The following is a 72,089-nucleotide window of genomic DNA, read 5'->3' as shown; positions in this document are numbered from 1 at the left end:
AGGAAATGTGTACTGTTCTTGTTGTGATTATGAGAGATAATTACAGGAAATGTGTACTGTTCTTGTTTGGTGAGTATGAGAGATAATTACAGGAAATGTGTACTGTTCTTGTTGTGATTATGAGAGATAATTACAGGAAATGTGTACTGTTCTTGTTTGGTGAGTATGAGAGATAATTACAGGAAATGTGTACTGTTCTTGTTGTGATTATGAGAGATAATTACAGGAAATGTGTACTGTTCTTGTTGTGAGTATGAGAGATAATTACAGGAAATGTGTACTGTTCTTGTTGTGAGTATGAGAGATAATTACAGGAAATGTGTACTGTTCTTGTTTGGTGAGTATGACAGATAATTACAGGAAATGTGTACTGTTCTTGTTGTGAGTATGAGAGATAATTACAGGGAATGTGTACTGTTCTTGTTGTGATTATGAGAGATAATTACAGGAAATGTGTACTGTTCTTGTTTGGTGAGTATGAGAGATAATTACAGGAAATGTGTACTGTTCTTGTTGTGATTATGAGAGATAATTACAGGAAATGTGTACTGTTCTTGTTGTGAGTATGAGAGATAATTACAGGAAATGTGTACTGTTCTTGTTGTGATTATGAGAGATAATTACAGGAAATGTGTACTGTTCTTGTTGTGAGTATGAGAGATAATTACAGGAAATGTGTACTGTTCTTGTTGTGATTATGAGAGATAATTACAGGAAATGTGTACTGTTCTTGTTTGGTGAGTATGAGAGATAATTACAGGAAATGTGTACTGTTCTTGTTGTGATTATGAGAGATAATTACAGGAAATGTGTACTGTTCTTGTTTGGTGAGTATGAGAGATAATTACAGGAAATGTGTACTGTTCTTGTTTGGTGAGTATGAGAGATAATTACAGGAAATGTGTACTGTTCTTGTTGTGATTATGAGAGATAATTACAGGAAATGTGTACTGTTCTTGTTGTGAGTATGAGAGATAATTACAGGAAATGTGTACTGTTCTTGTTGTGATTATGAGAGATAATTACAGGAAATGTGTACTGTTCTTGTTTGGTGAGTATGAGAGATAATTACAGGAAATGTGTACTGTTCTTGTTGTGAGTATGAGAGATAATTACAGGAAATGTGTACTGTTCTTGTTGTAATTATGAGAGATAATTACAGGAAATGTGTACTGTTCTTGTTTGGTGAGTATGAGAGATAATTACAGGAAATGTGTACTGTTCTTGTTGTGAGTATGAGAGATAATTACAGGAAATGTGTACTGTTCTTGTTGTGGTTATGAGAGATAATTACAGGAAATGTGTACTGTTCTTGTTTGGTGAGTATGAGAGATAATTACAGGAAATGTGTACTGTTCTTGTTGTGATTATGAGAGATAATTACAGGAAATGTGTACTGTTCTTGTTGTGAGTATGAGAGATAATTACAGGAAATGTGTACTGTTCTTGTTTGGTGAGTATGAGAGATAATTACAGGAAATGTGTACTGTTCTTGTTGTGAGTATGAGAGATAATTACAGGAAATGTGTACTGTTCTTGTTGTAATTATGAGAGATAATTACAGGAAATGTGTACTGTTCTTGTTTGGTGAGTATGAGAGATAATTACAGGAAATGTGTACTGTTCTTGTTGTGATTATGAGAGATAATTACAGGAAATGTGTACTGTTCTTGTTGTGAGTATGAGAGATAATTACAGTAAATGTGTACTGTTCTTGTTTGGTGAGTATGAGAGATAATTACAGGAAATGTGTACTGTTCTTGTTGTGATTATGAGAGATAATTACAGGAAATGTGTACTGTTCTTGTTGTGATTATGAGAGATAATTACAGGAAATGTGTACTGTTCTTGTTGTGAGTATGAGAGATAATTACAGGAAATGTGTACTGTTCTTGTTTGGTGAGTATGAGAGATAATTACAGGAAATGTGTACTGTTCTTGTTGTGATTATGGGAGATAATTACAGGAAATGTGTACTGTTCTTGTTTGTTGGGTTTTGCTGACGTTTCCACAACGTCGCTACAACGTTTCACTTTCGTTGTTGCAACGTTTTGCTCCAACGTTTTGGGGACACTCAAAATGTTAAGTGAATCGGATAAGAATTCAGGAATTATTTCATTATTAGCGATTAATGAAGTACTTATTTAATTAATTACATTGCTTATTAAATTACAGTAATTACATTACAGTAATTACCTGAGGTAATTACAGTAATTACAGTTCCGGTAATTACAGTAATTACAGTAATCATTACAGTAATTGCAGTAATCTTATTACAGTAATTACATTACATTAACTCAGGCACCTTTTGAGTAAGGAAGCTGATATTTGGACATGACACTGACCGAGTGATATGGCTGTCAAGGAAAATTTTGATTTATTGATTAATCATTTAATAAATTAACTCGTTGATTTATAAATGACTTATTTAATTAAAAGTCCTCAGAGACACATCTTCGGATGAAATACTTGCAGATTGGTTATGCTATGAGCCAATTGATTAAGGAAAATATTTTGTGATGGCCATATTGGCAATTTCATGGCCATATTCGTGGCAACTCAGTTAGTGCCACTGCACCTTTAAAATGCATCCCTGCGTTCATTTTTCGATCGATTGAGTTGAAATTTTGAACAATCGGATCTGGACTGTCGTTGTTAACGACTCTAGCACGCACTCGTCCAATCAGGATGGAGCGGTATGGTCCCCGGATCATCACTGCCCGCAGTTTTAATTAATTTTACTTTTTCTCTTGGGCATATAATTTTGAAGACATGCATGTCATGATAGAGGAAATGTTTGTTCTGTTAAACGGAATAAATGTTGTTTATTTGTGTGGGTGTGTATTTTTGTGTATTTGGATATATTTTCACGACTAATTATCGTCCTGCAAAAGGTCTGCTCGTTCTTTTCCTTTGAGTCGTAAATTCCTGTTGAACTCTCATTAAAAAGCGGAATTAAGTACGCTGTGTGATGATGGAGATCCTTGATGACGAATCAGGAATAGTGAATGAGCAGACAAATATCACGGATGGTACACCAGATAGGGAAAATGTAGATGAAACCCCTTTTGCTCAGGTGCTGTGTAGCGCTGCACAAAGATCCATATGAGCGGGGCCTGGGTGCTGTGTAATTAGTACACAAAGAACCAATTACTAGGGTGCTGAATAAACACAAAGATCCATTTTTGGAGCTGGTTCTCCCGGTGCTGTGATTTATTCAAAGAACCAAAATCTTGTAAGAATTAAGATATGATTTGTCGACATCATAAATACTTTAATATATGTAACGATTTTTGTAACGATCATCCTGCAAAAGGTCTGCTCGTTCTTTTCCTTTGAGTCGTAAAATCCTGTTGAATTCTCATTAGAATGCGGAATTAAGTACGCTGTGTGATGATGGAGATCCTTGATGACGAATCAGGAATAGTGAATGAGCAAACAAATATCACGGATGCTGCGGCTGGAGCAGGGGAAGCGATTTTTGAATTGTTCAATGATTATTCGATATTGTTATGACTTATTGTCAATAGGTATACTAAGTGGCCATGAGGTAGCCTGTTGCTATGTACAGTTTTATTCTATTGTTGATTATACCACATAGCTGTGGTGATAAAGGAAATGTTCGTTTAAATAGATGATTATGATAGGACCATGACTATAAAATCATGATGATTATTATGAATGATATCATAGGGTTCAAATGCAGAATGATTGCATGAACTTGGGAAAGAACTTTCAAGCCCTATGGGATAAATTGGGTATTACAAGCGATGGAGTTTCAAAATTTAGCATGATTGAAGGAATTTGACAGTCCCATTTCAGGAGTTTTACGAAATTTATATTGCCAAGAGATTTTGGGTACTATTAAAAGGAAAATGATGAGATATTTTTCCCAAAGAACTTTAATATCTGGCATCCATTTTGGCTGTCTCACGAATGAAGGATGAGTTGCCTTTAGTGGTTGCAAAGAAAAATTTGTGGAGACCAGGCAAAATGGGAAAATATGTCAGATATGACCCTAGGACAGGACGGCGATTCATCAATTGACATGAGGTACGAATCCGAGGTGACGACCGATGAAATTCGATCTCAGTCAATGGATGGACCTGTCCTGACATCATTGGGGAAAGGGCTTATGCAAGGAGTCATTCAAAATGATTAATTTGATTTATTGATGAATATTGATGAATTAATTGAAATTGAATAATTGATTGAATTGTTAATTGATTGAATCTAATTGATTGAATTTAATTGCATAAATTGAACTGAATAAATTGAATTGAATATATTGATTGTTTGATTGATGAAAATGCGGTCTCAAGAAAGAAGCTTTGATATCTTTGCGAGATATTATCAATGTGGAGACAACCTGGGAAAATTGAGCAAGGTGGTGAGTTTATATACAGATATATATGTGCGGTTACCATTGTGTGATTTCCCCGTCAAACAGAGCGGACACCTGAGGATTCACCCACTTCATACTGACCCTCCGGCTCATCTGCAAATACTGATCTGTGAGATTGGATTGTGCAAAAGCCACAGCTGAGGGAGATTCTCTGGAAATCACCGTGCGAACAGGTGGAGAGATCCTTCCTGGAGGTACGAGTGAAGCTTTAGAGGAACCTGGAACAAGCTACAACACATCCAACGCTACTTTGATAAAAGGCAGAATGGGAAATGGAGCCTGCAAGAACACACAAGGACAACCAGAGATTCCACAAAAAGGTACTTGTACACATCATATGTACGACCGTTATGGTGCCGAAGCTATAAGGCAGGTCGAGAATTGGTATTTGTGGACAAAGGGACATGATGAGGAGTTTCCAAGAGATGGTACATTTGAGCGAAGTCGATTGAAAGATTGGAACAAAGATTGAAAGCCAGGAAGAGACAGAATCTAACGGTAGACTGGCTTGCATTCCATCTTTGGGATGGTGAATCCAGACAACGGGAACAGCAAGAACGGATAACGGAACTAGAACTTAAAATAAAAAGGATACAGGATACAGTGGAGGAGACAAATGCACAACTGCCCTCGAAATTAGGAATGAAAGTCACAGTTGTCCCATCTGATTTCCAGTTGTCTCCCCAAAAAGGACGGTACAGAGAATTTTTTCGTGTTTCAGGAGATAACGAGAGATTGCAGTGGCAACTCAGGGATGTAGAGATGCAGCCCAGCAATACAAGTGCACAGGCGCACAGATCAGACAACGACAGAAACCGGTGTTTCGAGTGTGGAAAGATGGGACATTGGAGAAGAAGATGTCCGTATGTCAACAGGAAGACAAGGTCATGGGGCAAACCAAGATCAAGGGTACCAGTGCTTACCGGTACCTCAGACAATGATTAGGCCTTCATTGCTGCAAATCCCAAATGATGATTGGCCTCAACAGATTCGATTACTGGACAAACATGAACAACTGTCAATGATTCTTGTGTCTGAAAAGTTTTCAGAGCAAGAATGATTCATTTTTCTTTTTGCTTGTTAACAAATTAATAATTAATTGATCAAATGCCAAAATTGGATCTTCTATTTTGGGCACAGCAATTTTAAATTTACAAAGTTTGGAACAATTGCGTTGCAATTGTTGGCAAACCAAGTAACAAGAGTCACATGATGATCAGGTGGGAATTTCGGACTATTGTTCCGCACGATTGATAGGTCAATGGTCGACTGACATGCAAATGGGTGTGTAGTCAAAATTTGGATAGATTATTGTGAAGGCAGAAAGGGTAATTTCAATTTGACATCATAAGGGTTTTCTAAGAATGGACTTTTGGTTTATTTGTCTATAAGCATTTTGAATTTGATTGACAAATTTTATGAAATTGAAATAAAATTGACACCCATCTGATCTGTAAATAATGGTTCCAACGCAAACAAATATGCATAATGCATGTGTGTGTGTGTTTTTGTGTATCAATCTTACAAGATTGTTGACACCGACAGTGTGCCTGTCTGGAAATGGATAGTTATATGTGGATGGGATTGGGATATGTGGATGGGATTGAATATCCAGAGAATCCGTAAAATAAAATAGAAATATAATTTGATTATGAACATTATCTCTTTTGTCAAGGGAAATGGAATATAAAAAAAAAAATTTGATGTGCTGGGTTATGAGCAGCCATTAATTAATAGTAAAATTGTGAGTAATTTTGGGATTCCATTTTTGATAGAATGTATATGAGAATAACATCTATTTATGGATATGAGCTTCATAAAAGGAAATGAGGAAGTACAAAATCATCCAAATTTGGGAGAGGTCTTACACTGACTTCCCAGAATACTCTGCTCATGGATTTTATATATATAAACTTGAATTTTATCAGCATATAAATTGTGCTGTATGCATGGATGTGTTTTAGGCATAGATGATATGGGAAAAGAGTAAAGAAAATTTTGCTGGTTTGAACTATTGTGGGTTTTTCAGTTCTGGAGTTTAAACAAAGTCACTGGTTAACAGATGAGAAAGGATAGTAAATAAATTATTCTCTGCTGGGCAAATTAAGTACGATATTACTAAGACTTATGAGAGCTATTGTTCCGCCTTACAGCAGTGGAAAATTATTGGAAAAAATTAGATCCAACATAATGAATCTATAAAAGAATGTGATAGGGATAATATCCTCAATTTGTACTAATTATTTGATTGTGGGTAAAGGAATTAAGTCATCGTAGTGGATTGTTAACAGCAGCCTGAAAATGTCCTGAGAGTGTGCATCCATGTAATCAGAAATCCCAGATTTGTTTTTACAAACAACATTTTGGTAGAGGTCTTGTGTGGACGAGCACTTCCTTGGTAGATAAAAACGGTACTGCATGCTGGCAGCCACTTTTGCGGCCAGTTAGGCCAAACAAATTGAGAGGAAATTGTAGTTAAATACGTAAGTTACACATGGCTATTTGTAAAAAAGGAAATTTGTTGAGATGGGAAACATTTTTTCGAAGGTTTATTAAGGTGTTATAATATGACATGTGGCAAGGCAAACTATTGGATGGGAAAATTAGATCTGGCTATAGAATAAATTTATTGACCCCTTGAAGTTAATCCTTCGAATCATTGTTTCACTGGCATTTTTGTTCAAATTGGAAATAGTTTGGTAGAGCTTTGGTTAAAACCTTTGGTTGCGGTATCTTGGAACGAATTGATAAACCATAGGAGATTGATAAGAATAGAAACAAATATGGACCCAAAATAGAAAGTTGGATTCATGCCTCTCATTGCAAGCAAGCACATGGGGCTAAGGTGGACGATCCCACAGAAAATGAGGCTGCACCTAGCAGCCCAGCAGAACATTCAGTGGTAGAAAAATGATAGTCATGATTTACAGTCATTTGAATTACATTTTAACACCCCTTGCATTGATAAACATTACATTTTCAACATGTGATATTCCTACTTGGAATAGTGACATTTATTTGCCTACATGACATACAATTACCTGCTGATATAAATACAACATGAGTGAAAAAATGTATCACAACTACACTCATGATCAGGGGATTGAGTTCAACCCCGGGAGATAGGGGGATCAGGGTAAGACAAATAATCTGATTATGTTACATATTAAGGGATTTTCTTTATTTACCTTTTAGGAAGCTTGTTAGTTTGGTATATAATGTTAAATGTCATCGACATATAACTATGTCATAGATATGAATATATACAAGGAGTAGCAGACTTGTTTGTTGGTTTAGTAGTTATATTGGCAATTGTTTTAGTGGTGGCTTGCTTGAAAGCCTTAGTGACGGTGTGTTTGAATAAGGTAACCAACAACACGATGATAACACATGAAGTGACAAATGAGGAAAGAAATGTGGAACCAGAAAAGGAAGACTTTTATGGCGACATAAACAGTAGAATTAAGATAATGGCATAACGACAATGTTATGAGTTGTGTCAATTACAATATCAATGAACTCATATCACCACGAGTGACACACTGTTAAAAAAAAAAAAAAAAAAAAAAAAGAGGGAAAAGAAAAAGTGGAGAGGAATTATGGTAATAATACATTATGCTTAATTTGTTGGTTTGGGAAAATTGTTGTTGGGAATTAGGTATTCCCGTGTGTGATTGTAATCATATACAATGCTATTCTTAGTTTAGTAATAAAATACATACCTGATTGAATATTATTTGTGTGACGCATATAAATGAATATAACTTTTTGTGTTAAGGAAAAACAACAAATTGTTGAATGTGAAACTGTCGGAAGATATACATGATTATGCTGATTTCATGGTAAGATGTACCCTATCTGATTCAGTGTGTGCGGAAAGCAGATTCAGATATGACTGAGCATAAGGATAAGACGAGATCACATTTTGGAGGGATTGCTAACGGAATTGGGAAGAAGAAAGAAAGAAAATTTGTGGCTAAAAAATGAAGTTAATCGTGGCATACACCCTCTTTCTCAAAGAATGATGAAGACATTCTCCCGTGTAACTTGGAGATGAATGCTTACCTTCACCAAGGAAATTTATGTGACCATTTGCCTGGATCACACTGCAACATATGAAAGAAAGGCGATCACTTACTCTTGTTCGAAGACTTCGAACATTCACCACATCAGAAGTTGCAGGACAACGACATTTTACCTGCAACCTCTGTGAAATGCGGGGACATATGTTATTACTTCACCAACGTCCGGGGAACCAGCATGGAGCTGCAAAAAACGGCTGTGCCCTTGTCACAACAGCTGTGCACGATTCTGCTGGATTGCTCCTGGTAAGGACCATGAATGACCTGAACACCATGGTCCCAACATCATTGTGGATGCATCCGGCATCCCTGTTCCACATCTTGCTGGCCAATCAATGTCACACCAATACTTGCTGCCCACTCACAATAAGGGAGGAGGCAAGTCGACTACAACTGGGTGAAGGCCTTGTTCAGGAATTACTATGGTTTACAGCAAAAAGTGGCAAGAATGCTACAAGGAGAGCAGGGTCAGTCTATGACTCCGCAATGTTACCACAACAGCGAAATCCTACACGAAGTAGTGCAGGAGCTATGAAGACATTAGGAGAAAATGTTTCATACCTGGATTCAAACACAAGTGATCAGCCCTTCCTTTCAAACAAAGTCAACATTTGTGTGGAGGCAAACGTTTTTGCCAGATGGTGCAGATGCTTTACAAAACTTGAAAATGAAGTGAAATTGTTGTATCTTGGTGATGGTGAAGTGTTGTTTTGAAAATATATTTGTGATGCAAATGCAATAGATTGAACAATATGGAAGGAGTCAATGACCAACGAAATGTTTTGTGATTCTTGCAGGATGACGGTGTATGCCTAAGGGAATTTGATTACCAAAGTGATTGATTATTTACTTATACTTGTAATGATGTTTACTAGTAGTGATTGATTGTTTACTTATATTGATGTTTAGATTAATGGTTAATATAAACAAAAACAAAAAGATGAGGGAATTGTGGAAGTGTAACTCAGTGTAACATATTGATTGGCCCTGGTAACTTATTAATTAACCTGGTAACAAAGCAGATACATTTTATGTGTATGAACAATGTAATCTCTTGAAACACCTGGTCAAGGCCCCAGGCTAGAGCACCCCCCCCCTGCTGTGATTTCCATTTACACAGCAGGAGGGGAGCGAGCTGATGCCAGGACTCGGTGCGATGCATGACCTCGGGACATTAGCGGAGAGGAGATTAAGTCCAGTTTGGCGATATAACGAGAGCAAACGTTGAGTAAAGTACACTTGTCCTCAGAAGCCCTGCCCGACGGAACGATGGAATGAACGAGTACTTGCTACGTGAAGCGCTGACCGAACGGGAGTGTCGGATGAACGAGAAGGACCAGCGAAAAGAGTTAACCTGATCCATTATATTATGCGGTATCATTTTGGTAATTGGATGAAGTGAATACAGTTTAATAAACTAGACCTTTGTAACCTGTGTCCGGTCGTTGGAGTCCTGTGAGTCCCCCAGTAAATTCCCTGACAGTAGGGCTCACATTGTGAGCCATCGAGGCAGAGCTCTTCCCCCCACCATCCCCCGAGTCTTCTTCGGTACGTCGCACACTGTGAGCCATCTGGGCAGAACTCTTCGCCCCCACCATCCCCCGAGTCTCCTTAGGTAGGTCTCACACTGTGAGCCATCTGGGCAGAACTCTTCCGCCCCACCCCCCTGCCCGAGTCTCCTTGGGTAGGTCTCACATTGTGAGCCATCCAGGCAGAGCTCGTCCCCCCACCATCCCCAGAGTCTCCTTAGGTATGTCTCACACTGTGAGCCATCTGGGCAAAACTCTTCCCTCCCCCCTGCCCGAGTCTCCTTCGGTAGGTCTCACACTGTGAGCCATCCAGGCAGGACTCTTCCCTCCCCTCCCCCCCATCGCACGAGTCTCCTTAGGTAGGTCTCACACTGTGAGCCATCTGGGCAGAACTCTTCCCCCCCCCCCCTGCCCGAGTCTCCTGAGGTAGGTCTCACACTGTGAGCCATCCAGGCAGAACTCTTCCCCACCCCCCACCCTGCCCGAGTCTCCTTGGGTAGGTCTTACACTGTGAGCCATATGGACAGAACTCTTCCCCCCACCATCCCCTGAGTCTCCTTAGGTAGGACTCACACTGTGAGCCATACAGGCAGAGCACTCCCCCCCCCCCCCCCCCCACTCTGCGCGAGTCTCCTTGGGTAGGTCTCACAATGTGAGCCATCTGGGCAGAACTCTTCACCCCCACCCCCAGCCTGAGTCTCCTTAGGTAGGTCTCACACTTTGAGCCATCTAGGCAGAGCTCTCCTCCACTCCCCCCCCCCCCTGCCCGAGTCTGCTTAGGTAGGTCACACATTGTGAGCCATCTGGGCAGCACTCTCCCCCCCCCCCCCCCTCACCATCCCCTTCGTCTCCTTAGGTCGGTCTCACACTGTGAGCGATCCAGGCAGAACTCTCCCCCCCCCCCCCCCCATCGCACGAGTCTCCTTGGGTAGGTCTCACACTGTGAGCCATATCGGCAGAGCTCTTCACCCCACCATCCCCCGAGTCTCCTTAGGTAGGTCCCACATTGTGAGCCATCCAGGCAGAACTCTTCCCCCCTCCCCCCAATCGCCCGAGTCTCCTCAGGTAGGTCTCACAATGTGAGCCATCTCGGCAGAACTCTTCCCACCCACCCCCCACCCCCCCTCCCCTGCCCGAGTCTCCTGAGGTTGGTCTAACATTGTGAGCCATCTAGGAAGAGCTCTTCCCCCCTCCCCCCAATCACCCGAGTCTCCTCAGGTAGGTCTCACAATGTGAGCCATCTCGGCAGAACTCTTCCCCCCCTCCCCCCAATCGACCGAGTCTCCTTAGGTAGGTCTCACATTGTGAGCCATCTGGGCAAAACTCTTCCCTCCCCCCTGCCCGAGTCTCCTTCGGTAGGTCTCACACTGTGAGCCATCCAGGCAGAGCTCTTCCCCCCACCATCCCCAGAGTCCCCTTAGGTAGGTCTCACACTGTGAGCCATCTGGGCAAAACTCTTCCCTCCCCCCTGCCCGAGTCTCCTTAGGTAGGTCTCACACTGTGAGCCATACAGGCAGAACACTCCCCCCCCCCCCCCCCCCACTCTGCGCGAGTCTCCTTGGGTAGGGCTCACACTGTGAGCCATCTGGGCAGAACTCTTCACCCCCACCCCCAGCCTGAGTCTCCTTAGGTAGGTCTCACACTTTGAGCCATCCAGGCAGAACTCTTCCACACCCCCCCACTCCGCCCGAGTCTCCTTGGGCCACCTAGCCACCTAGGAAGAGCTCTCCCACACTCCCCCCCCCCCCCCTGCCCGAGTCTCCTGAGGTAGGTCTCACACTGTGAGCCTTCCAGGCAGAACTCTTCTCCCACCTCCCCCCCACCCCATCGCCCGAGTCTCCTTAGGTTGGTCTCACAATGTGAGCCATCCAGGCAGAACTCTTCCACCCACCCCCCCCCCACTCCGCCCGAGTCTCCTTGGGTCGGTCTCACATTGTGAGCCATCTCGGCAGAACTCTTCCCACCCCCCTGCACAAGTCTCCTTAGGTAGGTCTCACACGGTGAGCCATCTGGGCAGAACTCTTCCCCACCCCCCACTCCACCCGTCTCCTTGGGTCGGTCTCACATTGTGAGCCATCCAGGCAGAGCTCTTCCCCCCACAATCCCCAGAGTCTCCTTAGGTAGGTCTCACACTGTGAGCCATCTGGGCAAAACTCTTCCCTCCCCCCTGCCCGAGTCTCCTTAGGGAGGTCTCACACTGTGAGCCATCTCGGCAGAACTCTTCCCTCCCCCCTGCCCGAGTCTCCTTGGATAGGTCTTACACTGTGAGCCATCTCGACAGAACTCTTACCACCCCCCTGCCCGAGTCTCCTTAGGTAGGTCTCACACTGTGAGCCATCTGGGCAGAACTCTCCCCCCCCACCATCCCCTGAGTCTCCTTAGGTAGGTCTCACACTTTGAGACATCCAGGCAGAACTCTTCCACACCCCCCACTCCGCCCGAGTCTCCTTGGGTAGGTCTCACATTGTGAGCCATCTAGGCAGACCTCTTCCCCCCTCCATCCCCCGAGTCTCCTCAGGTAGGTCTCACAATGTGAGCCATCTGGGCAGAACTCTTCCCTCCCCCCTGCCTGAGTCTCCTTCGGTAGGTCTCACACTGTGAGCCATCCAGGCAGAACTCTTCCCCCCCTCCCCCCCATCGCCCGAGTCTCCTTAGGTAGGTCTCACACTGTGAGCCATCTGGACAGAACTCTTCCCCCCACCATCCCCTGAGTCTCATTAGGTAGGTCTCACACTGTGAGCCATATAGGCAGAACACTTCCCCCGCCCCCCCCCCCCATTCTGCGCGAGTCTCCTTGGGTAGGGCTCACACTGTGAGCCATCTGGGCAGAACTCTTCACCCCCACCCCCAGCCTGAGTCTCCTTAGGTAGGTCTCACACTGTGAGCCATCTGGGCAGAACTCTTCCCCGCCCCCTGCCCGGGTCTCCTGAGGTAGGTCTCACACTGTGAGCCATCCAGGCAGAACTCTTCCACCCCCCCCCCCCCACTCCACCCGAGGCTCCTTGGGTAGGGCTCACATTGTGAGCCATCGAGGCAGAGCTCTTCCCCCCACCATCCCCCGAGTCTCCTTCGGTACGTCTCACACTGTGAGCCATCTGGGCAGAACTCTTCGCCCCCACCATCCCCCGAGTCTCCTTAGGTAGGTCTCACACTGTGAGCCATCTGGGCAGAACTCTTCCGCCCCACCCCCCTGCCCGAATCTCCTTGGGTAGGTCTCACATTGTGAGCCATCCAGGCAGAGCTCGTCCCCCCACCATCCCCAGAGTCTCCTTAGGTATGTCTTACACTGTGAGCCATCTGGGCAAAACTCTGCCCTCCCCCCTGCCCGAGTCTCCTTCGGTAGGTCTCACACTGTGAGCCATCTGGGCAGAACTCTTCACCCCCACCCCCAGCCTGAGTCTCCTTAGGTATGTCTCACACTGTGAGCCATCTCGGCAGAACTCTTCCCACCCCCCTGCCCGAGTCTCCTGAGGTAGATCTCACACTGTGAGCCATCCAGGCAGAACTCTTCCACCACCCCCCACTCCACCCGAGTCTCCTTGGGTAGGTCTCACATTGTGAGCCATCCAGGCAGAGCTCTTCCCCCCACCATCCCCCGAGTCTCCTACGGTAGGTCTCACACTGTGAGCCATCCAGGCAGAACTCTTCCCCACCCCCCACTCTGCCCGAGTCTCCTTGGGTAGGTCTTACACTGTGAGCCATCTCGGCAGAACTCTTCCCACCCCCCTGCCCGAGTCTCCTGAGGTAGGTCTCACACTGTGAGCCATCCAGGCAGAACTCTTCCACCACCCCCCACTCCACCCGAGTCTCCTTGGGTAGGTCTCACATTGTGAGCCATCCAGGCAGAGCTCTTCCCCCCACCATCCCCAGAGTCTCCTTAGGTAGGTCTTACACTGTGAGCCATCTCGGCAGAACTCTTCCCACCCCCCTGCCCGAGTCTCCTTAGGTAGGTCTCACACTGTGAGCCATCTGGGCAGAACTCTTCCCCCCCACCATCCCCTGAGTCTCCTTAGGTAGGTTACACTGTGAGCCATCCAGGCAGAACTCTTCCCTCCCCCTCCATCGCCCGAGTCTCCTTAGGTAGGGCTCACATTGTGAGCCATCTAGGCAGAGCTCTTCCCCCCTCCATCCCCCGAGTATCCTCAAGTAGGTCTCACAATGTGAGCCATCTGGGCAGAACTCTTCCCTCCCCCCTGCCTGAGTCTCCTTCGGTAGGTCTCACACTGTGAGCCATCCAGGCAGAACTCTTCCCCCCCTCCCCCCCCCCCCCATCGCCCGAGTCTCCTTAGGTAGGTCTCACACTGTGAGCCATCTGGACAGAACTCTTCCCCCCACCATCCCCTGAGTCTCATTAGGTAGGTCTCACACTGTGAGCCATCCAGGCAGAACTCTTCCACACACCCCCATCGCCCGAGTCTCCTTAGGTCGGTCTCGCACTGTGAGCCATTTGGGCAGAACTCTTCGCCCCCACTGCCCTTGTCTCCTTAGGTAGGTCTCACACTGTGAGCCATCCAGGCAGAACTCTTCCGCCCACCCCCCCCACGGGTAGGTCTCACATTGTGGGCCATCTAGGCAGAGATCTCCCCCACTCCCCCCCCCCCCCCCCCCCGCTGTCCGAGTCTCCTTAGGTAGGTCTCACACTTTGAGCCATCCAGGCAGAACTCTTACACACCCCTCCCCCCCCCCCCCCCCACTCTGCCCGAGTCTCCTTGGGTAGGTCTCACTGTGAGCCATCTGGGCAGAACTCTTCCCCGCCCCCTGCCCGGGTCTCCTGAGGTAGGTCTCACACTGTGAGTGAGCCATCCAGGCAGAACTCTTCCACTCCCCCCCCCCCCCACTCCACCCGAGTCTCCTTGGGTAGGGCTCACATTGTGAGCCATCGAGGCAGAGCTCTTCCCCCCACCATCCCCCGAGTCTCCTTCGGTACGTCGCACACTGTGAGCCATCTGGGCAGAACTCTTCGCCCCCACCATCCCCCGAGTCTCCTTAGGTAGGTCTCACACTGTGAGCCATCTGGGCAGAACTCTTCCGCCCCACCCCCCTGCCCGAGTCTCCTTGGGTAGGTCTCACATTGTGAGCCATCCAGGCAGAGCTCGTCCCCCCACCATCCCCAGAGTCTCCTTAGGTATGTCTCACACTGTGAGCCATCTGGGCAAAACTCTTCCCTCCCCCCTGCCCGAGTCTCCTTCGGTAGGTCTCACACTGTGAGCCATCCAGGCAGGACTCTTCCCTCCCCTCCCCCCCCATCGCACGAGTCTCCTTAGGTAGGTCTCACACTGTGAGCCATCTGGGCAGAACTCTTCCCCCCCCCCCCCCCCTGCCCGAGTCTCCTGAGGTAGGTCTCACACTGTGAGCCATCCAGGCAGAACTCTTCCCCACCCCCCACTCTGCCCGAGTCTCCTTGGGTAGGTCTTACACTGTGAGCCATATGGACAGAACTCTTCCCCCCACCATCCCCTGAGTCTCCTTAGGTAGGACTCACACTGTGAGCCATACAGGCAGAGCACTCCCCCCCTCCCCCCCCCCCACTCTGCGCGAGTCTCCTTGGGTAGGTCTCACAATGTGAGCCATCTGGGCAGAACTCTTCACCCCCACCCCCAGCCTGAGTCTCCTTAGGTAGGTCTCACACTTTGAGCCATCTAGGCAGAGCTCTCCTCCACTCCCCCCCCCCCCCTGCCCGAGTCTCCTTAGGTAGGTCACACACTGTGAGCCATCTGGGCAGCACTCTCCCCCCCCCCCCCCTCACCATCCCCTTCGTCTCCTTAGGTCGGTCTCACACTGTGAGCGATCCAGGCAGAACTCTCCCCCCCCCCCCCCCCTTCGCACGAGTCTCCTTGGGTAGGTCTCACACTGTGAGCCATATCGGCAGAACTCTTCCCCCCCACTCCGCACGAGTCTCCTTGGGTAGGTCTCACACTGTGAGCCATCTGGGCAGAAATCTTCCCCGCCACCCTCTTGCCCGAGTCTCCTTAGGTAGGTCTCACACTGTGAACCATCTGGGCACAACTCTCACCCCCCCCCCCTCCCCGCCCGAGTCTCCTCAGGTAGGTCTCACACAGCAGAACACTTCCCCCCACCATCCCCCGTTTCCTTTGGTAGGTGCCACACTGTGAGCCATCCAGGCAGAACTCTTCCCCCCTCCCACCAATCGCCCAAGTCACCTTAGGTAGGCCTCACACTGTGAGCCATCTAGGCAGAGCTCTTCACCCCACCATCCCCCGAGTCTCCTTAGGTAGGTCCCACATTGTGAGCCATCCAGGCAGAACTCTTCCCCCCTCCCCCCAATCGCCCGAGTCTCCTCAGGTAGGTCTCACACTGTGAGCCATCTCGGCAGAACTCTTCCCACCCACCCCCCACCCCCCCTCCCCTGCCCGAGTCTCCTGAGGTTGGTCTAACATTGTGAGCCATCTAGGAAGAGCTCTCCCACACTCCCCCCCCCCCCCCCCCGCCCGAGTCTCCTGAGGTAGGTCTCACACTGTGAGCCATCCAGGCAGAACTCTTCCCCCCCTCCCCCCAATCGACCGAGTCTCCTTAGGTAGGTCTCACATTGTGAGCCATCTGGGCAAAACTCTTCCCTCCCCCCTGCCCGAGTCTCCTTCGGTAGGTCTCACACTGTGAGCCATCCAGGCAGAGCTCTTCCCCCCACCATCCCCAGAGTCCCCTTAGGTAGGGTCTCACACTGTGAGCCATCTGGGCAAAACTCTTCCCTCCCCCCTGCCCGAGTCTCCTTAGGTAGGTCTCACACTGTGAGCCATACAGGCAGAACACTCCCCCCCCCCCCCCACTCTGCGCGAGTCTCCTTGGGTAGGGCTCACACTGTGAGCCATCTGGGCAGAACTCTTCACCCCCACCCCCAGCCTGAGTCTCCTTAGGTAGGTCTCACACTTTGAGCCATCCAGGCAGAACTCTTCCACACCCCCCCACTCCGCCCGAGTCTCCTTGGGCCATCTAGCCACCTAGGAAGAGCTCTCCCACACTCCCCCCCCCCCCTGCCCGAGTCTCCTGAGGTAGGTCTCACAGTGTGAGCCTTCCAGGCAGAACTCTTCTCCCACCTCCCCCCCACCCCATCGCCCGAGTCTCCTTAGGTTGGTCTCACAATGTGAGCCATCCAGGCAGAACTCTTCCACCCACCCCCCCACTCCGCCCGAGTCTCCTTGGGTCGGTCTCACATTGTGAGCCATCTCGGCAGAACTCTTCCCACCCCCCTGCACAAGTCTCCTTAGGTAGGTCTCACACGGTGAGCCATCTGGGCAGAACTCTTCCCCACCCCCCACTCCACCCGTCTCCTTGGGTCGGTCTCACATTGTGAGCCATCCAGGCAGAGCTCTTCCCCCCACAATCCCCAGAGTCTCCTTAGGTAGGTCTCACACTGTGAGCCATCTGGGCAAAACTCTTCCCTCCCCCCTGCCCGAGTCTCCTTAGGGAGGTCTCACACTGTGAGCCATCTCGGCAGAACTCTTCCCTCCCCCCTGCCCGAGTCTCCTTGGATAGGTCTTACACTGTGAGCCATCTCGACAGAACTCTTACCACCCCCCTGCCCGAGTCTCCTTAGGTAGGTCTCACACTGTGAGCCATCTGGGCAGAACTCTCCCCCCCCCACCATCCCCTGAGTCTCCTTAGGTAGGTCTCACACTTTGAGACATCCAGGCAGAACTCTTCCACACCCCCCACTCCGCCCGAGTCTCCTTGGGTAGGTCTCACATTGTGAGCCATCTAGGCAGACCTCTTCCCCCCTCCATCCCCCGAGTCTCCTCAGGTAGGTCTCACAATGTGAGCCATCTGGGCAGAACTCTTCCCTCCCCCCTGCCTGAGTCTCCTTCGGTAGGTCTCACACTGTGAGCCATCCAGGCAGAACTCTTCCCCCCCTCCCCCCCATCGCCCGAGTCTCCTTAGGTAGGTCTCACACTGTGAGCCATCTGGACAGAACTCTTCCCCCCACCATCCCCTGAGTCTCATTAGGTAGGTCTCACACTGTGAGCCATATAGGCAGAACACTTCCCCCGCCCCCCCCCCCATTCTGCGCGAGTCTCCTTGGGTAGGGCTCACACTGTGAGCCATCTGGGCAGAACTCTTCACCCCCACCCCCAGCCTGAGTCTCCTTAGGTAGGTCTCACACTTTGAGCCATCCAGGCAGAACTCTTCCACACACCCCCATCGCCCGAGTCTCCTTAGGTCGGTCTCGCACTGTGAGCCATTTGGGCAGAACTCTTCGCCCCCACTGCCCGTGTCTCCTTAGGTAGGTCTCACACTGTGAGCCATCTGGGCAGAACTCTTCCCCGCCCCCTGCCCGGGTCTCCTGAGGTAGGTCTCACACTGTGAGCCATCCAGGCAGAACTCTTCCACCCCCCCCCCACTCCACCCGAGGCTCCTTGGGTAGGGCTCACATTGTGAGCCATCGAGGCAGAGCTCTTCCCCCCACCATCCCCCGAGTCTCCTTCGGTACGTCTCACACTGTGAGCCATCTGGGCAGAACTCTTCGCCCCCACCATCCCCCGAGTCTCCTTAGGTAGGTCTCACACTGTGAGCCATCTGGGCAGAACTCTTCCGCCCCACCCCCCTGCCCGAATCTCCTTGGGTAGGTCTCACATTGTGAGCCATCCAGGCAGAGCTCGTCCCCCCACCATCCCCAGAGTCTCCTTAGGTATGTCTTACACTGTGAGCTATCTGGGCAAAACTCTGCCCTCCCCCCTGCCCGAGTCTCCTTCGGTAGGTCTCACACTGTGAGCCATCCAGGCAGAACTCTTCCCTCCCCTCCCCCCCATCGCACGAGTCTCCTTTGGTAGGTCTCACACTGTGAGCCATCTGGGCAGAACTCTTCCCCCCCCCCCCTGCCCGAGTCTCCTGAGGTAGGTCTCACACTGTGAGCCATCCAGGCAGAACTCTTCCCCACCCCCCACTCTGCCCGAGTCTCCTTGGGTAGGTCTTACACTGTGAGCCATCTCGGCAGAACTCTTCCCACCCCCCTGCCCGAGTCTCCTTAGGTAGGTCTCACACTGTGAGCCATCCAGGCAGAGCTCTTCCCCCCACCATCCCAGAGTCTCCTTAGGTAGGTCTCACACTGTGAGCCATCTGGGCAAAACTCTTCCCTCCCCCCTGCCCGAGTCTCCTTAGGTTGGTCTCACACTGTGAGCCATCTCGGCAGAACTCTTCCCTCCCCCCTGCCCGAGTCTCCTTGGATAGGTCTTACACTGTGAGCTGTGGAAGTGTAACTCAGTGTAACATATTGATTGGCCCTGGTAACTTATTAATTAACCTGGTAACAAAGCAGATACATTTTATGTGTATGAACAATGTAATCTCTTGAAACACCTGGTCAAGGCCCCAGGCTAGAGCACCCCCCCCCCTGCTGTGATTTCCATTTACACAGCAGGAGGGGAGCGAGCTGATGCCAGGACTCGGTGCGATGCATGACCTCGGGACATTAGCGGAGAGGAGATTAAGTCCAGTTTGGCGATATAACGAGAGCAAACGTTGAGTAAAGTACACTTGTCCTCAGAAGCCCTGCCCGACGGAACGATGGAATGAACGGGAACTTGCTACGTGAAGCGCTGACCGAACGGGAGTGTCGGATGGAGAGAAGGACCAGCGAAAAGAGTTAACCTGATCCATTATATTATGCGGTATCATTTTGGTAATTGGATGAAGTGAATACAGTTTAATAAACTAGACCTTTGTAACCTGTGTCCGGTCTTTGGAGTCCTGTGAGTCCCCCAGTAAATTCCCTGACAATCTTGGAGGCACCGCTGCGATCAATTGTACAAGCAAGTCTTCTTTAAAAGGTGAGTGTGTCTTGTCTTGCCCAATATGATTTACGAACTTGGAAGTTATGGGTACATACATGGGGGAGCAGGTGATCTGGGGCTGCTTTGCGCAGAGATGCCGCGATATAGGTGGCGTGAGCCATCACAAATGGGATTTCGATAAACGACTGTAGCAATTTATTCGTTTTTTTTCTAAATGATTTCTGTAAATACGTATTTTTACGCTGGTTATTAAAGGGCCTTACTGTGACCTGGAAGCGGGCGGAGCAAGTGTGCACCTTGCGACCGCTTGCTTCCAGGACGTGTAAGGCCGGTACACTCGTTTACCCACCAGCACACGGATAAAGTACTACTTTTTTTTTTTTTTGCACTTGTTCGAAGCACTTGACTTGATCGGCGCTTGGCGAGCGACAGGGAACCGGGAAACGGAATTATACTTATATATATATATATTTCCAATATGGTACACCGGCCACAACGATTTTAGCGATTATCCGAGTTTTTTTAACGATTTCTGTAAATACGTATTTTTCCTGCGCTGTGTAATTCTTCTGACACGCGCCACGAAGAAACGCACCACTGATGTGCATGAAGCGACTTGTTTGCCGGTTCGCTAAGGTCCGTCCGTACACGTGTACAATCGTGTACACCCGTTTTAAATAAATAATTTTTTTCAGTTTTCCCGCCATGCCTATAAATTCATGACAGACAACCCCCCTCATGCCGGTCCAGAATTATGATGAAAGATGGCGATTGAGGAAAAAATTGCATCAAATTTTGTCCAGGTCCATCAAGAAGCCTTTGAGACATGCTTCACGGTTGAATAAAAAACCACCGTTAAGAGTACTTCTTTTTTTGTTCAAAGCACTCGACTTGGAGCCAGCGACTTGCTCGGCGGGGGATATAATTTTAGATATATATATAGTATGGGCATGCCCTAGTGAGAGATAATTACAGGAAATGGTGTTTTGTGAGTAGCAACCACTCTCTGGTCGAGGCTCATAGAAAAATTGATACTTATTGATTTGGCACGCTTACAATAGATATTAATGGCGAGGGTTCTGTGGTCGTTCGTTTTGGCTTTGCGAATGGACCAAAGAGACAAAGTGAGAAAGAGAGACAGACAGAGAGAGATAGACAGAAAAAGAAAGAAAGAGAGACATAGAGACAAACAGAGATAAAGATGATAGTCAGACACATAGAGAGAGACAGACAAAAAGAGATAGACAGAGTGAGACAAAGTGAGAAAGAGAGACAGACAGAGAGAGATAGACAGAAAAGAAAGAAAGAGAGACATAGAGACAAACAGAGATAAAGATGATAGTCAGAGTCAGACACATAGAGAGAGACAGACAAAAAGAGATAGACAGAGTGAGACAAAGTGAGAAAGAGAGACAGACAGAGAGAGATAGACAGAAAAAGAAAGAAAGAGAGACATAGAGACAAACAGAGATAAAGATGATAGTCAGACACATAGAGAGAGACAGACAAAAAGAGATAGACAGAGTGAGACAAAGTGAGAAAGAGAGACAGACAGAGAGAGATAGACAGAAAAGAAAGAAAGAGAGACATAGAGACAAACAGAGATAAAGATGATAGTCAGAGTCAGACACATAGAGAGAGACAGACAAAAAGAGATAGACAGAGTGAGACAAAGTGAGAAAGAGAGACAGACAGAGAGAGATAGACAGAAAAAGAAAGAAAGAGAGACATAGAGACAAACAGAGATAAAGATGATAGTCAGACACATAGAGAGAGACAGACAAAAAGAGATAGACAGAGTGAGACAAAGTGAGAAAGAGAGACAGACAGAGAGAGATAGACAGAAAAAGAAAGAAAGAGAGACATAGAGACAAACAGAGATAAAGATGATAGTCAGAGTCAGACACATAGAGAGAGACAGACAAAAAGAGATAGACAGAGTGAGACAAAGTGAGAAAGAGAGACAGACAGAGAGAGATAGACAGAAAAAGAAAGAAAGAGAGACATAGAGACAAACAGAGATAAAGATGATAGTCAGACACATAGAGAGAGACAGACAAAAAGAGATAGACAGAGTGAGACAAAGTGAGAAAGAGAGACAGACAGAGAGAGATAGACAGAAAAAGAAAGAAAGAGAGACATAGAGACAAACAGAGATAAAGATGATAGTCAGAGTCAGACACATAGAGAGAGACAGACAAAAAGAGATAGACAGAGTGAGACAAAGTGAGAAAGAGAGACAGACAGAGAGAGATAGACAGAAAAAGAAAGAAAGAGAGACATAGAGACAAACAGAGATAAAGATGATAGTCAGAGTCAGACACATAGAGAGAGACAGACAAAAAGAGATAGACAGAGTGAGACAAAGTGAGAAAGAGAGACAGACAGAGAGAGATAGACAGAAAAAGAAAGAAAGAGAGACATAGAGACAAACAGAGATAAAGATGATAGTCAGAGTCAGACACATAGAGAGAGACAGACAAAAAGAGATAGACAGAGTGAGACAAAGTGAGAAAGAGAGACAGACAGAGAGAGATAGACAGAAAAAGAAAGAAAGAGAGACATAGAGACAAACAGAGATAAAGATGATAGTCAGAGTCAGACACATAGAGAGAGACAGACAAAAAGAGATAGACAGAGTGAGACAAAGTGAGAAAGAGAGACAGACAGAGAGAGATAGACAGAAAAAGAAAGAAAGAGAGACATAGAGACAAACAGAGATAAAGATGATAGTCAGAGTCAGACACATAGAGAGAGACAGACAAAAAGAGATAGACAGAGTGAGACAAAGTGAGAAAGAGAGACAGACAGAGAGAGATAGACAGAAAAAGAAAGAAAGAGAGACATAGAGACAAACAGAGATAAAGATGATAGTCAGAGTCAGACACATAGAGAGAGACAGACAAAAAGAGATAGACAGAGTGAGACAAAGTGAGAAAGAGAGACAGACAGAGAGAGATAGACAGAAAAAAGAAAGAAAGAGAGACATAGAGACAAACAGAGATAAAAATGATAGTCAGACACATAGAGAGAGACAGACAAAAAGAGATAGACAGAGTGAGACAAAGTGAGAAAGAGAGACAGACAGAGAGAGATAGACAGAAAAAGAAAGAAAGAGAGACATAGAGACAAACAGAGATAAAGATGATAGTCAGACACATAGAGAGAGACAGACAAAAAGAGATAGACAGAGTGAGACAAAGTGAGAAAGAGAGACAGACAGAGAGAGATAGACAGAAAAAGAAAGAAAGAGAGACATAGAGACAAACAGAGATAAAGATGATAGTCAGAGTCAGACACATAGAGAGAGACAGACAAAAAGAGATAGACAGAGTGAGACAAAGTGAGAAAGAGAGACAGACAGAGAGAGATAGACAGAAAAAGAAAGAAAGAGAGACATAGAGACAAACAGAGATAAAGATGATAGTCAGAGTCAGACACATAGAGAGAGACAGACAAAAAGAGATAGACACTGAGTGAGACAAAGTGAGAAAGAGAGACAGACAGAGAGAGATAGACAGAAAAAGAAAGAAAGAGAGACATAGAGACAAACAGAGATAAAGATGATAGTCAGACACATGTTTTACAGATGGATACAGGTGGGACAAAGGGAAACACCGTATCAAGACAAGCCGACCAATCAAGGGAAACCAGAGACTTCTACTTCAGATACTCCTTGAAAATGGTGATATTTATCCTAGGAATGGGTTCTCTGGTAGTGGGGACTCTGTGTTGTATGGATTATTTTGGGGTAATGAGGGAACAAAACGCAACACCAGCAAATAATACACAGATATATGATCATGCGGAACGACAAAAGCAGAAGAGAAGTTTGATGAAGGATAAAGACACACCTTTAGAATCCGATGGATTACACGGGATTAATACTTTTTTACATTTAGCCCATACAAGGGCTGCTATAGCAAATGGAACTTGCTGTTGGAACTTGTTGTTGGAACTTGTTGGAACTTGTTGTTGGAACTTGCTGTTGGAACTTGTTGTTGGAACTTGCTGTTGGAACTTGCTGTTGGAACTTGTTGTTGGAACTTGTTGTTGGACTTGCTGTTGGAACTTGTTGTTGGAACTTGTTGTTGGAACTTGTTGGAACTTGTTGTTGCAACTTGCTGTTGGAACTTGCTGTTGGAACTTGTTGGAACTTGTTGTTGGAACTTGTTGTTGGAACTTGTTGTTGGAACTTGCTGTTGGAACTTGTTGTTGGAACTTGCTGTTGGAACTTGCTGTTGGAACTTGTTGTTGGAACTTGTTGTTGGAACTTGTTGTTGGAACTTGTTGGAACTTGTTGTTGCAACTTGCTGTTGGAACTTGCTGTTGGAACTTGTTGGAACTTGTTGTTGGAACTTGTTGTTGGAACTTGTTGTTGGAACTTGCTGTTGGAACTTGTTGTTGGAACTTGCTGTTGGAACTTGCTGTTGGAACTTGTTGTTGGAACTTGTTGTTGGAACTTGTTGTTGCAACTTGCTGTTGGAACTTGCTGTTGGAACTTGTTGGAACTTGTTGTTGGAACTTGTTGTTGGAACTTGCTGTTGGAACTTGTTGGAACTTGCTGTTGGAACTTGCTGTTGGAACTTGCTGTTGGAACTTGTTGGAACTTGTTGTTGGAACTTGTTGTTGGAACTTGCTGTTGGAACTTGTTGTTGGAACTTGCTGTTGGAACTTGCTGTTGGAACTTGTTGTTGGAACTTGTTGTTGGAACTTGTTGTTGGAACTTGTTGGAACTTGTTGTTGCAACTTGCTGTTGGAACTTGTTGGAACTTGTTGTTGGAACTTGTTGTTGGAACTTGTTGTTGGAACTTGTTGTTGAAACTTGCTGTTGGAACTTGTTGTTGGAACTTGCTGTTGGAACTTGTTGTTGGAACTTGCTGTTGGAACTTGCTGTTGGAACTTGTTGTTGGAACTTGTTGTTGGAACTTGCTGTTGGAACTTGTTGTTGGAACTTGTTGTTGGAACTTGTTGGAACTTGTTGTTGCAACTTGCTGTTGGAACTTGCTGTTGGAACTTGTTGGAACTTGTTGTTGGAACTTGTTGTTGGAACTTGTTGTTGGAACTTGCTGTTGGAACTTGTTGTTGGAACTTGCTGTTGGAACTTGCTGTTGGAACTTGTTGTTGGAACTTGTTGTTGGAACTTGTTGTTGGAACTTGTTGGAACTTGTTGTTGCAACTTGCTGTTGGAACTTGCTGTTGGAACTTGTTGGAACTTGTTGTTGGAACTTGTTGTTGGAACTTGCTGTTGGAACTTGCTGTTGGAACTTGCTGTTGGAACTTGCTGTTGGAACTTGTTGTTGGAACTTGTTGTTGGAACTTGTTGTTGGAACTTGTTGGAACTTGTTGTTGCAACTTGCTGTTGGAACTTGTTGGAACTTGTTGTTGGAACTTGTTGTTGGAACTTGTTGTTGGAACTTGTTGTTGAAACTTGCTGTTGGAACTTGTTGTTGGAACTTGCTGTTGGAACTTGTTGTTGGAACTTGCTGTTGGAACTTGCTGTTGGAACTTGTTGTTGGAACTTGTTGTTGGAACTTGCTGTTGGAACTTGTTGTTGGAACTTGTTGTTGGAACTTGTTGGAACTTGTTGTTGCAACTTGCTGTTGGAACTTGCTGTTGGAACTTGTTGGAACTTGTTGTTGGAACTTGTTGTTGGAACTTGTTGTTGGAACTTGCTGTTGGAACTTGTTGTTGGAACTTGCTGTTGGAACTTGCTGTTGGAACTTGTTGTTGGAACTTGTTGTTGGAACTTGTTGTTGGAACTTGTTGGAACTTGTTGTTGGAACTTGTTGTTGGAACTTGTTGTTGGAACTTGTTGGAACTTGTTGTTGCAACTTGCTGTTGGAACTTGCTGTTGGAACTTGTTGGAACTTGTTGTTGGAACTTGTTGTTGGAACTTGCTGTTGGAACTTGTTGTTGGAACTTGCTGTTGGAACTTGCTGTTGGAACTTGTTGTTGGAACTTGTTGTTGGAACTTGTTGTTGGAACTTGTTGGAACTTGTTGTTGCAACTTGCTGTTGGAACTTGCTGTTGGAACTTGTTGGAACTTGTTGTTGGAACTTGTTGTTGGAACTTGTTGTTGGAACTTGCTGTTGGAACTTGTTGTTGGAACTTGTTGTTGGAACTTGTTGTTGGAACTTGTTGTTGGAACTTGTTGTTGGAATGAATGGGAACATTCAAATGTTGGGTTTTGCTAACATTTCCACAACGTCGCTACAACGTTTCACTTTCGTTGTTGCAACGTTTTGCTCCAACGTTTTGGGGACATTCGAATGTCAAGTGAATCGAATGAGAATTCAGGAATTATTTCATTATTAACGATTAATGAAGTACTTATTTAATTAATTACATTTCTTATTACATTACAGTAATTACATTACAGTAATTACCTGAGGTAATTACAGTAATTACAGTTCCGGTAATTACAGTAATTACAGTAATCATTACAGTAATTGCAGTAATCTTATTACAGTAATTACATTACATTAACTCAGGCACCTTTTGAGTAAGGAAGCTGATATTTGGACATGACACTGACCAAGTGATGTGGCTGTCAAGGAAAATATTGATTTATTGATTAATCATTTAATAAATTAACTCGTTGATTTATAAATGACTTATTTAATTAAAATTCCTGAGAGATACATCTTCGGATGAAATACTTGCAGATTGGTTATGCTATGAGCCAATTGATTAAGGAAAATATTTTGTGATGGCCATATTGGCAATTTCGTGGCCATATTCGTGGCAACTCAGTTAGTGCCACTGCACCTTTAAAATGCATCCCTGCGTTCATTTTTCGATCGATTGAGTTGAAATTTTGAACAATCGGATCTGGACTGTCGTTGTTAACGACTCTAGCACGCACTCGTCCAATCAGGATGGAGCGGTATGGTCCCCGGATCATCACTGCCCGCAGTTTTAATTAATTTTACTTTTTCTCTTGGTCATATAATTTTGAAGACATGCGTGTCATGATAGAGGAAATGTTTGTTCTGTTGAACGGAATAAATGTTGTTTATTTGTGTGGGAGTGTATTTTTGTGTATTTCTTGTGTATTTTGGATATATTTTCACGACTAATTCCAGTTAACATCCTGCAAAATTTGCTCGTTTGCTGGCCGAGTCGAAATTGCGTTGAGTTTCTATGGCATGCGCCATTAAAAGCGCTGTGTAATGGTTGAGCTCCTTTTATTTCGGTTTGGTCATGCGGATGAGCAAACAAAGTGACAAATGCTGCGGCTGGAGCAGTAGAAGCGATGTTTTTTTAAATGGAAACGATGTAATGAGTAATTAAAAGTGGGAGGGGGCAACACCACGCATACCTCTTTTAAGGTGTGTATAAACCCTGGAATATTTCAGCAATCAATACAATGCTGAAACTATGTAAGTTAAGTTAATGAGTAATTTACTGAGTAATTTAATGAGTAAGTTAATGAGTAATTTACTGAGTAATTTAATGAGTAATTTAATGAGTAATTTAATGAGTAATTTAATGAGTAATTTAACGAATAATTTAATGAGTAATTTAATGAGTAATTTAATGAGTAATTTAACGAATAATTTAATGAGTAATTTAATGAGTAATTTAACGAATAATTTAATGAGTAATTTAATGAGTAATTTAATGAGTAATTTAACGAATAATTTAATGAGTAATTTAATGAGTAATTTAATGAGTAATTTAATAAGTAATTTAATAAGTAATTTAATGAGGAATTAAAAGTGGGAGGGGGCAACACCACGCATACCTCTTTTAAGGTGTGTATAAACCCTGGAATAAACGTGGGAGGGGGCAACACCACGCATACCTCTTTTAAGGTATGTATAAACCCTGGAATATTTCAGCAATCAATACGATGCTGAAATGATGTAATTTACTGTGTAAGAGGGTCGACCTTGGGTTTGTTTGGGTTTGTTGTTTATTTTGTGGATGTGTATTTTTTGTGTATTTTGGATATATTTTCACGACTAATTCCAGTTAACATCCTGCAAAATTTGCTCGTTTTCTGGCTGAGTCGAAATTGCGTTGAGTTTCTATGGCATGCGCCATTAAAAGCGCTGTGTAATGGTTGAGCTCCCTTTATTTCGTTTTGGTCATGCGGATGAGCAAACAAAATGACGAATGCTGCGGCTGGAGCAGTGGAAGCGATTTTTGAATTGTTCAATGATTATTCGATATTGTTATGACTTATTGTCAATAGGTATACTGAGTGGCCATGAGGTAGCCTGTTGCTATGTACAGTTTTATTCTAGTGTTGATTATACCACATAGCTGTGGTGATAAAGGAAATGTTCGTTTAAATAGATGACTATGATATGACCATGACTATAAAATCATGATGATTATTATGAATGATATCATAGGGTTCAAATGCAGAATGATTGCATGAACTTGGGAAAGAACTTTCAAGCCCTATGGGATCAATTGGGTGTTACAAGCGATGGAGTTTCAAAATTTAGCATGATTGAAGGAATTTTACAGTCTTATTTCAGGAGTTTTACGAAATTTAAATTGCCAAGAGATTTTGGGCACTATTAAAGGAAAAATGATGAGATATTTTTCCAATGAACTTTAATATCTGCCATCCATTTTGGCTGTCTCACGAATGAAGGATGAGTTGCCTTTAGTGGTTGCAAAGAAAATTTGTGGAGACCAGGCAAAATGGGGAAATATGTCAGATATGACCCTAGGACAGGACGGTGATTCATCAATTGACATGAGGTACGAACCAGAGGTGACGACCGATAAAATTCGATCTCAGTCAATGGATGGACCTGTCCTGATATCATTGGGGAAAGGGCTTATGCAAGGAGTCATCCAAAATGATTAATTTGATTTATTGATGAATATTGATGAATTAATTGAAATTGAATAATTGATTGAATTGTTGATTGATTGAATCTAATTGATTGAATTTAATTGAATAAAATTAACTGAATAAATTGAACTGAATAAATTGAATTGAATATATTGATTGTTTGATTGATGAAAATGCGGTCTCAAGAAAGAAGCTTTGATATCTTTGCGAGATATTATCAATGTGGAGACAACCTGGGAAAATTGAGCAAGGTGGTGAGTTTATATACAGATATATATGTGCGGTTACCATTGTGTGATTTCCCCGTCAACAGAGCGGACACCTGAGGATTCACCCATTTCATACTGACCCTTTGGCTCATCTGCAAATACTGATCTGTGAGATTGGATTGTGCAAAAGCCACAGCTGAGGGAAATTCTCTGGAAATCACCATGTGAACAGGTGGAGAGACCCTTCCTGGAGGTACGAGTGAAGCTTTAGAGGAACAAACTACAACACATCCAACGCTACTTTGATAAAAGGCAGAATGGGAAATGGAGCCTGCAAGAACACACAAGGACAACCAGAGATTCCACAAAAAGGTACTTGTACACATCATATGTACGACCGTTATGGTGCCGAAGCTATAAGGCAGGTCGAGAATTGGTATTTGTGGACAAAGGGACATGATGAAGAGTTTCCAAGAGATGGTACATTTGAGCGAAGTCGATTGGAAAGATTGGAACAAAGATTGAAAGCCAGGAAGAGACAGAATCTAACGATAGACTGGCTTGCATTCCATCTTTGGGATGGTGAATCCAGACAACGGGAACAGCAAGAACGGATAACGGAACTAGAACTTAAAATAAAAAGGATACAGGATACAGTGGAGGAGACAAATGCACAACTGCCCTCGAAATTAGGAATGAAAGTCACAGTTGTCCCATCTGATTTCCAGTTGTCTCCCCAAAAAGGACGGTACAGAGAATTTTTTCGTGTTTCAGGAGATAACGAGAGATTGCAGTGGCAACTCAGGGATGTAGAGATGCAGCCCAGCAATACAAGTGCACAGGCGCACAGATCAGACAACGACAGAAACCGGTGTTTCGAGTGTGGAAAGATGGGACATTGGAGAAGAAGATGTCCGTATGTCAACAGGAAGACAAGGTCATGGGGCAAACCAAGATCAAGGGTACCAGTGCTTACCGGTACCTCAGACAATGATTAGGCCTTCATTGCTGCAAATCCCAAATGATGATTGGCCTCAACAGATTCGATTACTGGACAAACATGAACAACTGTCAATGATTCTTGTGTCTGAAAAGTTTTCAGAGCAAGAATGATTCATTTTTCTTTTTGCTTGTTAACAAATTAATAATTAATTGATCAAATGCCAAAATTGGATCTTCTATTTTGGGCACAGCAATTTTAAATTTACAAAGTTTGGAACAATTGCGTTGCAATTGTTGGCAAACCAAGTAACAAGAGTCACATGATGATCAGGTGGGAATTTCGGACTATTGTTCCGCACGATTGATAGGTCAATGGTCGACTGACATGCAAATGGGTGTGTAGTCAAAATTTGGATAGATTATTGTGAAGGCAGAAAGGGTAATTTCAATTTGACATCATAAGGGTTTTCTAAGAATGGACTTTTGGTTTATTTGTCTATAAGCATTTTGAATTTGATTGACAAATTTTATGAAATTGAAATAAAATTGACACCCATCTGATCTGTAAATAATGGTTCCAACGCAAACAAATATGCATAATGCATGTGTGTGTGTGTTTTTGTGTATCAATCTTACAAGATTGTTGACACCGACAGTGTGCCTGTCTGGAAATGGATAGTTATATGTGGATGGGATTGGGATATGTGGATGGGATTGAATATCCAGAGAATCCGTAAAATAAAATAGAAATATAATTTGATTATGAACATTATCTCTTTTGTCAAGGGAAATGGAATATAAAAAATTTTTTTTGATGTGCTGGGTTATGAGCAGCCATTAATTAATAGTAAAATTGTGAGTAATTTTGGGATTCCATTTTTGATAGAATGTATATGAGAATAACATCTATTTATGGATATGAGCTTCATAAAAGGAAATGAGGAAGTACAAAATCATCCAAATTTGGGAGAGGTCTTACACTGACTTCCCAGAATACTCTGCTCATGGATTTTATATATATAAACTTGAATTTTATCAGCATATAAATTGTGCTGTATGTATGGATGTGTTTTAGGCATAGATGATATGGGAAAAGAGTAAAGAAAATTTTGCTGGTTTGAACTATTGTGGGTTTTTCAGTTCTGGAGTTTAAACAAAGTCACTGGTTAACAGATGAGAAAGGATAGTAAATAAATTATTCTCTGCTGGGCAAATTAAGTACGATATTACTAAGACTTATGAGAGCTATTGTTCCGCCTTACAGCAGTGGAAAATTATTGGAAAAAATTAGATCCAACATAATGAATCTATAAAAGAATGTGATAGGGATAATATCCTCAATTTGTACTAATTATTTGATTGTGGGTAAAGGAATTAAGTCATCGTAGTGGATTGTTAACAGCAGCCTGAAAATGTCCTGAGAGTGTGCATCCATGTAATCAGAAATCCCAGATTTGTTTTTACAAACAACATTTTGGTAGAGGTCTTGTGTGGAACACTTCCTTGGTAGATAAAAACGGTACTGCATGCTGGCAGCCACTTTTGCGGCCAGTTAGGCCAAACAAATTGAGAGGAAATTGTAGTTAAATACGTAAGTTACACATGGCTATTTGTAAAAAAGGAAATTTGTTGAGATGGGAAACATTTTTTCGAAGGTTTATTAAGGTGTTATAATATGACATGTGGCAAGGCAAACTATTGGATGGGAAAATTAGATCTGGCTATAGAATAAATTTATTGACCCCTTGAAGTTAATCCTTCGAATCATTGTTTCACTGGCATTTTTGTTCACATTGGAAATAGTTTGGTAGAGCTTTGGTTAAAACCTTTGGTTGCGGTATCTTGGAACGAATTGATAAACCATAGGAGATTGATAAGAATAGAAACAAATATGGACCCAAAATAGAAAGTTGGATTCATGCCTCTCATTGCAAGCAAGCACATGGGGCTAAGGTGGACGATCCCACAGAAAATGAGGCTGCACCTAGCAGCCCAGCAGAACATTCAGTGGTAGAAAAATGATAGTCATGATTTACAGTCATTTGAATTACATTTTAACACCCCTTGCATTGATAAACATTACATTTTCAACATGTGATATTCCTACTTGGAATAGTGACATTTATTTGCCTACATGACATACAATTACCTGCTGATATTAATACAGCATGAGTGAAAAAATGTATCACAACTACACTCATGATCAGGGGATTGAGTTCAACCCCGGGAGATAGGGGGATCAGGGTAAGACAAATAATCTGATTATGTTACATATTAAGGGATTTTCTTTATTTACCTTTTAGGAAGCTTGTTAGTTTGGTATATAATGTTAAATGTCATCGACATATAACTATGTCATAGATATGAATATATACAAGGAGTAGCAGACTTGTTTGTTGGTTTAGTAGTTATATTGGCAATTGTTTTAGTGGTGGCTTGCTTGAAAGCCTTAGTGACGGTGTGTTTGAATAAGGTAACCAACAACACGATGATAACGCATGAAGTGACAAATGAGGAAAGAAATGTGGAACCAGAAAAGGAAGACTTTTATGGCGACATAAATACTGAGATTAAAAGACTAAATCAAATGATGTTGCAAATGAATACAGTAGAATTAAGATAATGGCATAACGACAATGTTATGAGTTGTGTCAATTACAATATCAATGAACTCATATCACCACGAGTGACACACTGTTAGGAAAAAAAAAAAAAAGAGGGAAAAGAAAAAGTGGAGAGGAATTATGGTAATAATACATTATGCTTAAGTTGTTGGTTTGGGAAAATTGTTGTTGGGAATTAGGTATTCCCGTTTGTGATTGTAATCATATACAATGCTATTCTTAGTTTAGTAATAAAATACATACCTGATTGAATATTATTTGTGTGACGCATATAAATGAATATAACTTTTTGAGTTAAGGAAAAACAACAAATTGTTGAATGTGAAACTGTCGGAAGATATACATGATTATGCTGATTTCATGGTAAGATGTACCCTATCTGATTCAGTGTGTGCGGAAAGCAGATTCAGATATGACTGAGCATAAAGATAAGACGAGATCACATTTTGGAGGGATTGCTAACGGAATTGGGAAGAAGTTCGAGAAAGAAAATTTGTGGCTAAAAAAATGAAGTTAATCGTGGCATACACCCTCTTTCTCAAAGAATGATGAAGACATTCTCCCGTGTAACTTGGAGATGAATGCTTACCTTCACCAAGGAAATTTATGTGACCATTTGCCTGGATCACACTGCAACATATGAAAGAAAGGCGATCACTTACTCTTGTTCGAAGACTTCGAACATTCACCACATCAGAAGTTGCAGGACAACGACATTTTACCTGCAACCTCTGTGAAATGCGGGGACATATGTTATTACTTCACCAACGTCCGGGGAACCAGCATGGAGCTGCAAAAACGGCTGTGCCCTTGTCACAACAGCTGTGCACGATTCTGCTGGTTGCTCCTGGTAAGGACCATGAATGACCTGAACACCATGGTCCCAACATCAGTGTGGATGCATCCGGCATCCCTGTTCCACATCTTGCTGGCCAATCATGGTTCACAGCAAAAAGTGGCAAGAATACTACATGGAGAGAAGGGTCAGTCTATGACTCCGCAGTGTTACCACAACAGCGAAATCCTACACGAAGTAGTGCAGGAGCTATGAAGATATTAGGAGAAAATGCTTCATACCTGGATTCAAACACAAGTGATCAGCCCTTCCTTTCAAACAAAGTCAACATTTGTGTGGAGGCAAACGTTTTTGCCAGATGGTGCAGATGCTGTACAAAACTTGAAAATGAAGTGAAATTGTTGTATCTTGGTGATGGTGAAGTGTTGTTTTGAAAATATATTTGTGATGCAAATGCAATAGATTGAACGATATGAAAGAAGTCAATGACCAACGAAATGTTTTGTGATTCTTGCAGGATGACGGTGTATGCCTAAGGGAATTTGATTACCAAAGTGATTGATTATTTACTTATACTTGTAATGATGTTTACTAGTAGTGATTGATTGTTTACTTATATTGATGTTTAGATTAATGGTTAATATAAACAAAAACAAAAAGATGAGGGAATTGTGGAAGTGTAACTCAGTGTAACATATTGATTGGCCCTGGTAACTTATTAATTAACCTGGTAACAAAGCAGATACATTTTATGTGTATGAACAATGTAATCTCTTGAAACACCTGGTCAAGGCCCCAGGCTAGAGCACCCCCCCCCTGCTGTGATTTCCATTTACACAGCAGGAGGGGAGCGAGCTGATGCCAGGACTCGGTGCGATGCATGACCTCGGGACATTAGCGGAGAGGAGATTAAGTCCAGTTTGGCGATATAACGAGAGCAAACGTTGAGTAAAGTACACTTGTCCTCAGAAGCCCTGCCCGACGGAACGATGGAATGAACGGGAACTTGCTACGTGAAGCGCTGACCGAACGGGAGTGTCGGATGGAGAGAAGGACCAGCGAAAAGAGTTAACCTGATCCATTATATTATGCGGTATCATTTTGGTAATTGGATGAAGTGAATACAGTTTAATAAACTAGACCTTTGTAACCTGTGTCCGGTCTTTGGAGTCCTGTGAGTCCCCCAGTAAATTCCCTGACAGAGCCATCTCAGCAGAACTCTTCCCACCCCCCTGCCCGAGTCTCCTTAGGTAGGTCTCACACTGTGAGCCATCTGGGCAGAACTCTTCCCCCCCACCATCCCCTGAGTCTCCTTAGGTAGATCTCACACTTTGAGCCATCCAGGCAGAACTCTTCCACACCCCCCACTCCGCCCGAGTCTCCTTGGGTAGGTCTCACATTGTGAGCCATCTAGGCAGACCTCTTCCCCCCTCCATCCCCCGAGTCTCCTCAGGTAGGTCTCACAATGTGAGCCATCTGGGCAGAACTCTTCCCTCCCCCCTGCCTGAGTCTCCTTAGGTAGGTCTCACACTGTGAGCCATCTGGGCAGAACTCTTCCCCCCCCCCCCCTACTCCGCCCGAGTCTCCTTGGGTAGGTCTCACATTGTGAGCCATCCAGGCAGAGCTCTTCCCCCCACCATCCCCAGAGTCTCCTTAGGTATGTCTCACACTGTGAGCCATCTCGGCAGAACTCTTCCCACCCCCCTGCCCGAGTCTCCTGAGGTAGGTCTCACACTGTGAGCCATCCAGGCAGAACTCTTCCACCACCCCCCACTCCACCCGAGTCTCCTTGGGTAGGTCTCACATTGTGAGCCATCCAGGCAGAGCTCTTCCCCCCACCATCCCCCGAGTCTCCTACGGTAGGTCTCACACTGTGAGCCATCCAGGCAGAACTCTTCCCCACCCCCCACTCTGCCCGAGTCTCCTTGGGTAGGTCTTACACTGTGAGCCATCTCGGCAGAACTCTTCCCACCCCCCTGCCCGAGTCTCCTGAGGTAGGTCTCACACTGTGAGCCATCCAGGCAGAACTCTTCCACCACCCCCCACTCCACCCGAGTCTCCTTGGGTAGGTCTCACATTGTGAGCCATCCAGGCAGAGCTCTTCCCCCCACCATCCCCAGAGTCTCCTTAGGTAGGTCTTACACTGTGAGCCATCTCGGCAGAACTCTTCCCACCCCCCTGCCCGAGTCTCCTTAGGTAGGTCTCACACTGTGAGCCATCTGGGCAGAACTCTTCCCCCCCACCATCCCCTGAGTCTCCTTAGGTAGGTTACACTGTGAGCCATCCAGGCAGAACTCTTCCCTCCCCCTCCATCGCCCGAGTCTCCTTAGGTAGGGCTCACATTGTGAGCCATCTAGGCAGAGCTCTTCCCCCCTCCATCCCCCGAGTATCCTCAGGTAGGTCTCACAATGTGAGCCATCTGGGCAGAACTCTTCCCTCCCCCCTGCCTGAGTCTCCTTCGGTAGGTCTCACACTGTGAGCCATCCAGGCAGAACTCTTCCCCCCCCTCCCCCCCCCCCCCCATCGCCCGAGTCTCCTTAGGTAGGTCTCACACTGTGAGCCATCTGGACAGAACTCTTCCCCCCACTATCCCCTGAGTCTCATTAGGTAGGTCTCACACTGTGAGCCATCCAGGCAGAACTCTTCCACACACCCCCATCGCCCGAGTCTCCTTAGGTCGGTCTCGCACTGTGAGCCATTTGGGCAGAACTCTTCGCCCCCACTGCCCTTGTCTCCTTCGGTAGGTCTCACACTGTGAGCCATCCAGGCAGAACTCTTCCGCCCACCCCCCCCACGTGTAGGTCTCACATTGTGGGCCATCTAGGCAGAGCTCTCCCCCACTCCCCCCCCCCCCCCCGCTGTCCGAGTCTCCTTAGGTAGGTCTCACACTTTGAGCCATCCAGGCAGAACTCTTACACCCCCCTCCCCCCCCCCCCCCCACTCTGCCCGAGTCTCCTTGGGTAGCTCTCACTGTGAGCCATCTGGGCAGAACTCTTCCCCGCCCCCTGCCCGGGTCTCCTGAGGTAGGTCTCACACTGTGAGCCATCCAGGCAGAACTCTTCCACCCCCCCCCCCCCCACTCCACCCGAGTCTCCTTGGGTAGGGCTCACATTGTGAGCCATCGAGGCAGAGCTCTTCCCCCCACCATCCCCCGAGTCTCCTTCGGTACGTCGCACACTGTGAGCCATCTGGGCAGAACTCTTCGCCCCCACCATCCCCCGAGTCTCCTTAGGTAGGTCTCACACTGTGAGCCATCTGGGCAGAACTCTTCCGCCCCACCCCCCTGCCCGAGTCTCCTTGGGTAGGTCTCACATTGTGAGCCATCCAGGCAGAGCTCGTCCCCCCACCATCCCCAGAGTCTCCTTAGGTATGTCTCACACTGTGAGCCATCTGGGCAAAACTCTTCCCTCCCCCCTGCCCGAGTCTCCTTCGGTAGGTCTCACACTGTGAGCCATCCAGGCAGGACTCTTCCCTCCCCTCCCCCCCATCGCACGAGTCTCCTTAGGTAGGTCTCACACTGTGAGCCATCTGGGCAGAACTCTTCCCCCCCCCCCCCCCTGCCCGAGTCTCCTGAGGTAGGTCTCACACTGTGAGCCATCCAGGCAGAACTCTTCCCCACCCCCCACTCTGCCCGAGTCTCCTTGGGTAGGTCTTACACTGTGAGCCATATGGACAGAACTCTTCCCCCCACCATCCCCTGAGTCTCCTTAGGTAGGACTCACACTGTGAGCCATACAGGCAGAGCATTCCCCCCCCCCCCCCCCCCACTCTGCGCGAGTCTCCTTGGGTAGGTCTCACAATGTGAGCCATCTGGGCAGAACTCTTCACCGCAACCCCCAGCCGTAGTCTCCTTAAGTAGGTCTGACACTTTGAGCCATCTAGGCAGAGCTCTCCTCCACTCCCCCCCCCCCCCTGCCCGAGTCTCCTTAGGTAGGTCTCACACTTTGAGCCATCCAGGCAGAACTCTTCCACCCCCCCCTACTCCGCCCGAGTCTCCTTGGGTCGATCTCACATTGTGAGCCATCTAGGCAGAGCTCTCCTCCACTCCCCCCCCCCCTGCCCGAGTCTCCTTAGGTAGGTCTCACACTGTGAGCCATCCAGGCAGAACTCTTCCACCCACCCCCCCACTCCGCCCGAGTCTCCTTGGGTCGGTCTCACATTGTGAGCCATCTAGGCAGAGCTCTCCCCCACTCCCCCCCCCCCCCCCCTGCCCGAGTCTCCTTAGGTAGGTCTCACACTTTGAGCCATCCAGACAGAGCTCTCCCCCACTCCCCCCCCCCCCCGCCCCCTGCCCGAGTCTCCTTAGGTAGGTCTCACAGTGTGAGCCATCCAGGCAGAACTCTTCCACCCACCCCCCCCCCCCCACTCCGCCCGAGTCTCCTTGGGTCGGTCTCACATTGTGAGCCATCTAGGCAGAGCTCTCCCCCACTCCCCCCCCCCCCCCTGCCCGAGTCTCCTTAGGTAGGTCTCACACTTTGAGCCATCCAGGTAGAGCTCTCCCCCACTCCCCCCCCCCCCCCCCCCCCGCCCCCTGCCCGAGTCTCCTTAGGTCGGTCTCATACTGTGAGCCATCCAGGCAGAACTCTTCCCTCCCCTCCCCCCCATCGCACGAGTCTCCTTAGGTAGGTCTCACACTGTGAGCCATCTGGGCAGAACTCTCCCCCCCCCCCCCCCACTCCGCCCGAGTCTCCTTAGGTAGGTCTCACACTGTGAGCCATCTGGGCAGAACTCTTCCCCCCCCCCCCTACTCCGCCCGAGTCTCCTTGGGTAGGTCTCACATTGTGAGCCATCCAGGCAGAGCTCTTCCCCCCACCATCCCCAGAGTCTCCTTAGGTATGTCTCACACTGTGAGCCATCTGGGCAAAACTCTTCCCTCCCCCCTGCCCGAGTCTCCTTAGGTAGGTCTCACACTGTGAGCCATCTGGGCAGAACTCTTCCCTCCCTCCCCCCCATCGCTCGAGTCTCCTGAGGTAGGTCTCACACTGTGAGCCATCCAGGCAGAACTCTTCCACCACCCCCCACTCCACCCGAGTCTCCTTGGGTAGGTCTCACATTGTGAGCCATCCAGGCAGAGCTCTTCCCCCCACCATCCCCCGAGTCTCCTTCGGTAGGTCTCACACTGTGAGCCATCCAGGCAGAACTCTTCCCCACCCCCCACTCTGCCCGAGTCTCCTTGGGTAGGTCTTACACTGTGAGCCATCTCGGCAGAACTCTTCCCACCCCCCTGCCCGAGTCTCCTGAGGTAGGTCTCACACTGTGAGCCATCCAGCCAGAACTCTTCCACCACCCCCCACTCCACCCGTCTCCTTGGGTAGGTCTCACATTGTGAGCCATCCAGGCAGAGCTCTTCCCCCCACCATCCCCAGAGTCTCCTTAGGTAGGTCTTACACTGTGAGCCATCTCGGCAGAACTCTTCCCACCCCCCTGCCCGAGTCTCCTTAGGTAGGTCTCACACTGTGAGCCATCTGGGCAGAACTCTTCCCCCCCACCATCCCCTGAGTCTCCTTAGGTAGGTCACACTGTGAGCCATCCAGGCAGAACTCTTCCCTCCCCCTCCATCGCCCGAGTCTCCTTAGGTAGGGCTCACATTGTGAGCCATCTAGGCAGAGCTCTTCCCCCCTCCATCCCCCGAGTGTCCTCAGGTAGGTCTCACAATGTGAGCCATCTGGACAGAACTCTTCCCCCCACCATCCCCTGAGTCTCATTAGGTAGGTCTCACAATGTGAGCCATATAGGCAGAACACTTCCCCCCCCCCCCCCCCCCCACTCTGCGCGAGTCTCCTTAGGTCGGTCTCGCACTGTGAGCCATTTGGGCAGAACTCATCGCCCCCACTGCCCGTGTCTCCTTAGGTAGGTCTCACACTGTGAGCCATCCAGGCAGAACTCTTCCACCCACCCCCCCACTCCGCCCGAGTCTCCTTGGGTAGGTCTTACATTGTGGGCCATCTAGGCAGAGCTCTTCCACCCCCCCCCCCCCCCCCACTCTGCCCGAGCCTCCTTGGGTAGGTCTCACTGTGAGCCATCTGGGCAGAACTCTTCCCCGCCCCCTGACCGGGTCTCCTGAGGTAGGTCTCACACTGTGAGCCATCCAGGCAGAACTCTTCCACCCCCCCCCCCCCACTCCACCCGAGTGTCCTTGGGTAGGGCTCACATTGTGAGCCATCGAGGCAGAGATCTTCCCCCCACCATACCCCGAGTCTCCTTCGGTACGTCTCACACTGTGAGCCATCTGGGCAGAACTCTTCCGCCCCACCCCCCTGCCCGAGTCTCCTTGGGTAGGTCTCACATTGTGAGCCATCCAGGCAGAGCTCGTCCCCCCACCATCCCCAGAGTCTCCTTAGGTTTGTCTCACACTGTGAGCCATCTGGGTAAAACTCTTCCCTCCCCCCTGCCCGAGTCTCCTTCGGTAGGTCTCACACTGTGAGCCATCCAGGCAGAACTCTTCCCTCCCCTCCCCCCCATCGCACGAGTCTCCTTAGGTAGGTCTCACACTGTGAGCCATCTGGGCAGAACTCTTCCCCCCCCCCCCCCTGCCAGAGTCTCCTGAGGTAGGTCTCACATTGTGAGCCATCTAGGCAGAGCTCTCCTCCACTCCCCCCCCCCCCCCCCTGCCCGAGTCTCCTTAGGTAGGTCTCACACTTTGAGCCATCCAGGCAGAACTCTTCCACCCCCCCACCCCCCCTACTCCGCCCGAGTCTCCTTGGGTCGAGCTCACATTGTGAGCCATCTAGGCAGAGCTCTCCTCCACTCCCCCGCCCCCCCCTGCCCGAGTCTCCTTAGGTAGGTCTCACACTTTGAGCCATCCAGGCAGAACTCTTCCCTCCCTCCCCCCCATTGCCCGAGTCTCCTTAGGTAGGACTCACACTGTGAGCCATCCAGGCAGAACTCTTCCACCCACCCCCCCACTCCGCCCGAGTCTCCTTGGGTCGGTCTCACATTGTGAGCCATCTAGGCAGAGCTCTCCCCCACTCCCCCCCCCCCCCCCCTGCCCGAGTCTCCTTAGGTAGGTCTCACACTTTGAGCCATCCAGACAGAGCTCTCCCCCACTCCCCCCCCCCCGCCCCCTGCCCGAGTCTCCTTAGGTAGGTCTCACACTGTGAGCCATCCAGGCAGAACTCTTCCACCCACCCCCCCACTCCGCCCGAGTCTCCTTGGGTAGGGCTCACATTGTGAGCCATCGAGGCAGAGCTCTTCCCCCCACCATCCCCGGAGTCTCCTTCGGTACGTCTCACACTGTGAGCCATCTGGGCAGAACTCTTCGCCCCCACCATCCCCCGAGTCTCCTTAGGTAGGTCTCACACTGTGAGCCATCTGGGCAGAACTCTTCCGCCCCACCCCCCTGCCCGAGTCTCCTTGGGTAGGTCTCACATTGTGAGCCATCTGGGCAGAACTCTTCCCTCCCTCCCCCCCATCGCTCGAGTCTCCTTATGTAGGTCTCACACTGTGAGCCATCCAGGCAGAACTCTTCCCCACCCCCCACTCTGCCCGAGTCTCCTTGGGTAGGTCTTACACTGTGAGCCATCTCGGCAGAACTCTTCCCACCCCCCTGCCCGAGTCTCCTTAGGTAGGTCTCACACTGTGAGCCATCCAGGCAGAGCTCTTCCCCCCACCATCCCCAGAGTCTCCTTAGGGAGGTCTCACACTGTGAGCCATCTGGGCAAAACTCTTCCCTCCCCCCTGCCCGAGTCTCCTTAGGTAGGTCTCACACTGTGAGCCATCTCGGCAGAACTCTTCCCTCCCCCCTGCCCGAGTCTCCTTGGATAGGTCTTACACTGTGAGCCATCTCGGCAGAACTCTTCCCACCCCCCTGCCCGAGTCTCCTTTGGTAGTTCTCACACTGTGAGCCATCTGGGCAGAACTCTTCCCCCCCACCATCCCCTGAGTCTCCTTAGGTAGGTCTCACACTTTGAGCCATCCAGGCAGAACTCTTCCACACCCCCCACTCCGCCCGAGTCTCCTTGGGTAGGTCTCACATTGTGAGCCATCTAGGCAGACCTCTTCCCCCCTCCATCCCCCGAGTCTCCTCAGGTAGGTCTCACACTGAGCCATCTGGGCAAAACTCTTCCCTCCCCCCTGCCCGAGTCTCCTTCGGTAGGTCTCACACTGTGAGCCATCCAGGCAGAACTCTTCCCTCCCCTCCCCCCCCATCGCACGAGTCTCCTTAGGTAGGTCTCACACTGTGAGCCATCTGGGCAGAACTCTTCCCCCCCCCCCCCCCTGCCCGAGTCTCCTGAGGTAGGTCTCACACTGTGAGCCATCCAGGCAGAACTCTTCCCCACCCCCCAATCTGCCCGAGTCTCCTCTTGGGTAGGTCTTACACTGTGAGCCATATGGACAGAACTCTTCCCCCCACCATCCCCTGAGTCTCCTTAGGTAGGACTCACACTGTGAGCCATACAGGCAGAACACTTTCCCCCCCCCCCCCCCCCCCACTCTGCGCGAGTCTCCTTGGGTAGGGCTCACACTGTGAGCCATCTGGGCAGAACTCTTCACCCCCACCCCCAGCCTGAGTCTCCTTAGGTAGGTCTCACACTTTGAGCCATCCAGGCAGAACTCTTCCACACCCCCCCACTCCGCCCGAGTCTCCTTGGGTCGATCTCACATTGTGAGCCATCTAGGCAGAGCTCTCCTCCACTCCCCCCCCCCCCCCCTGTCCGAGTCTCCTTAGGTAGGTCTCACACTTCGAGCCATCCAGGCAGAACTCTTCCACCCCCCTCCCCCCCCCCCCCACTCTGCCCGAGTCTCCTTGGGTAGGTCTCACTGTGAGCCATCTGGGCAGAACTCTTCCCCGCCCCCTGCCCGGGTCTCCTGAGGTAGGTCTCACACTGTGAGCCATCCAGGCAGAACTCTTCCACCCCCCCCCCCCCACTCCACCCGAGTCTCCTTGGGTAGGGCTCACATTGTGAGCCATCTAGGCAGAGCTCTCCCCCACTCCCCCCCCCCCCTGCCCGAGTCTCCTTAGGTAGGTCTCACACTTTGAGCCATCGAGGCAGAGCTCTTCCCCCCACCAACCCCCGTCTCCTTCGGTACGTCGCACACTGTGAGCCATCTGGGCAGAACTCTTCGCCCCCACCATCCCCCGAGTCTCCTTAGGTAGGTCTCACACTGTGAGCCATCTGGGCAGAACTCTTCCGCCCCACCCCCCTGCCCGAGTCTCCTTGGGTAGGTCTCACATTGTGAGCCATCCAGGCAGAGCTCGTCCCCCCACCATCCCCAGAGTCTCCTTAGGTATGTCTCACACTGTGAGCCATCTGGGCAAAACTCTTCCCTCCCCCCTGCCCGAGTCTCCTTCGGTCGGTCTCACGCTGTGAGCCATCCAGGCAGGACTCTTCCCTCCCCTCCCCCCCACTCCGCCCGAGTCTCCTTGGGTCGGTCTCACATTGTGAGCCATCTAGGCAGAGCTCTCCCCCACTCCCCCCCCCCCCTGCCCGAGTCTCCTTAGGTAGGTCTCACACTTTGAGCCATCCAGGCAGAGCTCTCCCCCACTCCCCCCCCCCCCCCCCGCCCCCTGCCCGAGTCTCCTTAGGTAGGTCTCACACTGTGAGCCATCCAGGCAGAACTCTTCCACCCACCCCCCCACTCCGCCCGAGTCTCCTTGGGTCGGTCTCACATTGTGAGCCATCTAGGCAGAGCTCTCCCCCACTCCCTCCCCCCCCCTGCCCGAGTCTCCTTAGGTAGGTCTCACACTGTGAGCCATCCAGGCAGAACTCTTCCACCCACCCCCCCACTCCGCCCGAGTCTCCTTGGGTAGGTCTCACATTGTGAGCCATCTAGGCAGACCTCTTCCCCCCTCCATCCCCCGAGTCTCGTCAGGTAGGTCTCACACTGAGCCATCTGGGCAAAACTCTTCCCTCCCCCCTGCCCGAGTCTCCTTCGGTAGGTCTCACACTGTGAGCCATCCAGGCAAAACTCTTCCCTCCCCTCCCCCCCATCGCACGAGTCTCCTTAGGTAGGTCTCACACTGTGAGCCATCTGGGCAGAACTCTTCCCCCCCCCCCCTGCCCGAGTCTCCTGAGGTAGGTCTCACACTGTGAGCCATCCAGACAGAACTCTTCCCCACCCCCCACTCTGCCCGAGTCTCCTTGGGTAGGTCTTACACTGTGAGCCATATGGACAGAACTCTTCCCCCCACCATCCCCTGAGTCTCCTTAGGTAGGACTCACACTGTGAGCCATACAGGCAGAACACTTCCCCCCCCCCCCCCCCACTCTGCGCGAGTCTCCTTGGGTAGGGCTCACACTGTGAGCCATCTGGGCAGAACTCTTCACCCCCACCCCCAGCCTGAGTCTCCTTAGGTAGGTCTCACACTTTGAGCCATCCAGGCAGAACTCTTCCACACCCCCCCACTCCGCCCGAGTCTCCTTGGGTCGATCTCACACTGTGAGCCATCCAGGCAGAGCTCTCCTCCACTCCCCCCCCCCCCCCTGCCCAAGTCTCCTTAGGTAGGTCTCACACTTTGAGCCATCCAGGCAGAACTCTTCTCTCCCTCCCCCCCATTGCCCGAGTCTCCTTAGGTAGGACTCACATTGTGAGCCATCCAGGCAGAACTCTTCCACCCACCCCCCCACTCCGCCCGAGTCTCCTTGGGTGGTCTCACATTGTGAGCCATCTAGGCAGAGCTCTCCCCCACTCCCCCCCCCCCTGCCCGAGTCTCCTTAGGTAGGTCTCACACTTTGAGCCATCCAGGCAGAGCTCTCCCCCACTCCCCCCCCCCCCCCCCCGCCCCCTGCCCGAGTCTCCTAAGGTCGGTCTCACACTGTGAGCCATCTGGGCAGAACTCTTCCCCCCCCCCCCCCACTCCGCCCGAGTCTCCTTAGGTAGGTCTCACACTGTGAGCCATCTGGGCAGAACTCTTCCCCCCCCCCCCCCCCACTCCGCCCGAGTCTCCTTAGGTAGGTCTCACACTGTGAGCCATCCAGGCAGAGCTCTTCCCCCCACCATCCCCATAGTCTCCTGAGGTATGTCTCACACTGTGAGCCATCTGGGCAAAACTCTTCCCTCCCCCCTGCCCGAGTCTCCTTAGGTAGGTCTCACACTGTGAGCCATCTGGGCAGAACTCTTCCCTCCCTCCCCCCCATCGCTCGAGTCTCCTGAGGTAGGTCTCACACTGTGAGCCATCCAGGCAGAACTCTTCCACCACCCCCCACTCCACCCGAGTCTCCTTGGGTAGGTCCCACATAGTGAGCCATCCAGGCAGAGCTCTTCCCCCCACCATCCCCCGAGTCTCCTTCGGTAGGTCTCACACTGTGAGCCATCCAGGCAGAACTCTTCCCCACCCCCCACTCTGCCCGAGTCTCCTTGGGTAGGTCTTACACTGTGAGCCATCTCGGCAGAACTCTTCCCACCCCCCTGCCCGAGTCTCCTGAGGTAGGTCTCACACTGTGAGCCATCCAGCCAGAACTCTTCCACCACCCCCCACTCCACCCGTCTCCTTGGGTAGGTCTCACATTGTGAGCCATCCAGGCAGAGCTCTTCCCCCCACCATCCCCAGAGTCTCCTTAGGTAGGTCTTACACTGTGAGCCATCTCGGCAGAACTCTTCCCACCCCCCTGCCCGAGTCTCCTTAGGTAGGTCTCACACTGTGAGCCATCTGGGCAGAACTCTTCCCCCCCCCCACCATCCCCTGAGTCTCCTTAGGTCGGTCACACTGTGAGCCATCCAGGCAGAACTCTTCCCTCCCCCTCCATCGCCCGAGTCTCCTTAGGTAGGGCTCACATTGTGAGCCATCTAGGCAGAGCTCTTCCCCCCTCCATCCCCCGAGTGTCCTCAGGTAGGTCTCACAATGTGAGCCATCTGGGCAGAACTCTTCCCTCCCTCCTGCCTGAGTCTCCTTCGGTAGGTCTCACACTGTGAGCCATCCAGGCAGAACTCTTCCCCCCCTCCCCCCCCCCCCCCATCGCCCGAGTCTCCTTAGGTAGGTCTCACACTGTGAGCCATCTGGACAGAACTCTTCCCCCCACCATCCCCTGAGTCTCATTAGGTAGGTCTCACACTGTGAGCCATATAGGCAGAACACTTCCACACACCCCCATCGCCCGAGTCTCCTTAGGTCGGTCTCGCATTGTGAGCCATTTGGGCAGAACTCTTCGCCCCCACTGCCCGTGTCTCCTTCGGTAGGTCTCACACTGTGAGCCATCCAGGCAGAACTCTTCCACCCACCCCCCCACTCCACCCGAGTCTCCTTGGGTAGGTCTCACATTGTGGGCCATCTAGGCAGAGCTCTCCCCCACTCCCCCCGCCCCCCTGTCCGAGTCTCCTTAGGTAGGTCTCACACTTTGAGCCATCCAGGCAGAACTCTTCCACCCCCCCCCCCCCCCCCCACTCCGCCCGAGTCTCCTTGGGTAGGTCTCACTGTCAGCCATCTGGCAGAACTCTTCCCCGCCCCCTGCCCGGGTCTCCTGAGGTAGGTCTCACATTGTGAGCCATCCAGGCAGAACTCTTCCACCCCCCCCCCCCCCATTCCACCCGAGTCTCCTTGGGTAGGGCTCACATTGTGAGCCATCGAGGCAGAGCTCTTCCCCCCACCATCCCCCGAGTCTCCTTCGGTACGTCTCACACTGTGAGCCATCTGGTCAGAACTCTTCGCCCCCACCATCCCCCGAGTCTCCTTAGGTAGGTCTCACACTGTGAGCCATCTGGGCAGAACTCTTCCGCCCCACCCCCCTGCCCGAGTCTCCTTGGGTAGGTCTCACATTGTGAGCCATCCAGGCAGAGCTCGTCCCCCCACCATCCCCAGAGTCTCCTTAGGTATGTCTCACACTGTGAGCCATCTGGGCAAAACTCTTCCCTCCCCCCTGCCCGAGTCTCCTTCGGTAGGTCTCACACTGTGAGCCATCTGGGCAGAACTCTTCCCTCCCTCCCCCCCATCGCTCGAGTCTCCTTAGGTAGGTCTCACACTGTGAGCCATCCAGGCAGAACTCTTCCCCACCCCCCACTCTGCCCGAGTCTCCTTGGGTAGGTCTTGCACTGTGAGCCATCTCGGCAGAACTCTTCCCACCCCCCTGCCCGAGTCTCCTTAGGTAGGTCTCACACTGTGAGCCATCCAGGCAGAGCTCTTCCCCCCACCATCCCCAGAGTCTCCTTAGGGAGGTCTCACACTGTGAGCCATCTGGGCAAAACTCTTCCCTCCCCCCTGCCCGAGTCTCCTTAGGTAGGTCTCACACTGTGAGCCATCTCGGCAGAACTCTTCCCTCCCCCCTAGGCGAGTCTCCTTGGATAGGTCTTACACTGTGAGCCATCTCGGCAGAACTCTTCCCACCCCCCTGCCCGAGTCTCCTTTGGTAGGTCTCACACTGTGAGCCATCTGGGCAGAACTCTTCCCCCCCACCATCCCCTGAGGTAGGTCTCACACTTTGAGCCATCCAGGCAGAACTCTTCCACCCCCCCACTCCGCCCGAGTCTCCTTGGGTAGGGCTCACATTGTGAGCCATCGAGGCAGAGCTCTTCCCCCCACCATCCCCGGAGTCTCCTTCGGTACGTCTCACACTGTGAGCCATCTGGGCAGAACTCTTCGCCCCCACCATCCCCCGAGTCTCCTTAGGTAGGTCTCACACTGTGAGCCATCTGGGCAGAACTCTTCCGCCCCACCCCCCTGCCCGAGTCTCCTTGGGTAGGTCTCACATTGTGAGCCATCCAGGCAGAGCTCGTCCCCCCACCATCCCCAGAGTCTCCTTAGGTATGTCTCACACTGTGAGCCATCTGGGCAAAACTCTTCCCTCCCCCCTGCCCGAGTCTCCTTCGGTAGGTCTCACACTGTGAGCCATCTGGGCAGAACTCTTCCCTCCCTCCCCCCCATCGCTCGAGTCTCCTTATGTAGGTCTCACACTGTGAGCCATCCAGGCAGAACTCTTCCCCACCCCCCACTCTGCCCGAGTCTCCTTGGGTAGGTCTTACACTGTGAGCCATCTCGGCAGAACTCTTCCCACCCCCCTGCCCGAGTCTCCTTAGGTAGGTCTCACACTGTGAGCCATCCAGGCAGAGCTCTTCCCCCCACCATCCCCAGAGTCTCCTTAGGGAGGTCTCACACTGTGAGCCATCTGGGCAAAACTCTTCCCTCCCCCCTGCCCGAGTCTCCTTAGGTAGGTCTCACACTGTGAGCCATCTCGGCAGAACTCTTCCCTCCCCCCTGCCCGAGTCTCCTTGGATAGGTCTTACACTGTGAGCCATCCAGGCAGAACTCTTCCACACCCCCCACTCCGCCCGAGTCTCCTTGGGTAGGTCTCACATTGTGAGCCATCTAGGCAGACCTCTTCCCCCCTCCATCTCCCGAGTCTCCTCAGGTAGGTCTCACACTGAGCCATCTGGGCAAAACTCTTCCCTCCCCCCTGCCCGAGTCTCCTTCGGTAGGTCTCACACTGTGAGCCATCCAGGCAGAACTCTTCCCTCCCCCCTGCCCGAGTCTCCTTCGGTAGGTCTCACACTGTGAGCCATCGAGGCAGAGCTCTTCCCCCCACCATCCCCCGAGTCTCCTTCGGTACGTCGCACACTGTGAGCCATCTGGGCAGAACTCTTCGCCCCCACCATCCCCTGAGTCTCCTTAGGTAGGTCTCACACTGTGAGCCATCTGGGCAGAACTCTTCCGCCCCACCCCCCTGCCCGAGTCTCCTTGGGTAGGTCTCACATTGTGAGCCATCCAGGCAGAGCTCGTCCCCCCACCATCCCCAGAGTCTCCTTAGGTATGTCTCACACTGTGAGCCATCTGGGCAAAACTCTTCCCTCCCCCCTGCCCGAGTCTCCTTCGGTAGGTCTCACGCTGTGAGCCATCCAGGCAGAGCTCTCCCCCACTCCCCCCCCCCCCCTGCCCGAGTCTCCTTAGGTAGGTCTCACACTTTGAGCCATCCAGGCAGAGCTCTCCCCCACTCCCCCCCCCCCCCCCGCCCCCTGCCCGAGTCTCCTTAGGTAGGTCTCACACTGTGAGCCATCCAGGCAGAACTCTTCCACCCACCCCCCCACTCCGCCCGAGTCTCCTTGGGTCGGTCTCACATTGTGAGCCATCTAGGCAGAGCTCTCCCCCACTCCCCCCCCCCCCCCTGCCCGAGTCTCCTTAGGTAGGTCTCACACTGTGAGCCATCCAGGCAGAACTCTTCCACCCACCCCCCCACTCCGCCCGAGTCTCCTTGGGTAGGTCTCACATTGTGAGCCATCCAGGCAGACCTCTTCCCCCCTCCATCCCCCGAGTCTCGTCAGGTAGGTCTCACACTGAGCCATCTGGGCAAAACTCTTCCCTCCCCCCTGCCCGAGTCTCCTTCGGTAGGTCTCACACTGTGAGCCATCCAGGCAAAACTCTTCCCTCCCCTCCCCCCCCATCGCACGAGTCTCCTGAGGTAGGTCTCACACTGTGAGCCATCCAGGCAGAACTCTTCCCCACCCCCCACTCTGCCCGAGTCTCCTTGGGTAGGTCTTACACTGTGAGCCATATGGACAGAACTCTTCCCCCCACCATCCCCTGAGTCTCCTTAGGTAGGACTCACACTGTGAGCCATACAGGCAGAACACTTCCCCCCCCCCCCCCCCCCACTCTGCGCGAGTCTCCTTGGGTAGGGCTCACACTGTGAGCCATCTGGGCAGAACTCTTCACCCCCACCCCCAGCCTGAGTCTCCTTAGGTAGGTCTCACACTTTGAGCCATCCAGGCAGAACTCTTCCACACCCCCCCCACTCCGCCCGAGTCTCCTTGGGTCGATCTCACACTGTGAGCCATCCAGGCAGAGCTCTCCTCCACTCCCCCCCCGCCCCCCCTGCCCAAGTCTCCTTAGGTAGGTCTCACACTTTGAGCCATCCAGGCAGAACTCTTCTCTCCCTCCCCCCCATTGCCCGAGTCTCCTTAGGTAGGACTCACACTGTGAGCCATCCAGGCAGAACTCTTCCACCCACCCCCCCCCCCCCCCCCACTCTGCCCGAGTCTCCTTGGGTCGGTCTCACATTGTGAGCCATCTAGGCAGAGCTCTCCCCCACTCCCCCCCCCCCTGCCCGAGTCTCCTTAGGTAGGTCTCACACTTTGAGCCATCCAGGCAGAGCTCTCCCCCACTCCCCCCCCCCCCCCCCCCCGCCCCCTGCCCGAGTCTCCTTAGGTCGGTCTCACACTGTGAGCCATCTGGGCAGAACTCTCCCCCCCCCCCCCCCACTCCGCCCGAGTCTCCTTAGGTAGGTCTCACACTGTGAGCAATCTGGGCAGAACTCTTCCCCCCCCCCCCCCCCCACTCTGCCCGAGTCTCCTTAGGTAGGTCTCACACTGTGAGCCATCTGGGCAGAACTCTTCCCTCACTCCCCCCCATCGCTCGAGTCTCCTGAGGTAGGTCTCACACTGTGAGCCATCCAGGCAGAACTCTTCCACCACCCCCCACTCCACCCGAGTCTCCTTGGGTAGGTCCCACATAGTGAGCCATCCAGGCAGAGCTCTTCCCCCCACCATCCCCCGAGTCTCCTTCGGTAGGTCTCACACTGTGAGCCATCCAGGCAGAACTCTTCCCCACCCCCCACTCTGCCCGAGTCTCCTTGGGTAGGTCTTACACTGTGAGCCATCTCGGCAGAACTCTTCCCACCCCCCTGCCCGAGTCTCCTGAGGTAGGTCTCACACTGTGAGCCATCCAGCCAGAACTCTTCCACCACCCCCCACTCCACCCGTCTCCTTGGGTAGGTCTCACATTGTGAGCCATCCAGGCAGAGCTCTTCCCCCCACCATCCCCAGAGTCTCCTTAGGTAGGTCTTACACTGTGAGCCATCTCGGCAGAACTCTTCCCACCCCCCTGCCCGAGTCTCCTTAGGTAGGTCTCACACTGTGAGCCATCTGGGCAGAACTCTTCCCCCCCACCATCCCCTGAGTCTCCTTAGGTAGGTCACACTGTGAGCCATCCAGGCAGAACTCTTCCCTCCCCCTCCATCGCCCGAGTCTCCTTAGGTAGGGCTCACATTGTGAGCCATCTAGGCAGAGCTCTTCCCCCCTCCATCCCCCGAGTGTCCTCAGGTAGGTCTCACAATGTGAGCCATCTGGGCAGAACTCTTCCCTCCCCCCTGCCTGAGTCTCCTTCGGTAGGTCTCACACTGTGAGCCATCCAGGCAGAACTCTTCCCCCCCTCCCCCCCCCCCATCGCCCGAGTCTCCTTAGGTAGGTCTCACACTGTGAGCCATCTCGACAGAACTCTTCCCCCCACCATCCCCTGAGTCTCATTAGGTAGGTCTCACACTGTGAGCCATATAGGCAGAACACTTCCACACACCCCCATCGCCCGAGTCTCCTTAGGTCGGTCTCGCATTGTGAGCCATTTGGGCAGAACTCTTCGCCCCCACTGCCCGTGTCTCCTTAGGTAGGTCTCACACTGTGAGCCATCCAGGCAGAACTCTTCCACCCACCCCCCCACTCCACCCGAGTCTCCTTGGGTAGGTCTCACATTGTGGGCCATCTAGGCAGAGCTCTCCCCCACTCCCCCCGCCCCCCTGTCCGAGTCTCCTTAGGTAGGTCTCACACTTTGAGCCATCCAGGCAGAACTCTTCCACCCCCCCACCCCCCCCCCCCACTCCGCCCGAGTCTCCTTGGGTAGGTCTCACTGTCAGCCATCTGGGCAGAACTCTTCCCCGCCCCCTGCCCGGGTCTCCTGAGGTAGGTCTCACATTGTGAGCCATCCAGGCAGAACTCTTCCACCCCCCCCCCCCATTCCACCCGAGTCTCCTTGGGTAGGGCTCACATTGTGAGCCATCGAGGCAGAGCTCTTCCCCCCACCATCCCCCGAGTCTCCTTCGGTACGTCTCACACTGTGAGCCATCTGGGCAGAACTCTTCGCCCCCACCATCCCCCGAGTCTCCTTAGGTAGGTCTCACACTGTGAGCCATCTGGGCAGAACTCTTCCGCCCCACCCCCCTGCCCGAGTCTCCTTGGGTAGGTCTCACATTGTGAGCCATCCAGGCAGAGCTCGTCCCCCCACCATCCCCAGAGTCTCCTTAGGTATGTCTCACACTGTGAGCCATCTGGGCAAAACTCTTCCCTCCCCCCTGCACGAGTCTCCTTCGGTAGGTCTCACACTGTGAGCCATCTGGGCAGAACTCTTCCCTCCCTCCCCCCCATCGCTCGAGTCTCCTTAGGTAGGTCTCACACTGTGAGCCATCCAGGCAGAACTCTTCCCCACCCCCCACTCTGCCCGAGTCTCCTTGGGTAGGTCTTACACTGTGAGCCATATGGACAGAACTCTTCCCCCCACCATCCCCTGAGTCTCCTTAGGTAGGACGAACACTGTGAGCCATACAGGCAGAACACTCCCCCCCCCCCCCCCACTCTGCGCGAGTCTCCTTGGGTAGGGCTCACACTGTGAGCCATCTGGGCAGAACTCTTCACCCCCACCCCCAGCCTGAGTCTCCTTAGGTAGGTCTCACACTTTGAGCCATCCAGGCAGAACTCTTCCACACCCCCCCCACTCCGCCCGAGTCTCCTTGGGTCGATCTCACACTGTGAGCCATCCAGGCAGGGCTCTCCTCCCCCCCCCCCCTGCCCAAGTCTCCTTAGGTAGGTCTCACACTTTGAGCCATCCAGGCAGAACTCTTCTCTCCCTCCCCCCCATTGCCCGAGTCTCCTTAGGTAGGTCTCACACTTTGAGCCATCCAGGCAGAACTCTTCCACACCCCCCCCACTCCGCCCGAGTCTCCTTGGGTCGATCTCACACTGTGAGCCATCCAGGCAGAGCTCTCCTCCACTCCCCCCCCCCCCCTGCCCAAGTCTCCTTAGGTAGGTCTCACACTGTGAGCCATCCAGGCAGAACTCTTCCACCCACCCCCCCACTCCGCCCGAGTCTCCTTGGGTCGGTCTCACATTGTGAGCCATCTAGGCAGAGCTCTCCCCCACTCCCCCCCCCTGTCCGAGTCTCCTTGGGTCGGTCTCACATTGTGAGCCATCTAGGCAGAGCTCTCCCCCACTCCCCCCCCCCTGTCCGAGTCTCCTTAGGTAGGTCTCACACTTTGAGCCATCCAGGCAGAGCTCTCCCCCACTCCCCCCCCCCCCCGCCCCCTGCCCGAGTCTCCTTAGGTCGGTCTCACACTGTGAGCCATCTGGGCAGAACTCTTCCCCCCCCCCCCCACTCCGCCCGAGTCTCCTTAGGTAGGTCTCACACTGTGAGCCATCCGGGCAGAACTCTTCCCCCCCCCCCCCCACTCCGCCCGAGTCTCCTTAGGTAGGTCTCACACTGTGAGCCATCCAGGCAGAGCTCTTCCCCCCACCATCCCCATAGTCTCCTGAGGTATGTCTCACACTGTGAGCCATCTGGGCAAAACTCTTCCCTCCCCCCTGCCCGAGTCTCCTTAGGTAGGTCTCACACTGTGAGCCATCTGGGCAGAACTCTTCCCTCACTCCCCCCCATCACTCGAGTCTCCTGAGGTAGGTCTCACACTGTGAGCCATCCAGGCAGAACTCTTCCACCACCCCCCACTCCACCCGAGTCTCCTTGGGTAGGTCCCACATAGTGAGCCATCCAGGCAGAGCTCTTCCCCCCACCATCCCCCGAGTCTCCTTCGGTAGGTCTCACACTGTGAGCCATCCAGGCAGAACTCTTCCCCACCCCCCACCATCCCCCGAGTCTCCTTCGGTAGGTCTCACACTGTGAGCCATCCAGGCAGAACTCTTCCCACCCCCCTGCCCGAGTCTCCTGAGGTAGGTCTCACACTGTGAGCCATCCAGCCAGAACTCTTCCACCACCCCCCACTCCACCCGTCTCCTTGGGTAGGTCTCACATTGTGAGCCATCCAGGCAGAGCTCTTCCCCCCACCATCCCCAGAGTCTCCTTAGGTAGGTCTTACACTGTGAGCCATCTCGGCAGAACTCTTCCCACCCCCCTGCCCGAGTCTCCTTAGGTAGGTCTCACACTGTGAGCCATCTGGGCAGAACTCTTCCCCCCCACCATCCCCTGAGTCTCCTTAGGTAGGTCACACTGTGAGCCATCCAGGCAGAACTCTTCCCTCCCCCTCCATCGCCCGAGTCTCCTTAGGTAGGGCTCACATTGTGAGCCATCTAGGCAGAGCTCTTCCCCCCTCCATCCCCCGAGTGTCCTCAGGTAGGTCTCACAATGTGAGCCATCTGGGCAGAACTCTTCCCTCCCCCCTGCCTGAGTCTCCTTTGGTAGGTCTCACACTGTGAGCCATCCAGGCAGAACTCTTCCCCCCCTCCCCCCCCCCCCCATCGCCCGAGTCTCCTTAGGTAGGTCTCACACTGTGAGCCATCTGGACAGAACTCTTCCCCCCACCATCCCCTGAGTCTCATTAGGTAGGTCTCACACTGTGAGCCATATAGGCAGAACACTTCCACACACCCCCATCGCCCGAGTCTCCTTAGGTCGGTCTCGCATTGTGAGCCATTTGGGCAGAACTCTTCGCCCCCACTGCCCGTGTCTCCTTAGGTAGGTCTCACACTGTGAGCCATCCAGGCAGAACTCTTCCACCCACCCCCCCACTCCACCCGAGTCTCCTTGGGTAGGTCTCACATTGTGGGCCATCTAGGCAGAGCTCTCCCCCACTCCCCCCGCCCCCCTGTCCGAGTCTCCTTAGGTAGGTCTCACACTTTGAGCCATCCAGGCAGAACTTTTCCACCCCCCACCCCCCCCCCCCCCCCACTCCGCCCGAGTCTCCTTGGGTAGGTCTCACTGTCAGCCATCTGGGCAGAACTCTTCCCCGCCCCCTGCCCGGGTCTCCTGAGGTAGGTCTCACATTGTGAGCCATCCAGGCAGAACTCTTCCACCCCCCCCCCCCCCCATTCCACCCGAGTCTCCTTGGGTAGGTCTCACACTGTGAGCCATCCAGGCAGAGCTCTTCCCCCCACCATCCCCCGAGTCTCCTTAGGGAGGTCTCACACTGTGAGCCATCTGGGCAAAACTCTTCCCTCCCCCCTGCCCGAGTCTCCTTAGGTAGGTCTCACACTGTGAGCCATCTCGGCAGAACTCTTCCCTCCCCCCTAGGCGAGTCTCCTTGGATAGGTCTTACACTGTGAGCCATCTCGGCAGAACTCTTCCCACCCCCCTGCCCGAGTCTCCTTTGGTAGGTCTCACACTGTGAGCCATCTGGGCAGAACTCTTCCCCCCCACCATCCCCTGAGGTAGGTCTCACACTTTGAGCCATCCAGGCAGAACTCTTCCACACCCCCCACTCCGCCCGAGTCTCCTTGGGTAGGTCTCACATTGTGAGCCATCTAGGCAGACCTCTTCCCCCCTCCATCCCCCGAGTCTCCTCAGGTAGGTCTCACACTGTGAGCCATCTGGGCAGAACTCTTCCCCCGCCCTGCCCGAGTCTCCTGAGGAAGGTCTCACATTGTGAGCCATCCAGGCAGAACTCTTCCACCCCCCCCCCCCCCCCCCCCCACTCTACCCGAGTCTCCTTGGGCAGGTCTCACACTTTGAGCGATCCAGGCAGAACTCTTCCACACACCCCCATCGCCCGAGTCTCCTTAGGTCGGTCTCGCACTGTGAGCCATCCAGGCAGAACTCTTCCACCCAGCCCCCCACTCCGCCCGAGTCTCCTTGGGTAGGTCTCACATTGTGGGCCATCTAGGCAGAGCTCTCCCCCACTCCCGCCCCCCGCCCCCTGTCCGAGTCTCCTTAGGTAGGTCTCACACTTTGAGCCATCCAGGCAGAACTCTTCCACGCCCCCCCCCCCCCCCACTCCGCCCGAGTGTCCTTGGGTGGGTCTCACTGTCAGCCATCTGGGCAGAACTCTTCCCCGCCCCCTGCCCGGGTCTCCTGAGGTAGGTCTCACATTGTGAGCCATCCAGGCAGAACTCTTCCACCCCCCCCCCCCCCACTCCACCCGAGTCTCCTTGGGTAGGGCTCACATTGTGAGCCATCGAGGCAGAGCTCTTCCCCCACCATCCCCCGTCTCCTTCGGTACGTCTCACACTGTGAGCCATCTGGGCAGAACTCTTCGCCCCCACCATCCCCCGAGTCTCCTTAGGTAGGTCTCACACTGTGAGCCATCTGGGCAGAACTCTTCCGCCCCACCCCCCTGCCCGAGTCTCCTTGGGTAGGTCTCACATTGTGAGCCATCCAGGCAGAGCTCGTCCCCCCACCATCCCCAGAGTCTCCTTAGGTATGTCTCACACTGTGAGCCATCTGGGCAAAACTCTTACCCCCCCCCCTCCTGCCCGAGTCTCCTTCGGTAGGGCTCACACTGTGAGCCATCCAGGCAGAACTCTTCCCTCCCCTCCCCCCCATCGCACGAGTCTCCTTAGGTAGGTCTCACACTGTGAGCCATCTGGGCAGAACTCTTCCCTCCCTCCCCCCCATCGCTCGAGTCTCCTGAGATAGGTCTCACACTGTGAGCCATCCAGGCAGAACTCTTCCACCACCCCCCACTCCACCCGAGTCTCCTTGGTTGGTCTCACATTGTGAGCCATCCAGGCAGAGCTCTTCCCCCCACCATCCCCCGAGTCTCCTTCGGTAGGTCTCACACTGTGAGCCATCCAGGCAGAACTCTTCCACCCACCCCCCCACTCCGCCCGAGTCTCCTTGGGTAGGGCTCACACTGTGAGCCATCCAGGCAGAACTCTTCCCTCCCCTCCCCCCCCATCGCACGAGTCTCCTTAGGTAGGTCTCACACTGTGAGCCATCTGGGCAGAACTCTTCCCTCCCTCCCCCCCATCGCTCGAGTCTCCTGAGATAGGTCTCACACTGTGAGCCATCTGGGCAGAACTCTTCCCTCCCTCCCCCCCATCGCTCGAGTCTCCTTAGGTAGGTCTCACACTGTGAGCCATCTGGGCAGAACTCTTCCCCCCCCCCCCCCCTGCCCGAGTCTCCTGAGGTAGGTCTCACACTGTGAGCCATCCAGGCAGAACTCTTCCCCACCCCCCACTCTGCCCGAGTCTCCTTGGGTAGGTCTTACACTGTGAGCCATCTCGGCAGAACTCTTCCCACCCCCCTGCCCGAGTCTCCTTAGGTAGGTCTCACACTGTGAGCCATCCAGGCAGAGCTCTTCCCCCCACCATCCCCAGAGTCTCCTTCGGTAGGTCTCACACTGTGAGCCATCTGGGCAAAACTCTTCCCTCCCCCCTGCCCGAGTCTCCTTAGGAAGGTCTCACACTGTGAGCCATCTCGGCAGAACTCTTCCCTCCCCCCTGCCCGAGTCTCCTTGGATAGGTCTTACACTGTGAGCCATCTCGGCAGAACTCTTCCCACCCCCCTGCCCGAGTCTCCTTTGGTAGGTCTCACACTGTGAGCCATCTGGGCAGAACTCTTCCCCCCCACCATCCCCTGAGTCTCCTTAGGTAGGTCTCACACTTTGAGCCATCCAGGCAGAACTCTTCCACACCCCCCACTCCGCCCGAGTCTCCTTGGGTAGGTCTCACATTGTGAGCCATCTAGGCAGACCTCTTCCCCCCTCCATCCCCCGAGTCTCCTCAGGTAGGTCTCACACTGTGAGCCATCTGGGCAGAACTCTTCCCTCCCCCCTGCCCGAGTCTCCTTCGGTAGGTCTTACACTGTGAGCCATCCAGGCAGAACTCTTCCCCCCTCCCCCCCATCGCCCGAGTCTCCTTAGGTAGGTCTCACACTGTGAGCCATCTGGACAGAACTCTTCCCCCCACCATCCCCTGAGTCTCCTTAGGTAGCGATACAGGCAGAACACTTCCCCCCCCCCCCCCCCCCTACCCGAGTCTCCTTAGGTAGGTCTCACATTGTGAGCCATCTGGGCAGAACTCTTCCCCCCCCCCCCCTGCCCGAGTCTCCTTGGGTAGGTCTCACACTGTGAGCCATCTCGGCAGAACTCTTCCCCCGCCCCCCCCACTCCACCGAGTCTCCTTAGGTAGGTCTCAAACTGTGAACCATCTGGGCACAACTCTCACCCCCCCCCCCCCCCTGTCCGAGTCTCCTCAGGTAGGTCCCACATTTTGAGCCATCTGGGCAAAACACTTCCCTCTCCCCTGCCTGAGTCTCCTTCGGTAGGTCGCACACTATGAGCCATCCAGGCAGAACTCTTCCCCCCCTGCCCCCCATCGCCCGAGTCTCCTTAGGTAGGTCTCACACTGTGAGCCATCCAGGCAGAACTCTTCCCCACCCCCTACTCTGCCCGAGTCTCCTTAGGTAGGTCCCACATTGTGAGCCATCCAGGCAGAACTCTTCCCCCCCTTCCCCCAATCGCCCGAGTCTCCTCAGGTAGGTCTAACATTGTGAGCCATCTAGGAAGAGCTCTCCCCCCAATTCCCCCCCCCCCCCTGCCCGAGTCTCCTTAGGTAGGTCTCACACTGTGAGACATCTGGGCAAAACTCTTCCCTCCCCCCTGCCTGAGTCTCCTTAGGTAGGTCCCACATTGTGAGCCATCCAGGCAGAACTCTTCCCCCCCTTACCCCAAACGCCCGAGTCTCCTCAGGTAGGTCTAACATTGTGAGCCATCTAGGAAGAGCTCTCCCCCCAATTCCCCCCCCCCCCCTGCCCGAGTCTCCTTAGGTAGGTCTCACATTGTGAGCCATCTGGGCAGAACTCTTCCCACCCCCCTGCCTGAGTCTCCTTAGGTAGGTCTCACACTGTGAGCCATCTCGGCAGAACTCTTCCCACCCCCCTGCCCGAGTCTCCTTAGGTAGGTCTCACACTGTGAGCCATCTGGGCAGAACTCTTCCCCCCCACCATCCCCTGAGTCTCCTTAGGTAGGTCTCACACTTTGAGCCATCCAGGCAGAACTCTTCCACACACCCCCACTCCGCCCGAGTCTCCTTGGGTAGGTCTCACATTGTGAGCCATCCAGGCAGAGCTCTTCCCCCCACCATCCCCCGAGTCTCCTTCGGTAGGTCTCACACTGTGAGCCATCCAGGCAGAACTCTTCCACCCACCCCCCCCACTCCGCCCGAGTCTCCTTGGGTAGGGCTCACACTGTGAGCCATCCAGGCAGAACTCTTCCCTCCCCTCCCCCCCATCGCACGAGTCTCCTTAGGTAGGTCTCACACTGTGAGCCATCTGGGCAGAACTCTTCCCTCCCTCCCCCCCATCGCTCGAATCTCCTGAGATAGGTCTCACACTGTGAGCCATCTGGGCAGAACTCTTCCCTCCCTCCCCCCCATCGCTCGAGTCTCCTTAGGTAGGTCTCACACTGTGAGCCATCTGGGCAGAACTCTTCCCCCCCCCCCCCCCCTGCCCGAGTCTCCTGAGGTAGGTCTCACACTGTGAGCCATCCAGGCAGAACTCTTCCCCACCCCCCACTCTGCCCGAGTTTCCTTGGGTAGGTCTTACACTGTGAGCCATCTCGGCAGAACTCTTCCCACCCCCCTGCCCGAGTCTCCTTAGGTAGGTCTCACACTGTGAGCCATCCAGGCAGAGCTCTTCCCCCCACCATCCCCAGAGTCTCCTTCGGTAGGTCTCACACTGTGAGCCATCTGGGCAAAACTCTTCCCTCCCCCCTGCCCGAGTCTCCTTAGGTAGGTCTCACACTGTGAGCCATCTCGGCAGAACTCTTCCCTCCCCCCTGCCCGAGTCTCCTTGGATATGTCTTACACTGTGAGCCATCTCGGCAGAACTCTTCCCACCCCCCTGCCCGAGTCTCCTTAGGTAGGTCTCACACTGTGAGCCATCTGGGCAGAACTCTTCCCCCCCACCATCCCCTGAGTCTCCTTAGGTAGGTCTCACACTTTGAGCCATCCAGGCAGAACTCTTCCACACCCCCCACTCCGCCCGAGTCTCCTTGGGTAGGTCTCACATTGTGAGCCATCTAGGCAGACCTCTTCCCCCCTCCATCCCCCGAGTCTCCTCAGGTAGGTCTCACACTGTGAGCCATATCGGCAGAACTCTTCCCCCCCACTCCGCAGGAGTCTCCTTGGGTAGGTCTCACACTGTGAGCCATCTGGGCAGAACTCTTCCCCCCCTCCCCCCAATCGCCCGAGTCTCCTCAGGTACGTCTCACATTGTGAGCCATCTCGGCAGAACTCTTCCCACCACCCCCCCCCCCCTCCCCTGCCCAAGTCTCCTGAGGTTGGTCTAACATTGTGAGCCATCTAGGAAGAGCTCTCCCACACTCCCCCCCCCCCCCCCTGCCCGAGTCTCCTGAGGTAGGTCTCACATTGTGAGCCATCTGGGCAAAACTCTTCCCTCCCCCCTGCCCGAGTCTCCTTCGGTCGGTCTCACACTGTGAGCCATCCAGGCAGAGCTCTTCCCCCCACCATCCCCAGAGTCTCCTTAGGTGGGTCTCACACTGTGAGCCATCTGGGCAAAACTCTTCCCTCCCCTCTGCCCGAGTCTCCTTAGGTGGGTCTCACACTGTGAGCCATCTGGGCAAAACTCTTCCCTCCCCTCTGCCCGAGTCTCCTTAGGTAGGTCTCACACTGTGAGCCATCTCGGCAGAACTCTTCCCTCCCCCCTGCCCGAGTCTCCTTGGATAGGTCTTACACTGTGAGCCATCTGGGCAGAACTCTTCCCCCCCACTATCCCCTGAGTCTCCTTAGGTAGGTCTCACACTTTGAGCCATCCAGGCAGAACTTTTCCACACCCCCCACTCCGCCCGAGTCTCCTTGGGTAGGTCTCACATTGTGAGCCATCTAGGCAGACCTCTTCCCCCCTCCATCCCCCGAGTCTCCTCAGGTAGGTCTCACACTGTGAGCCATCTGGGCAGAACTCTTCCCTCCCCCCTGCCTGAGTCTCCTTCGGTAGGTCTCACACTGTGAGCCATATGGACAGAACTCTTCCCCCCACCATCCCTTGAGTCTCCTTAGGTAGGACTCACACTGTGAGCCATACAGGCAGAACACTCCCCCCCCCCCACTCTGCGCGAGTCTCCTTGGGTAGGGCTCACACTGTGAGCCATCTGGGCAGAACTCTTCACCCCCACCCCCAGCCTGAGTCTCCTTAGGTAGGTCTCACACTTTGAGCCATCTAGGCAGAACTCTTCCCTCCCCCCTGCCTGAGTCTCCTTCGGTAGGTCTCACACTGTGAGCCATATGGACAGAACTCTTCCCCCCACCATCCCTTGAGTCTCCTTAGGTAGGACTCACAATGTGAGCCATCCATGCAGAACTCTTCCACCCACCCCCCCAACTCCGCCCGAGTCTCCTTGGGTCGGTCTCACATTGTGAGCCATCTAGGCAGAGCTCTCCCCCACTCCCCCCCCCCCTGCCCGAGTCTCCTGAGGTAGGTCTCACACTTTGAGCCATACAGGCAGAGCTCCCCCCCACTCCCCCCCCCCCCCTGCCCGAGTCTCCTTAGGTAGGTCTCACACTGTGAGCCATCCAGGCAGAGCTCTCCCCCACTCCCCCCCCCCCCCCCTGCCCGAGTCTCCTTAGGTAGGTCTCACACTTTGAGCCATCCAGGCAGAACTCTTCCTTCCCTCCCCCCCATCGCCCGAGTCTCCTTAGTTAGGTCTCACACTGTGAGCCATCCAGGCAGAACTCTTCCACCACCACCCACTCTACCCGGGTCTCCTTGGGTAGGTCTCACATTGTGAGCCATCCAGGGAGAGCTCTTACCCCACCATCCCCCGAGTCTCCTTCGGTAGGTCTCACACTGTGAGCCATATCGGCAGAACTCTTCCCCAACCCCTACTCTGCCCAAGTCTCCTTGGGTAGGTCCCACACTGTGATCCATCCAGGCAGAACTCTTCCACCCCCCACCCCCCCACTCCGCCCGAGTCTCCTTGGGTAGGTCCCACATTGTGAGCCATCCAGGCAGAACTCTTCCCCCCCCCTCCCCCCAATCGCCCGAGTCTCCTCAGGTAGGTCTAACATTGTGAGCCATCTAGGAAGAGCTCTCCAGAACTCTTCCACCCCCCCCCCCACCCCCCACTCCGCCCGAGTCTCCTTAGGTAGGTCTCACACTGTGAAACATCTGGGCAGAACTCTTCCACCCCCCCCCCCCCCACTCCGCCCGAGTCTCCTTGGGTAGGTCCCACATTGTGAGCCATCTCGGCAGAACTCTTCCCCCCCCCCCCCACCCCCCACTCCGCCCGAGTCTCCTCAGGTAGGTCTCACACAGCAGAACACTTCCCCCCACCATCCCCCGTTTCCTTAGGTAGGTGCCACACTGTGAGCCATCCAGGCAGAACTCTTCCCCCCCTCCCACCAATCGCCCAAGTCACCTTAGGTAGGCGTGAGCCATCTAGGCAGAGCTCTTCACCCCACCATCCCCCGAGTCTCCTTAGGTAGGTCCCACATTGTGAGCCATCCAGGCAGAACTCTTCCCCCCCCTCCCCCCAATCTCGCGAGTCTCCTCAGGTAGGTCTCACACTGTGAGCCATCTCGGCAGAACTCTTCCCACCCACCCCCCCCCCCCCCCCCCGCGTCTCCTGAGGTTGGTCTAACATTGTGAGCCATCTAGGAAGAGCTCTCCCACACTCCCCCCCCCCCCCCCTGCCCGAGTCTCCTGAGGTAGGTCTCACATTGTGAGCCATCCAGGCAGAACTCTTCCCCCCCTCCCCCCAATCGCCCGAGTCTCCTTAGGTAGGTCTCACATTGTGAGCCATCTGGGCAAAAGTCTTCCCTCCCCCCTGCCCGAGTCTCCTTCGGTAGGTCTCACACTGTGAGCCATCCAGGCAGAGCTCTTCACCCCACCATCCCCAGAGTCTCCTTAGGTAGGTCTCACACTGTGAGCCATCTGGGCAAAACTCTTCCCTCCCCCCTGCCCGAGTCTCCTTAGGTAGGTCTCACACTGTGAGCCATCTCGGCAGAACTCTTCCCTCCCCCCTGCCCGAGTTTCTTTGGATAGGTCTTACACTGTGAGCCATCTCAGCAGAACTCTTCCCACCCCCCTGCCCGAGTCTCCTTAGGTAGGTCTCACACTGTGAGCCATCTGGGCAGAACTCTTCCCCCCCACCATCCCCTGAGTCTCCTCAGGTAGGTCTCACACTGTGAGCCATCTGGGCAGAACTCTTCCCTCCCCCCTGCCTGAGTCTCCTTCGGTAGGTCTCACACTGTGAGCCATCCAGGCAGAACTCTTCCCCCCCTCCCCCCCCATCGCCCGTCTCCTTAGGTAGGTCTCACACTGTGAGCCATATGGACAGAACTCTTCCCCCCACCATCCCCTGAGTCTCCTTAGGTAGGACTCACACTGTGAGCCATACAGGCAGAACACTTCCCCCCCCCCACTCTGCGCGAGTCTCCTTGGGTCATCTAGCCATCTAGGAAGAGCTCTCCCACACTCCCCCCCCCCCCTGCCCGAGTCTCCTGAGGTAGGTCTCACACTTTCAGCCATCCAGGCAGAACTCTTCCCTCCCTCCCCCCCCTGCCCGAGTCTCCTTAGGTAGGTCTCACACTTTGAGCCATCCAGGCAGAGCTCTCCCCCACTCCCCCCCCCCCCCCTGCCCGAGTCTCCTTAGGTAGGTCTCACACTGTGAGCCATCTGGGCAGAACTCTCCCCCCCCCCCCCCCCCCACTCCGCCCGAGTCTCCTTGGGTAGGTCTCACATTGTGAGCCATCCAGGCAGAGCTCTTCCCCCCACCATTCCCAGAGTCTCCTTAGGTATGTCTCACACTGTGAGCCATCTGGGCAAAACTCTTCCCTCCCCCCTGCCCGAGTCTCCTTAGGTAGGTCTCACACTGTGAGCCATCTGGGCAGAACTCTTCCCCCCCACCCCCTGCCCGAGTCTCCTGAGGTAGGTCTCACACTGTGAGCCATCCAGGCAGAACTCTTCCACCACCCCCCACTCCACCCGAGTCTCCTTGGGTAGGTCTCACATTGTGAGCCATCCAGGCAGAGCTCTTCCCCCCACCATCCCCCGAGTCTCCTTCGGTAGGTCTCACACTGTGAGCCATCCAGGCAGAACTCTTCCCCACCCCCAACTCTGCCCGAGTCTCCTTGGGTAGGTCTTACACTGTGAGCCATCTCGGCAGAACTCTTCCCACCCCCATGCCCGAGTCTCCTTCGGTAGGTCTCACACTGTGAGCCATCTCGGCATAACTCTTACCACCCCCCTGCCCGAGTCTCCTGAGGTAGGTCTCACACTGTGAGCCATCTGGGCAGAACTCTCCCCCCCCCCCAACATCCCCTGAGTCTCCTTAGGTAGGTCTCACACTTTGAGCCATCCAGGCAGAACTCTTCCACACCCCCCACTCCGCCCGAGTCTCCTTGGGTAGGTCTCACATTGTGAGCCATCTAGGCAGACCTCTTCCCCCCTCCATCCCCCGAGTCTCCTCAGGTAGGTCTCACAATGTGAGCCATCTGGGCAGAACTCTTCCCTCCCCCCTGCCTGAGTCTCCTTCGGTAGGTCTCACACTGTGAGCCATCCAGGCAGAACTCTTCCCCCCCTCCCCCCCATCGCCTCCTTAGGTAGGTCTCACACTGTGAGCCATCTGGACAGAACTCTTCCCCCCACCATCCCCTGAGTCTCATTAGGTAGGTCTCACACTGTGAGTCATCCAGGCAGAACTCTTCCACCCACCCCCCACACTCCGCCCGAGTCTCCTTGGGTAGGTCTCACATTGTGGGCCATCTAGGCAGAGCTCTCCCCCACTCCCCCCCACCCTGTCCGAGTCTCCTTAGGTAGGTCTCACACTTTGAGCCATCCAGGCAGAACTCTTCCACCGCCCCCCCCCCCCCCCCGCACTCCGCCCGAGTCTCCTTGGGTAGGTCTCACTGTGAGCCATCTGGGCAGAACTCTTCCCCGCCCCCTGCCCGGGTCTCCTGAGGTAGGTCTCACACTGTGAGCCATCCAGGCAGAACTCTTCCACCCCCCCCCCCCACTCCACCCGAGTCTCCTTGGGTAGGGCTCACATTGTGAGCCATCCAGGCAGAGCTCGTCCCCCCACCATCCCCAGAGTCTCCTTAGGTATGTCTCACACTGTGAGCCATTTGGGCAAAACTCTTCCCTCCCCCCTGCCCGAGTCTCCTTCGGTAGGTCTCACACTGTGAGCCATCCAGGCAGAACTCTTCCCTCCCCTCCCCCCCATCGCACGAGTCTCCTTAGGTAGGTCTCACACTGTGAGCCATCTGGGCAGAACTCTTCCCTCCCTCCCCCCCATCGCTCGAGTCTCCTTAGGTAGGTCTCACACTGTGAGCCATCTGGGCAGAACTCTTCCCCCCCCCCCCCCTGCCCGAGTCTCCTGAGGTAGGTCTCACACTGTGAGCCATCTGGGCAAAGCTCTTCCCTCCCCCCTGCCCGAGTCTCCTTAGGTAGGTCTCACACTGTGAGCCATCTCGGCAGAACTCTTCCCTCCCCCCTGCCCGAGTCTCCTTGGATAGGTCTTACACTGTGAGCCATCTGGGCAAAACTCTTCCCTCCCCCCTGCCCGAGTCTCCTTCGGTAGGTCTCACACTGTGAGCCATCCAGGCAGAGCTCTTCCCCCCACCATCCCCAGAGTCTCCTTCGGTAGGTCTCACACTGTGAGCCATCTGGGCAAAACTCTTCCCTCCACCCTGCCCGAGTCTCCTTAGGTAGGTCTTACACTGTGAGCCATCTGGGCAAAACTCTTCCCTCCCCCCTGCCCGAGTCTCCTTAGGTAGGTCTCACACTGTGATCCATCTGGGCAGAACTCTTCCCCCCCACCATCCCCTGAGTCTCCTTAGGTAGGTCTCACACTTTGAGCCATCCAGGCAGAACTCTTCCACACCCCCCACTCCGCCCGAGTCTCCTTCGGTAGGTCTCACATTGTGAGCCATCTAGGCAGACCTCTTCCCCCCTCCATCCCCCGAGTCTCCTCAGGTAGGTCTCACACTGTCAGCCATCTGGGCATAACTCTTCCCTCCCCCCTGCCCGAGTCTCCTTGGGTAGGTCTCACTGTGAGCCATCCAGGCAGAACTCTTCTCCCACCTCCCCCCCCCCCCCCCCCATCACCCGAGTCTCCTTGGGTCGGTCTCACATTGTGAGCCATCTAGGCAGAGCTCTCCCCCACTCCCCCCCACCCCCTGCTCGAGTCTCCTTAGGTAGGTCTCACACTTTGAGCCATCCAGGCAGAGCTCTCCCCCACTCCCCCCCCCCCCCCCTGCCCGAGTCTCCTTAGGTAGGTCTGACATTGTGAGCCATCCAGGCAGAACTATTCCCCCCCCCCCCCCCGAATTCCGCCCGAGTCTCCTTAGGTAGGTCTCACACTGTGAGCCATCTGGGCAGAACTCTCCCCCCCCCCCCCCCCCCCCACTCCGCCCGAGTCTCCTTGGGTAGGTCTCACATTGTGAGCCATCCAGGCAGAGCTCTTCCCCCCACCATCCCCAGAGTCTCCTTCGGTATGTCTCACACTGTGAGCCATCTGGGCAAAACTCTTCCCTCCCCCCTGCCCGAGTCTCCTTCGGTAGGTCTCACACTGTGAGCCATCTGGGCAGAACTCTTCCCTCCCTCCCCCCCATCGCTCGAGTCTCCTTAGGTAGGTCTCACACTGTGAGCCATCTGGGCAGAACTCTTCCCCCCCACCCCCCTGCCCGAGTCTCCTGAGGTAGGTCTCACACTGTGAGCCATCCAGGCAGAACTCTTCCACCACCCCCCACTCCACCCGAGTCTCCTTGGGTAGGTCTCACATTGTGAGCCATCCAGGCAGAGCTCTTCCCCCCACCATCCCCTGAGTCTCCTTCGGTAGGTCTCACACTGTGAGCCATCCAGGCAGAACTCTTCCCCACCCCCCACTCTGCCCGAGTCTCCTTGGGTAGGTCTTACACTGTGAGCCATCTCGGCAGAACTCTTCCCACCCCCCTGCCCGAGTCTCCTTAGGTAGGTCTCACACTGTGAGCCATCTGGGCAGAACTCTTCCCCCCCCTGCCCCCCATCGCCCGAGTCTCCTTAGGTAGGTCTCACACTGTGAGCCATCCAGGCAGAACTCTTCCCCACCCCCTACTCTGCCCGGGTCTCCTTAGGTAGGTCTCACACTGTGAGACATCTGGGCAAAACTCTTCCCTCCCCCCTGCCTGAGTCTCCTTAGGTAGGTCCCACATTGTGAGCCAACCAGGCAGAACTCTTCCCCCCCTTCCCCTAATCGCCCGAGTCTCCTCAGGTAGGTCTAACATTGTGAGCCATCTGGGCACAACTCTTCCACCCCCCCCCCCCCCCACTCCGCCCGAGTCACCTTGGGTAGGTCCCACATTGTGAGCCATCTCGGCACAACTCTTCCACCCCCCCCCCCCACTCCGCCCGAGTCACCTTGGGTAGATCCCACATTGTGAGCCATCTGGGCAGAACTCTTCCCAGCCACCCTCTTGCCCGAGTCTCCTTAGGGAGGTCTCACATTGTGAGCCATCTGGGCACAACTCTTCCACCCCCCCCCCCCCCCACTCCGCCCGAGTCACCTTGGGTAGGTCCCACATTGTGAGCCATCTCGGCAGAACTCTTCCCCCCCCCCCCCCCCCCCCCGCCCGTCTCCTCAGGTAGGTCTCACACAGCAGAACACTTCCCCCCACCATCCCCCGTTTCCTTAGGTAGGTGCCACACTGTGAGCCATCCAGGCAGAACTCTTCCCCCCCTCCCCCAATCGCCCGAGTCTCCTTAGGTAGGTCTCACACTGTGAGCCATCTGGGCAGAACTCTTGCCCCCCCACCTGCCCGAGTCTCCTTAGGTAGGTCTCACACTGTGAACCATCTTGGCAGAACTCTTCCCTCTCCCTGCCAGAGTCTCCTTCGGTAGGTCGCACACTGTGAGCAATCTCGGCAGAACTCTTCCCACCCCCCTGCCCGAGTCTCCTTAGGTAGGTCTCACACTGTGAGTCATCTGGGCAAAACTCTTCCCTCCCCCCTGCCCGAGTCTCCTTTGGTAGGTCTCACAGTGTGAGCCATCCAGGCAGAACTCTTCCCGACCCTCCCCCCCCCCCATCGCCCGAGTCTCCTTAGGTAGGTCTCACACTGTGAGCCATCTGGGCAAAACTCTTCCCTCCCCACTGCCCGAGTCTCCTTTGGTAGGTCTCACAGTGTGAGCCATCTGGGCAGCACTCTTCCCCCCCACCATCCCCTGAGTCTCCTTCGGTAGGTCTCACACTTTGAGCCATATAGGCAGAACTCTTTCCCCCCCACTCCGCGCGAGTCTCCTTGGGTAGGTCTCACATTGTGAGCCATCTTGGCAGAACTCTTCCCCCCACCCCCGCCCCCCTGCCCGAGTCTCCTTAGGTAGGTCTCACATTGGAGACGAACGCATCAATGGAGACGTCAGTCTGTGGGCACCAGTCAAGAAGCAGAACAACGCCATGTTCCTGTCAGGAAACAAGAAGCAAACTGTCAAGGTCCGCGACCAATTGGTGGATCTGAAAGAAACAAAAGAACTCTATGGTCGGTTTATGGTTCTTGCCAATCGAACCGGGACATGGATCAGAAGAATGCAGTCGGGAACGACAAGTTTACTCTGACTCCCAGGGCATTGTTTGCCCCAGATGGATCCATCCTTCCATGTACTAACAAGTCGAAGCTCATACATTGACTGGAAAAGCTGGAAAAAAAAACAATGAAACCCATCAGAATGCACAAGCACCATCATCTGAGGAACATGTTGATGAAGCAGAAACATCTTCAGCACCCTCTGAGAGTCCAAAAATTGCCATTGTGGATGGAATGGTGCTCGTCCAACAGATGGCAAAGAAACCTGGGACAATCAGCACAGTCAAAGATCTCAGCCTGCACTTCAATGACAGGCTCCTGGTGTTGACAGCAGATTTCGACAAGGTCATTCTGGTCTTTGACACCGACAAAGCTGACTCGTTGAAGCAGAAAACAAGGGAGAAACGACGACAAGGCAAAGATCCCATTCAGTACCACATTGCTGACGACACAAACATCAAACACATACCAATGGGACGCTTCCTATCTCACGAAAAGATGAAAGCCGATCTAACTGAATACCTTGCACAAGCAGCACTCAAGAATAACGCAAGCTCCCAAAAGTTAGTCATCACATAAGCATCAGGCCGCAGAAGAAGCAACCACGACATGCAGTTTGAAGAAAACAATGACGAAGAGGCTGATTCATTGATGATCTGCTTAGCAGCAGCTGCATCACAGCGCTGTCCTGAAGCACGGATGGTCTTCTTCAGCCCAGATACTGATGTCTTGGTTCTGGCTGTTGCACACTACGACAAGCTCTGCAAACACACTGTGATATACAGTCACATGAAAAAGTAAGTATACCCCATGTAAAATTTTGACTTTTTCAACACATTTCAACATACAGCTGTTTGATCTTCATTTCAACAATATTGACAGATAAAGGTGATATAAAATAACAAATATCATGAAACATTTACATTTTGTCATCCATTGTATAATTTAAATAAACATAAATGCAAATTTCGCATGTGGAAAAAGTAAGTACACCCCCACATTTATCACTACTTCAAATACGTAAAATTAGAATCAGGTGCACCAGCTCAGGTGCAAATGATTAGAACATCGTTAGAGAAGATCTTGGAGGAACCTGTCTTATTTAAACCTCAGACATTTAGTTTGGTTTGCTCTTTGTTGTTGAAGTGTGCGGCGTCACCATGCCTAGATCAAAAGAGCTCTCTGAGGCCTTCAGAAAGAAGGTTATAGATGCCTACGAGTCTGGGAAGGGATTTAAAAAGATATCCAAACAATTTGAAATCAATCATTCTACTGTCCGGAAGATCATCTACAAGTGGAGAAGATTCCAAACAACTGCCAACTTGTTCAGGCCAGGCCACCCCAGCAAGTTCAGCCCGAGAGCAGACCGCAAGTTGCTGAAAGAAGTCTCTAAGAATCCCAGAATGTCATCACGGGACCTACAGGTAGCTCTTGCCACTGTTGATGTCAAAGTGCACGAGTCTGCCATTAGAAAGAGGCTGCACAAATTTGATCTACATGGAAGGTGTGCCAGGAGGAAACCTTTGCTGTCCAGAAAGAACATCAGGGCAAGACTAAAGTTTGCCAATGAACACCTCGGCAAAGACCAGCACTTCTGGAACAATGTGCTCTGGGCAGATGAGTCAAAGGTAGAGCTATTTGGCCACAGTACCAGAAGACATGTTTGGCGAAAACCAAAGACAGCATTTGACCACAAGAACCTGATACCAACTGTAAAGCATGGTGGTGGAAATACTATGGTTTGGGGCAGCTTTGCTGCATCAGGGCCTGGGCAGCTCACCATCATAGACTCCACAATGAATTCTTCATTGTACCAGAGGGTGCTTGAGGATAATGTGAGGCCATCTGTCGGGAAGTTGAAGCTCAACCGAAGGTGGACCTTGCAACATGACAATGACCCTAAACATGCCAGTAAATCCACCAAGGAATGGCTGAAAAGAAAGAAATGGAGGGTTCTGGAATGGCCAAGTCAAAGCCCGGATCTAAATCCCATCGAGATGTTGTGGGGGGATTTGAAACGAGCTGTGCATGCAAGAAACCCCTCAAACATCGCACAGCTGAAAGATTTCTGCATGGAGGAGTGGGCAAAAATTTCTCCCAGTCGATGTCAGAGACTGGTAGACAGTTATAAGAAACGCCGACTTGAGGTTGTTTCTGCCAAAGGGGGCAATACCACCTATTAGAGCCATGGGGTGTACTTACTTTTTCCACATGCGAAATTTGCATTTATGTTTATTTAAATTATACAATGGACTGAAAAATGTAAATGTTTCATGATATTTGTCATATTATATCACCTTTATCTATCAATATTGTTGAAATGAAGATCAAATAGCTGTATGTTGAAATATGTTGAAAAAGTCTAAACTTTACTTGGGGTGTACTTACTTTTTCACGTGACTGTAACAAGTATTCCTGACCTAAGGTGGCATCTGTTTTGCAAACATCTGGCAGAAAGCAGCAAGTTTCCTCCGACAGTTGGTGCCCTTAAGGAGCACATTGAACGTGTGCTCGTACAGAGTAGGGTGTGGTGCCAAGCCACCGTGATGTGGCAACGTCTGTTCGACCCACTCAAACATGGCTATTATCAGAATGACCATGGTGAGATACTACCTCCCACCACGAAGGCTCCACCTGCACCACAGGCCACTGTAGAGTTGGTCAGATGTCAGTGTAAAGCCCATTGCACAACCCAGAGGGGTTCATGCAGGAGACACAACTTGGCTTGCACAGACCTTTGTTTGTGTGGAAGTGACTGCGAAAATGACGCGGTTTGTAATGCCGAAAATGATACTCAGGACAGTGATGAAGATCTGTAAAAGCATATTCCTGAACGGTATAGACCTCGTAGATCCTGTGTATAGGACTTATAGTTCAATCTGATACTAACAAGGCTGCTTTCTTGCTTTATAAACCCATACCTATAACTTCAAAGGACTTGCAATATCATGTATTATGTAATGCAGTTATATCACAAATATAAAGACAATGGTTTTCAATTATCTTTGTTTGTTGCTTTTCTATAATCTTGAGCACTATTTTGAGGCCTTTATTAGATTCCTTGACCCATAAAACATAGGATTAGCATATTTAATTTAGTTTCTAAGTTGACTAGAAGCCGAGATAGCGCAAAATACGTATTTTATGGCGGCCATATTGAAAATCCAAAATGGCGGCCATGCAGGTGTCTGTGCAAATGCCAACATTGATTTTCGGATTCTCCATGCTCTGATGATTCCAAAAATGTACAGGTTTGCTAATCTCCCAAAATTTTGAACGAAATTATATTTTTAACAAATTGAACCTGTCTAAGTGTTAAAAGGGTTATTCTAACTTGCATAGCCACAAAGATAATGGAGAAATCATACATACATCAAATAGGGGACGAGGATATTGATGTAACCATCTGTGTACTTGAATGTGAATTACAAAGACATTGGTAGACAATAAACAAACCCTCTTATGATGAAACTGCCAAAATCAAGACTCTCTGCTCACCTTCACTCCTCTTTTCTCCCGCCTCTGGAACAAACTCCATCACTCCCTTCAATCCCACTCCTCCCTCCAGGTCTTCAAAACAGATGTTCACCACCATCTCTTAGCTTCCCCCATCCAAAACCTTGATCTTTTCTACCCCTGCTAATTTCACCCAAAATCCACTTTTTTGAAATAGCAACTTCTATCCTGGAAGTCCTTGGTGTCCTTGTGTTTTATACTTCTCCCACCCACCCCCCCCCCCCCCCCCTCCTTCCCACACCTCCTTCCCCAAGCCCTCTCCCTCCCACACATTCCCGATGTCCCTGCTCTCAAATGTTGTGTTTGTGTGCTTCCCCTTCTCTCCCCATCTTGTCTACCGCTCCCCTTTTTACATACTTTGTTTGTCTGTTTGATTTGTCAGTGTGATAAATGTTAGCTCTTTCACGACCCTCGATGCTGTATCCAAAAAACAAACAAAATTTAGTCACATGAGGGACTTGAACACATGTTGCTGAGGAACCTATCTTCCTTAGCAACATGAGGTCGGGGTTCAGATGAGATCACCAGAAGATTATCCAGAAGAAAATGGTTTCTTGGTTCAATTGTGCTTTACATAATAGCAGATAAAGTTACAAATGATCAAAACGAGAAAAGGTAATTTACCTGAAGTGAATAAACATACATGTGTGGTGTTCTGTTCAATGGGTGTTGTGAGTTCGATTTCATCTGCAATCTCATCATGTATGGCAAAGAGAACAAGGAAATGAAAATGAACATGACGGTGACTTACCTTGACAGAGTTTTGACGCCCAGTGTGTTTTTCGGGGCTGCATTGGAATAGAAAGAGCAATAATGTCAAAAAGGATGAAGGTTTCACTCACCATCTTCTGCGAGTTTGAGTCTTCAAGTCAAATTTGTACTCTCTCACAACAAGCACACACAGATGCACACACGCGCACGCACCACGGCACGGTCTACCAGCCTATCTCCTCAGCACAAGGGGAATGCATTCCACGCTGATGACAGCCATGGAGCCAGAAATATGTCCCTGGATTGATACATTTCCGATTTGCCAATAAAAGCCTTCTAAAGGCCTGTCGGCTGATTGTTGCTGCAGTTAGCGGTGTAGCAGCTGGTACTGTATTATACAAGGGGTGGTTCTGTGTTTTATCACAAACTGCAACTGAACCGGTTTGCCTGTTTAATGTTATATATCAATTTTAACTTTCATCCCCATCCAGTATTTTATATCATGTACCTGGAGTAATCCATGCCATCTTACCTTCAAGAAAGGAACAAGGTTGAAGAAGATTTC

Source organism: Myxine glutinosa, chromosome 1 (genome assembly GCF_964187855.1).
Source record: "Myxine glutinosa chromosome 1, kmMyxGlut1.1, whole genome shotgun sequence".
Lineage (NCBI taxonomy): Eukaryota > Metazoa > Chordata > Myxini > Myxiniformes > Myxinidae > Myxine > Myxine glutinosa.
Note: the sequence above shows the minus strand (reverse complement) of the source record.